Source organism: Rousettus aegyptiacus, unplaced genomic scaffold, assembly GCF_014176215.1.
Source record: "Rousettus aegyptiacus isolate mRouAeg1 unplaced genomic scaffold, mRouAeg1.p scaffold_m13_p_1, whole genome shotgun sequence".
Lineage (NCBI taxonomy): Eukaryota > Metazoa > Chordata > Mammalia > Chiroptera > Pteropodidae > Rousettus > Rousettus aegyptiacus.
Genome location: NW_023416284.1, coordinates 153,450,096 through 153,522,184, shown reverse-complemented (window position 1 = coordinate 153,522,184; position 72,089 = coordinate 153,450,096). Strand labels below are relative to the sequence as shown.

The 72,089-nt window shown below is 34.5% G+C and overlaps 2 pseudogenes; both read right to left on the bottom strand.

The window, feature by feature from the left end:
• Positions 1 to 62,131: 62,131 nt before the first annotated feature.
• LOC118605106 lies at positions 62,132 to 62,247 on the bottom strand (annotated as a pseudogene).
• Positions 62,248 to 66,423: 4,176 nt separating this feature from the next.
• On the bottom strand, positions 66,424 to 66,542 carry LOC118607028 (annotated as a pseudogene).
• Positions 66,543 to 72,089: the final 5,547 nt, after the last annotated feature.

Below are 72,089 nucleotides of genomic sequence, written 5' to 3'. Positions count from 1 at the left end.
GCTTAGTGTTGAAATCAGGACAAATTCTTATACTCACTTCAGACTGAGTTAAGTTCCTAGGGTTCTTGGATAATTTTATTTGGGGCGGAAAGATTCAAGGGCTTACAGAGAGATACTGTTGTTGTTTCTAAAAAGAAATGTAGGCAAATAAGTGATAGATTGGGGTAGGGGGTGGAGATGACTACATTATAACCATATCTGTATCCTGAGTTTTGAAACAGGTCATGCTAGTCCCCAGTCTGTGCCTGTTCCTCATTCTACTGAAGCTCCAGTAGAGCAGGAACTGTACATTCCTCCATAAAAGTCAATGACTACTCCATAAAAACTTAAACTAACTTCATTATTGTCCTGTTCTACCTTTAAAAACAAAACAAATTTTCACTAATTCCCAGTGTAAATACTAGTTTATAAATTAAATTGAAAATTGGGCCTTTTTCTCTTTTACTTCAAATACTTATTCAATTCATTCATCTGGGCTAAATTGTATGTGTCTGTAACTTTTGGAATTATAAAAGAAAATACATAGCCCTTCATTAGACAGACTCACCAAATAGCACTCCAATTAAGAACAAAACCGGTATTACGGCAAATAAATCATGAAACATAATGTTGCCCAACTAGCTCTAATGAGTGCAATTACAGAAGACCTCTTTCATAACCTGGTTGATAACTGTTTAAAGGTATTTTTACTCACTGTGTGAACAGACAATTTTCTATTCAAAGGCTACAAAAAATAAATATGATTTTTTAAAATCTTGTGTCAATGTGGAAGAAAAAGCACAGGACATTAAAATTCTTCAATGGAGACTATTGTTTTTGTTTGAATTTTCACAACTGTATTGCCTTTTTCATAAGCTGTAACAGAATAACTGCTTTCTCAGGAAAATGTTCCAATCAGCTAAGGTTTCTATGGTGCATCTAGTTGTACATTAAACAAAAAAGTTCTTAGTTTTTTACAATTCTATAGCAGAAAAGCTACCGTGACGACTCAGGAAACACAAAAGGCTCTCCATGTTCTTTCTAAATAGCAACATTGCATAAGATAAAAAGAAGAAAACATCTATTTTATTTTGAAGTTAACATCAAAATAGTTTGTCTGATGGGATTATGTAAAGTGCAATTTGGACTGAGAGTTAAATTGGAAGTGCCACTGCAAGGAAGAGAATGGAAAAAGGCAATCTTTAAGAGATTGCAAGGCAATGCTGTGAGCCTCAGAGGCTGCATTCAGCTCCTTGGCTGGGACAAAGGCAGGGCCAGATCCACACTCTTAAGTGAATGCAAAATGAATAAAGAAAATGCCTGTTGTTCACGAGCCAATTCTCAATTGAGCTTCCAGATTGCCCTTTTTGGTTTTCAGGCATAGAAGAATCCACAAATGTTTAAGAAAATATGTACATTTCTATTGTGAATGGAATGAATGTGGCTGTGTCTTTTCTTTGCTCATTTGGACTCCAATCTCTTTAATTGGAAAGTGGTAAAGCAAATAACGAGAGAGAGAGAGAGAGAGAGAGAGAGAGAGAGAGAGAGAGAGAGAGAGAGAGAGAGAGAGAAAGAGAGAGAGAGAGAGAAAGAGAGAGAGAGAGATCAGCATGAAGCAAATTTTCTTTCTCTCTCTTTATTAAATTTGGATTGTAATACAGGTCGAAACTGAGCTTGGACCTTGAAAGTATTGGAACAGTAGCAGAAGTTTCTGTTGAAAAATAAGTGGTGATAGATAGACATGCTCCTGATTTTGTTTATACTGTTGTCCACAAACAGCCTCTTGTTTAAAGTCCTGCCTAAGTTGATCTCTACCATGAGACTTTCATAGACAGCCTCAGATCAAAGTGATCTAGATTCCTAGCACTTACCTCTGATAATACTCATTTGGCACTAAATACTTATTACCTTGAATTACAAAATACTTATTACCTTGAATTACAATTTGAGTATGTTGGATTTGAAATGACTTTGAAATGTTCCAGCAAAGAATTTCAGCAGGAAAATAAGAGCATGAATCTGTCACTCAAAGAAAGGTCCAGTTTAAAGATATAAAGATGGAAATCATCAGAAAGTAGGTGATGCTTGAAACCAGAAGAATAAATGGGTGTATGTAACTAAAGGAATGTAAGATGAGAAAAGAAGAAGGTTTGAAGAGAATCCTGAAGAACACCATCATCCAAGAAGTATATAGTAAAAAAGTTAGTGAAAGAGAATTTTAAGATATCATAAAGGCAGAAACAACATTGCTTTTTTGCGTGCTTTTAATTTTCCTAAAAGAGAGGAAAGAATTGTGTCATTGATGACTTCAGTATTTTCCAGAATACCTGTCACAATTATTCGCATAGAGTATGCCCTAAATATTTATTTATTGCAAAATAATGAGGAAGAAGTGAACACAAATATGCTGGTTTTCATTTTGATTGTTATTTTCTTAGCAATAACCCCAGTGCCACTCTCTTTCCAGAATATCTACTTATCCCATCGTCTCTGAGGTGAGACTGTTAGTGGCAGACTCTCACCTCTAGGGGGAGCTCAAGTAGAGATGTACTGAATCAGGGTTAAATCCAAAACCTTTTTGGGTCATGGTGGTAGTGGATTGAGTTTCAGTGACTTAGAGAGAGATTAGAAGGGATTCGCCTCCACAGGGCTGAATCTTTAATTCTTTCGAAATCACACCTTTGAAAAAATGTCACATGACAAGAAACAGATCCTGGTTTCACTCTCACTTGGAAAAATTCTTCTAATTTGGAAAAGCTAAACGAAACACTGGGGTAGAATTCATGGGTTAAAAATAATGAAAAAAAGGGCTACACAAAGTCACTGACGTGTTAACTCAGGGTCTGCGAGTCTGAGTATCTTTGTGTGTCTGTGCGTTTGTGTGTATGTTTTTGATACTTTGAATAACTTTGACACAGGCACAAACTTACCACTACCCCAGTCTCTACCACTCTATTTATCTAATATTTGGCCTATTTCACGCATTTCCTTTATCTTTTTGGTCACTATAGGCACTTGAGTTTGCAAATATTATTTAAATTTGTAAAAGTAGATTTATCTAGTTTAAACCCTTAAAGCTTTCCTGCTTAAAGATCAAAGTGTTTAATATCTCATAAATTCCGGCATTTCTCACCATGAAAAAAATTATTTTAGTTTCTTTCTCTGAAGATGTGTTTTGCTTCACGTAGGACAGTGTAGCAGAAAAGGCACAGGATCCTGTGCACAAGCCACAGAATTTGCCACAGTCTGTCCTAACTGTCTTGCTTTTGGGTTCAGTGTCTCCACTTATTGTGTTTACCTCAGCCAAACTGAAATCGTGGGAGCATCCCTCTTGAAAGGAACTAGAGTGATTGCGAGTCATTGTTTTATTGTTTGTCACCCAAAAGATTCAATAGAAAGACAAGTAAGGCCTGAAAACAAAATATCCAGCAGTACATGCTAGTCAAACCTTGTTTTTCTTATACTTGAAAAGAAAATAAAGAATACTAAAGTGAAAGGTTTTTTCGTTTGTTTGTTTGTTTTTATAGTTCTATGATCTCAGCCAAGGCAGGAGACTTCAGATCCCAACACAAATGAGCATTCCAAAGCAAGAGGGATTAGACAACCTCCACAAAGCAGGCAAACTGCCACTGAGCTGTATTTCTCAGTGTAAAAGCTCCTCTTCTGTCCTAAAAGCTCTCACCATGGGTAACTGGGAATATAAGCTAGAAAAAGATCTTCCAAATAAATGATAAACTGTATATTTATTTGCTTGATACATGTTTTGCAAGCTCAGTGAACAAATTTATTTAATTCATCTTCCCAATCAAAAAAATATTCATTAAGTGTCTACCATGTGTGGGAGTTCTGCACATGCACAGAAGTATAAGACAAGGTCCCTGCCTTAAAAAGCTGATAGTATAGCACTGTTGTCAAATAGTATTGGATTTTGTATTTCCACCATGGTCCACAACAATATTGTGTTTGATTCTATTTAGTGGAAAAAATTGTGCTCTCATTGGTCATAATCTCTATACCAAGAAAAAGTACCTGATATTAGTTCCCAGGTAGGAGGCATTCCAGACATATTTTCAAATGGCAAATTTTAGGGTCCCATGGCAAAGATTTTAAATGGATTTGATCAAAAGTCAAAAGGAGCTCTTTCACATGCTCTTGCTGAGAAACTTGGCACTGGAACTGTACCTAATTGAGAGACTCTGTTGGCTCAAGTGTGTTGGCTTCAAGCCCAATCACAGGACCCCTCAGAACAATGAGTAAGGCCATTAGTTTGCATGCCTAATTCCAAGTGACCTTGTATAAGTCTCCCTTTCTTGGGATTTGCAGGTCCCATGGTTCAGTAGCATGGGAGAGTGACACGTTAATCCTGCTCTGTTTTCACTCTCATCCTTATAGATTGCTATAGGCCATGGACTGTCTGCAAATGGAGACTGAGTCATTATTTTTTAACAACTTAACAGTGAAGCTTACATCAGAGCACATTAAAGTTATAGGTGTTATTAAGTTTGAATATCAATCTTACTATAATTTTTTCCTTTGACAAATAAGTCCCCTCTTTTTTTAGACAAATTTATTAAAATATACCCCAACTGTAGCTAGTTTAATACTATCAACTAGTTTTACATTTTTCCTTAATTATTATTCCCTCTTCTTAGAGTCTTACTACATATTGCATTTGTAATTTATTTATTTATTTATCTATTTATTTATTTATTTAGTATCTACAGAGTGACTAATCAGTAACTAGCTGCCTTAAATACTCCTAGGGTATTACTTAATTTTTCAGAGAATCCCCCTATATTTTTATCTTTTAAAAAGCAAAACAAACAAAAAGAAACAAATAAACCCAATACAACAAAACCTTTAATGACATTTTTTTTTCTTTCACGTAAAAATAAAACCTAGGCAAATGTAAATTATCTGAACTTCATTCTTTCATTATCATGGATTGGCTTTGACAATCCTCTTGCCAAATTGTTTGTTCCTTGTTGTGTGGAAGATACTTCCAGGAAATAACTTGGAAGGAATGGGAGGGAAACCTTGCTTTAGGTAACATAAATGTAAATGGTTGTATATAATCATTAGCAGTTGAGTTATAATAAATTTTTTAGGTTCAAAGTGATGGCAGTAGACTTTAACAGGGAGATTCTAAAAAATTTTCTTGATGAGAAAGTCTCCTCTCCCTAAACCTCAACTGGGGTTGGAGAAGTCTGACTGTTGGGCACTCTTCCTTCTCAAGACTGATTGCCAGAGACCTGAATGAAGCCATCTGAGAGTGACAAGTGGCATAGAGATCCACCACCATAAACTTTAAGATCTTGTTGTGATCTGCCATGAAATAGAACTGTTTAAAACTTGTGAAGAGGCCCCAATTTAGGATTAAGTGGAACCGTGTGTTTGTCTAAGGAGGAAACAAAGTAAAAATTATCTTGAGATTTTCAAGTCAAATGAATTTTACTAGTTTCAATTAATAATTACATATGTATTTTTTAAGTTGATTTAAAAATTCATTTAACCTGAAGCAAATGAAGAAATAGCAAGAGCTTTCTTTCCTGCAGTAAATAAGCACCGTTCTGCCTGTGACATTCCAAACCCATTATTAGTGCAAGAGCTGTAGGCTTACTTCACCCATGCATCCAGCAGCCCCCGCCCTCACAAATCACAGCTCAACTTGTTTCCCCATTCTCTGCCCCACCCTGCCCCACTGGCAATGGGTTAAACTTGGACCAAATATAGGTCACGAAGACATGTACATCATTAGAGAGACTTTGTATAAGTAGATTCAAAAGCCTACCTCTGTAGCCAAGTATCTATGGCCTGTATGAATCAATCCTTTGCTGTCTGTGATTAAAAATAAAGTTTTGCAACTTTTTGTGTGTGTGTGTGTGTGCCAAATTTGAAAAGATGTAGAGTTTGGTAGAAAAAAAAATATTTAATCAAAATCTGTAAAGAAAATATAGCTTCTTTATCAAGAGGTACATCAAAGAAACTCATCAACTACTTATTGAGTGGCAAATCCAAAAAGCTGAATAATAGTATAAAAGTTTTATCCTGGTGGGTAATTAGGTATTAAAATCAGGAGTAACTGAATAAGAAAAAGCTATATAGAATAGGAATATTGGCTGACGGTTGTTGCATATTAAATCATCACATGCTTGCAGATATGGTGAAATTCTTCAAATAATCAACTGATTTAATATGTAGAAAGATTAGTTGCTTTTAGTGTAATCTTTTGCATTTCTTTTTTCTTTCTTTCTACTTGTAGGAATTCATAAACTACCCTTTCAAGAGTTAAAACATTCCACCAGAAAGAATAAAACAATAATAATACTCTAGCATACACTTATTATCTAATTATAAGAAATTCCTTTATAAAGCTGTGTCATGTATTTTCCCAGAAAGTCTAACATGTCTTTAGTCACGAATGTATACTCCCTATGGATAAAAACCAGGCAGCCTGTTTCTGAGCGCCTTTTATCAGTTCTGACACATCCTTGCTCCTGTTTCTTCAGAAGTACCAGAGGATGTAAATGACCAGCACCCTATCTCACTATAATTAGTGTCCTTATCTAATAAAGGTGCCAGGTTCCATTTTGTGCTCTGAGCTCACAGCCTATTTATTGAAAGGAAGGGAGAAGCACTGTCATCAGGTCCTGCCGAGTGATCACTGCCACCCTGTACTATTTTTGAGATTTTGACTCACTCACAATTCAAGATGACAAAAATGGAAACCATTACTTTGGGGTTATGACAAATGACAAATGCTATTAAATATAAAATGAATTATAAGAACCTCTGATATGGTAAATTTTTTTTCCACTGAGGTGATCAAAATTAGATCAGAAAATAACAGAAAACATACACAGTCTAAATCCATAAACTTTTTGATAACCTATCTATGGTAGCTATATTTTGTTTTCTTGTACCATAGTAACACAACTTTCCACTTTGGACTACTATTTCTGTATCACGATTACTACTGTTGCTCTTCACCATAAAATTTCTTCCTAACTTTTACTTTCATTAATATTTTCAACTTCTCTGATTCATCATATGCCCCACTCACAGGAAAAGAAATATAGTTCATAAATCCTTCAGACTCAAACTTCTGGATGCATGCCATTTTACCCCAATGATAACATACAGTGTTTCCCCCTCCTTCTGCTCTGTAGATGTTAGACCTGTGTTGTCCACTGCAGTAGCCAAAAACCACGTGTGACTACAGAGCCCTCAAAATGTGACTACTCTCTATTGAAATGTGCTGTAAGCATAAAATACTCACTGGATACCAAGTTACTAGTATTAAGAAAGAATGTAAAATATTTCAATTATTTTAATATTGATTACGAATTGAAATGAAAGTATGTTGGATATACTGGCTTTAATGGATTGTGTTAGTAAAATTACTTTTACCTATTTCTTTTCACTTTTTAAATATGACTACAAGAATATTTAAAATTATCTATATGAATCGTATTATATTTCTATTGGACAACATGGGTTAGATACAAAGCCCTGAATAGTACATCTCTGTGATTTCAAATGTTCCTTCTTTATTCTGAATCCTTTGACACAACTCCTTTTCCAGTTGAAATTCTCCTCTCTGCAGTCTACTATTTCACATGTCCACACTGTAAGCTCTGGGAGCCCTCTTAAACTTATATTCTTGTACTTAATAAGAATGTATCGAATGACTCTTTGGTGACAGATATTCTATAAGGAACTGTAAACAAATTTGTAGACAAATATGCAGCAGGTCTATCTTGTGTCTAGAACTGAGGGTACAAAGAAAAAGTGATGAGATACTAGGCACCTAAAACAGAGGAGCCCCATTATAAAGTGCCCTGTGTGCCATAGGATGGAGCTCGGCTTTTATATGGAAGGTGATGAGTGCTCACTGAGAAGTTTTAAATAATGGAGTGAAGGTCTACTTTTTAGAATGATTAGTTATAAGAGGGTAAGAAAAATAAATAAATATTGTCATAAATATAAAAAAATATTTTGAAAATTCGAACTGAATCTGTGACAACAAGGATAGTTGAATTCAGACTTGATAGTCATGCAGTATGTAGAATCCACAGAACATGGTTATTATTTGATATGGAGAGTAAGGAAATGCACTAGATCAAGGATGAGAACTTGCTTAAAATTTTTGGTTTGGTAAATAATGGTGCCATTTACTAAAACTCAGAACGTGGAGACTGTAGAGATTGATACATTTCAAATCTGATCCATTGAATCTGGGCTTCCTGGAAGATACACAAGTCAGCTTACGTGGTAGGAAAGGATGGAAGAGATGGTAGAATTAAAATCTGGATTGGGGATATTAGTGGTATGAAAAAATGGCAGTTGAAAAAAATCACAATTTAAAAAAATGGAAATTAATGACATCTCTGGGAAACATTATTTTGCAAAAACTAAACATACAGTATTTAAGGTTCTACATAGAAATATAGTTATATAAGGAAAAGCCCATATAGTGGTTGCTTCTGAGACATGGAGTTATGAATGAATATTTTTCACTCAGCATCATTTTCTAAATTGTCCATAATGTACATGTATTAGTTATGATGTTTTTCCAGTGTTTTGTTTTAATGACAAAAGAAGTAAGGTCAGTATATTCAAAGTATATTCAAGTCAGTCAACTTCCAACAATACTTTAATGCAGACAGTAAAAAGAGAACATTTCTGCAGTTTCAACTACCTGTGGTCAACTGTGGTCTGAAAATATTAAATTCCAGAAATAAGCAATTTATAAATTTTAAATTGCCCATGTTCTGAGTTGCATAATGAAATCTCTCGCCATCCCACTCCATTTTGCCCTGCACGTGAATCATCCCATTGTTCAACATATCCACTCTGTGTATGCTACCTGCCCATTTCGTCACTTAGTAGCCATCTCAGTATCAGATTGGTTATCAGACAGAGCAGGAGGGGATCACATCCACATAATTTTTATTACAGCATATTGTTATAATTGTTCTTCTATTTTATTATTAGTTACTGTTGTTAACCTCTTACCTAATTTATAAATTAAACTTTATAATAAGTATAGATGTATAGGAAAAAACAAAGTGTTTTAGGTATTTACTGTGAGTCTTGGAATGTATCTCCGTGGATTAGGGGAAGGACCACTGTACATGCATTGCTTAATTTAATCCTTGCAACAACACTATAAAGCAAATGCTTTTATTACTCTATTTTACATCTGGAGAAACTGAGGCAGAAAGAGGCAATATTATTCATGCAAAATTACAACATTGGAAATGGCAGCACCAGAAATTGTACCCAGGCATTCTGTTCCATAAGCAATGCCTTTAGCCACCATGCTGCCCTGATTTGTTAGTGTTCCGGCTGGATCCAGTGAGCTGTGGTTGGCTCAGTCCCATCCTGTGCTTTCCGCCGTTGTCTGCTGCTGAAATCTATACCTAATGAAATTATGGTTGAGTCTGCTTGGCTTGGCCAGGGACTGAGCTGTCAACTCAGAATTCACATGACTCAGGACCTGGGGGAGATTCAGGAGGAAAAGCAAAACCCTGCCTTTGTCTGTCTATGCCCCTCCACCCATGTACCCAGGGTGGGCCAGTCTGCATTTTTGTGTGGCCACTCTGTTCAGTGGGCTTTTCCTAGAGACCTAATGGAAAGCAGGGCCAGAGTCCCTGTGCCTTCCTCCATTAAAAACCCATTTCTGAAGATCTCATTCCTCTATTCCTGTCTCATCTTTTTTCTCTCTTTTTAAGCTACTAGGAGAAAGAGGTTGGCTGGCTGTCTATTTTGTAACATAGGCTTTTCACTACCACATATCTTCCTTTTTCCTGAGTTAGTATTTATCAGCACACCTTTCCCATGGGCTACACCAACAGAATTGCTGTGAGAGAACATGATTTATGGGGGAGAGGGATAAACACACTGGTTTAATACTTGTCAAAATTATCCATACCTCTCTTGTATGTCTCCCCTGGAAAAACTAGGCTAATGACAGCAGAAGTTTTGGCTGCCCTTGTCTGTGGACCAGTATGCTGACTTCTAAATCTCAGCTGTTTATTTCCTTAAAACATATGGTCTCTTTATCATGGCTATAACCCTAACAAAGGCTTGTGCAATTCTTAGAGAAATAAAATACATTGTAAAACCTTTCATCCTTCAAATATCTGTCATACTGCCAGGCCAGGTGGAGTAATAATTATGCTTGCATGTATCAACAAAGAACAGTGGTAATAGATGAAACTGCTTCAAGTAATTAACTTACTCATAGCTTTTTTTTTTTTTTCTTTTGCAGAAAGAGGCTAGAAGGGTTGAAGTCATAAAGAGCAGGAAATCAGCTTGACTGCATACACGTACACACGTACACATGCACTTGTACGTGCGCGCATGCACACACACATACACACACACACACACACACGCACACAGCCAATCACCAGAAAAGAACTGTAGTTACTGGGTGAATAAAGAAATGAATAAATGAGTAACTTTGATATATACACTAATGTAAAAGAAGACAATTCAATGTAATTTATGGTTACAACTTGCCAATTGTGTTAATTTTCTGTGGCTGCTACAGAAAACTACCACAACTTTGGTAACTTAAAACAACAGAAATTTATTCTTTCATAGTTCTAGAGGCCACGAGTCCAAAACCAAGGAGCAGGCAGGACTACGCTCCCCGCAGAGGTCCTGGGGAGAATCCATTCCTTGTGTCTTCTAGCTTCTGCTGGCTGCTAGCATTCCTTTGCATCTTTGACTTATGGCTACATCCCTTCAATCTTTCTCTGTATTCACATTATCTCTGTATATCAAATTTCTCTCTCCCTCTCTTTTATAAGGATACATGTGATAGCATTTAAAGCCCATCCAGATAATTAAAATAATCTCTCAGGCCAGGAAAGGAGAGGACACACAAGGAGAAGAGAAATATCTAATTTTCTGGCAACGCATCCACCAGGCATAAATAAAATAGCCTTTATAACTTAATAGATTTCCATAGCCAAGGAAATCCTGGCTTTCAATGTCCCACCTCTCAAAAATGTGCTTACCATTACCCTTTCTCTAGATTCTCAAATTAACTTAGCCTTTCATCATTTTTTTGGTACTCATTTGAAATTAATCTCTTGGTGATTCTGACCACTTCAAATTAACATTTTCCAAAATATGCAATAACGTAAGTACCTACTCTCTTTATGCAAATGAGGCATAATAAATACATATCCAAAGACAGGAAGGTAGAAACTGATAATTCATTTTCATCTGTCCTCCAATTGTGCCTCACTTTGAGCTCACATCTCACTCCATCCTCTAAGTAAAATTAGAAGGGGTGAACAAAAAAATAACTATGTGTGTCTGACTTTGGTATTGTAGATTCTAGGGGAAGCTGAAAACTACATTTGAAAAAGTAAGAAACATTAAAACTCTCCAAATGAACACATGGTTTAATAATAAAGTTAAATTAATTATGTTGGACTATCTGTATACTATTTGTAAAATTCTCTTCATTTAATTTACATTAGTTTTCATATCAGTTTGGTCCTAGGATAAAAAAAGACCCCAAATGAATCACTTGGTTTACGTGATAGCTCCACAAGCATCGGAAACAAAGGATTCTTCTATTTTATTGCTCTGACCTTCAAGACATGTGGCTTTCATCTTATACTCAATTGATAGCTTTACCCCCTCCTTCCCATAACTGCAAAGGGCAAAAGAAGTAAGGAGAGGGCATCCCTTCAACGGAAAAATCTTGTAGCACACACTATTTCTGCTCTAAAACCCAGAACCAAGTCATACAACTACAACCAGCTTCAAAGAAAGCTAGAAAATGTACTCTTCACTTTAAATGGCCTTATAAGAGTTAGAATTCCATTACCATGGATTTGAAGAACACATATTGGAGATCAATTAACCACCTCTACCACAGTCTATCCTTTTACCTACCCAAATATTTGTGGTATCCTTCTCATGTACAGAGCATATTCAAGCCCACTCCAAGTCTCATTCAGCATCTGACAATCTATAAAATAAAAGTCATTATGTGCCCCTACCCCCACCACGCACACACCAAATTTAAAGCAGTGGACTAACATGACCATCATAAAGTTTATAATTTTAAACAGGGAAAATGAGACACATTTAACAGTTATCAGTTCATAGAGATCATCAAGGGTATTGGACAAAAACTGCAAAGATACTTTGCCTTAGAATAAGTTTCTTATATAGCCAGTGTGACTACCCTTGATTCCTCTCTCGGTGAGGAACCTATGTGTTTGCCCTTTGGGAAGTTCCTTTCTAGTCTACTGTCCTCTGTTTTCATCTCTGAAGAATTCCGAGAGATGCTCAGCTTTTGCAGTATGATTTCTTCTGGTATAGAATTATCTGATTTAGAGCTTGCACAATAAAAGTCTTTGTTAGTTTAGCTTATAGATTCTTTGACAATCCAATATCCTCAAAAACTTAACTGGTTTCCAATATTTTCACTCCTTCTTAATTCCATTTGGTAGTAACCACAGCCAAAGTTTTGGACAACTTTTAAAACCTAAAATCACTATTTTTGAATTTATTACTTTCCCACTTCCCTTTCTCAACATAATGGATACTACCTAGAGGCTGATAGAAACATTTGTGTTGGATGAGAAAACAATACCCTTAATCTGACCTTTGCTACCTGGCCGGCTTCCAATATCTAGCAGATATTGTAAGTCCCCAAATCGGTGGCTTAATTATTACCCATCCAGCAGGCGTAGACCTTTAAGGGTAGTCAGGAAGGCATAGTAAAGAAGGTGATACTTTGAAAGGTGAGCAAAAGGTAGATTAAGATATAAGGGAAAAATAATTCAGTTAGAGGAGACAGCAGGAACAAAGATATGAAGGCTAGAGAAATGTGGTAAATGAAAAGAAACATTGGCAAGCAAAACCGAGACTGAGACTAGCAGAGTCCAGATGATGGAAAATTTATATATTAAGTTAAATAGGGACATTTTATAGGTTGAATAAGATGGTAGTAAAATAGATTTTTGATATTTCATTCTGATAAGAGTGAGAAGGATGGATTTAAAATTTTTTTTTTTTGAAACAGAGAGACCCACTAGAAATTTATTACAATAATTTAGTCAAGAGATGATGAGAAAATGATAGCAGGGTCAAAAAATATTTAATAAGTAAAGCCTGTAAGACTTGGAGTGGTTTGGTTGTAATAGCGTGAGAGAAAGGGAGAAGGCAAAGTCAAGGAGTAATATGAGGAGCAGGGAAAGAAGCTTGATTCTATTTAAAAGGCATTGAGATAAAAGCACCTGTATGACTTCCAGGTACAAATGTTCAAAGGAGGTGAAATAAGATACTTTTTCTCAAGAGAAGACTATAGTGCATGAAAGAAATCCATTGAGGAAGTCTTTAGTGAATAGACAATAGCTAAAACCTTGAAACAAAATGATTTTTCTCAGATAAAGTATATACTGTACACAGAAAATCTGAGGATCATCAAAATTTTAGAGACAGGCAGAAAAAAAAAAAGGTCCTGATGATATCAAGAAGGAAAGTCAGAGAAGATGAGACTCAAGGAAGTGGTGAAAGAGAATTGCTCTCAGGGAAAGAGGCCAGATTGCAGTAGGTTGAAGAGTGAATAAAGGAAATGATGAAAGAAAAAGTAAATATTGCTATAATTTCTACAGGAAAAGGAAAGAAGAAAGACAGGGCAATAACTAGAGGAGGAAATAGCGTCAAGATGAAACTCTAAAGATTTGAGAGATTTGTCTACAATATAGGCCAAAGGCAAAGGCGAAGAGAAAGGAGTTCAAGTTATTGGAGAGGAAGGGATAACCCATGAAATAAGTAAGATCCATTCCAAGAAGAGAGAAAATCATGAGCCTGGTGGAGAGATTGACCTTGATTGTGGAGGAAGTCTTCATCTTCTGAAACTAGAACGTTTGCATACAAGTGAGTGTACCAGAACTGGGGAAAAAAGTGTTAAGGGATTTGTATTTATAGACTCAGTTTTGCAGCTGAGTGTAAAGGAGTTATGAGTGCACATGGTTTGGGATCTGCTGCTCTTTTAATATTTTATGCACTTACATAATATTTAGATCAAGCTCAAAGAAATGGGTATTATGTCCTGTAGAAAGACAGGAATACAAGAGAGTGAGCTAGATAGAATCTTAGAAGTTGGCCCTGGGGGTTGCCTACGGTCATTCACATCTCTAGGAGGTGCTATCTGGAGAAAGCAGAGCTTCAGACTGCCTACTTTTCCTCTTTCCCTCTCTTTGCATCTGCCATGACCCCTGCTTTTACACAGTGGAGGTCCTTGAGTTCACATTCAATCTATAATCAGACTAAAATAGTCAGTAGGAACAACCTGAACATAGTTATTTTTGAAAGCTGGGCTTCAAAAATAAATAGGATTTGACCAAATTTGTGCTAATTTTTAAACACTTCTTTGATAGTTGATCAAGCGTCCATCACATTTGAACTGACATTCAGAACAACCATTCTGCAATTTTAATTTTTAAACCACTTTCTCATACTAAGTTTATCTGAGCTTGACCAAATATAAGCCAGTAGCAATATCATTTTCGAAAACCAGAAATAAAAGGAAAAAAAAAGAGACAATAAGAGCAAGAGAAGGAAGTGGAGAGAGGAGAGGGACAAAAGGAATGTTATGAAAATTAAAATTAACATATGAGCTGAACCTACAGAGACAAAAACATTTCACCTGGGAAAGAAAGACTCTCTCAGAGTAGCTCTCCATAATTGCTTGTGTGGGCAGGAATTTCAGTTTATGCCAAGGCTTTTTGAAACCCGTACCTACATTTTCTCTTCTTCCACATTCTTCTTTGAAAGCTATTTCCTAATCTTAGTGTTTTGAGTTCTATAATGAGAGAGGGGAAAAGTCAAAGGGTTTTAGGAGATTCTGCCATACAGGCAGTTTGTGAAAATAAATGCTAAGATGCCACAGGATTTCATTTCATTTCTATTACAAACACCTCCAGCTACTTCTGTGCCTTACAAATTCTAAGGCTACAGCACTAAGCTGCTCTTACAAAGTTATCTAAAGGAAGCACAATATCTTTATTTTAAGTCACAAGGTATACTTTCTTGAATTTAAGAGTTTATCTGATTATCTATAGCCCATTTAAATCATGTTCATTTTAATCTTATTTCTCTCTTGAGAAAATTTCTCAAGATACTATCAATAAATGCTGTGGTTAGAAAATTTGTATAGAGTTGATTATGTCATTGTTCTCTTTTATCAGTCTTTTCATTTTAACATTCTCTTACCCCGATCACCAATATAACATCAGTTCAAACTTCATATCAACCCAGAGAAATTCACATTTTATCTCTACTCTGTTTCACAAGAGATAACTTCTGCTCTCTGTAAAAGCAGGATGAGTACATAACCACATATGTGAGAATCCCCTGCTGCCACATATATGCACAGACACACGCTTACAAACGCTGCTTCCCCACCACACACACACAAACACGCACAAACACCAGACAGCTACAGAAGGAAGAGAAACCTTGAGATAAATGAACTATTCTATGACGAATTTCCCAAACTGAGCCAAAAATAGCCCTTCTGCACAAAAACCACCGATTCAATACAAAAAAACTTACCATCTGGATACTATCAGGTCTGCAAGTGCATAAAAGAAGACTCTGTTTTTATACTTTGATTTATTTTTCTTTTACCAAATGTGCTGGGTTTCTTCCCTGCTATGTGTATTGTGTCTAGAAAAGGTATATTTGGTCCTTCATGTCCAGATAGTCTTAGCAGAACCAAATCAAAGCACTATCTATCATTAGTTTACACTTATCACTCCCGAATGTTGTAAGCTACATTTGCTATTTTAAATGACAGTCTCAAATACTGACAAAGGGCAGTTATGAAATCATCTTTCCAACTGTTTTTTTAAAAATTAGGGCCATACAACTTTATCTAGGTTTAAAATATACTCCCACACAAACCTTTGATACCAGAAAAACTGAACTAATTACTCTAGAAAGGAGCGAAGCCCTAAACAATGCCCAGGAAATCAGCCTTGTTTGAAGATGTTCCCGATATAAATCCTAGTCTACATTGCCAGGTTTTCCATATCCCAGAGTGTGAAGGCCTCACTGAGAGCTTTTCTCGCACACAAGTCCAGCACAGCTGCTTTTATTTCCCTAATAATGAAAACAGCAGAAACATCTGTTTTCATGCTTCATTGTTGATAGTTCACAAAAAAATGTGCATTCAATAGGCCAAATAGACAGAGACATGTTGGGTCCAAAACACAGAGATGTTGTACTATGCTTTGGTTTTAAGTTTGTGCAAGAAATTTGATTTTTATATTTTATGTCATGCCTAAAACAAATGCCTCTAAAATTCTGACAATATTCTTAGTGAGTTTCTAGACTGTTTCTTGGAGCCTCACTGCAGTCAGTGTATTGAAGCTCATTTCTACTTATTATAAAGTATATTTTGAGATCTGACAACAATGAATTATGCAAAGCATTTTAATCTATGTGTATAAATGCACATAGGATGTAACAGAAAGATGTGATCAAAGAGATAATTGCTCCTTTACTGTTACTCAGAATATCTGTATTTGATTTTTAGATGTTCCTTCTGATAAAAACCCACCTTGAAAAAAAATGTTATTTCTCTTTAACAAAACATGTATATGAAAATGTTCAGTTTAGTAGACAGGTATTTTTCACAGTCTTGGAATAACAAAACAAGCAGTGTGACTTAACCACTCATGAAGCACAGAGAAGGAGAGAGAGCGTAAACTATACAGCATGTAAATATTTTTATCCTTCAAAGAAAAGACATTTTCAAACACGTCTTTTCAGGATGCTCAGCATAAATGAACGTCAGGTTAGTAGCTATGATCACTAGAGAAGGTTTTGGGAGAAGAACAAAGAAATGGAACTTTGTTGGCTTTCATCTTAGAGTTTGTTTCAACCACATCAAATAGACATTTAAAATATATAGCCATATATTAGTTAATAATAATAATTATGTTATTATCATTAATATTTTGGATTATTAGAATCAACATATCTTAAATACGTACCTAACTCTTCTACCTATGCTATTAAAATTCAGTTTCAGAACTAAATCTTCAGGGTAATCTCTTTTTTTTACTTAATTTGAGATTCTTCTGTTTAATAGTAAATAGTTTATTGCTCACCAAGATGAAGGGATATAGTTTTTGGTTTCAGATAGAGAAACTAAAGAACTGAAAGGGAATCTCACAATTATCCACACATGTCTCAAAATTTATATTGCAAAAAAACCCTACATCTTTCTAAATAGACTATTGAGAAGAGTCAAGTTGATTTCTAACATGTAAACAAATAACATGCTTTCAAGGCATTGGATTACTTTGAAGTTAGAGTCTCATACCTTCACTGCTGGAAGAGTAATACACAAAGACCTGATGCTCTTCTAGCAGAAGTACACAAAATTATTCAACCAAGTTTCAAGTTAACGTTCTTTAAAGATTTATCTCAAGAGAAGTAGATGAAGTTTCATTGTTGGTACATGCTTTAGTCTACATTGAACTCTTTTTTAATGAAGTTAACCACAACGTATGCGCAGTGCGAATTTCAAAATCTACATAAATCTGCTTGAACATGTTGAAAGTCAACTTTGGATATGATGCCTGGATTGTTTGGAAAGGCATTTATTAGCTAATGAACCAATAATAAGTAGTCAATGTCTTTTTATAATTAAAATAATAATAATAAAAAAACAACAACAACAGCTAAAACCTTGTGAAAACATTTGCCAGATATTCATACAATGTCCTATACTGTACTCTGTACAGAATGCATTGATGCTGTTCCTGCTATCCAGAGGCTTAAATTCTAAATGTTTTTTATAAAACATCTCAAGTCAATCTATAGGGTTAAAATGGAAAAGAAATATAATTTTTAAAAAAGTAATCTAAAAACTAACTTTTCCAGTCATAAAGTAGATGTGAGAGACCAGCCATTTAATTTTTTTTTTGACCTTAAAAAATTGGCATCTTTCAGGAAAGAGAAAGACTAGAAATGGAAGAAGAGAGGCTTCAGCAATATTCTCCTTTAAGTTTTTGAACTTCTCAGCTTGCTTTTTTCTCCCCATTCTGTCTTGAAAGCATTTCTTACTATGCAGAATTCTGTTCTCTGTAGCTTCTCTCTATAGTCTTACTCATATCAAGAATCCAAAATAGTGTTCCAAAAACGCATTGTTTTCTGTGCTGATTCATAATTTACAGTGCAGAAGAGGTCTATTAGAAAGGATTCCGTACTAAGAAATCAGGTACCTGAATTCTAATCCTAATTCCTCCATTAATTAGGAATTCGTATTGGCCAAATCCACTAAACTGCTTCATGATTCATTTAAACTCATTGATAAAATAAATATGATAATGTTCGTGTTGTCTTACAAAAGTGTTGAAAATTGAGAGCATTTTGAACATTGCATGTGTTCCCTATTATTTTGTTAGCAAACCTGCCAAAAATTAATTCTAAATTTAAAACTAGAAGCCACAAATTAATTTTTTATTCAGTCATATGAAACCTTGAAGCACAATTAAAAAGTCTCTAAGTGGCCATAGGAAATAAGTGGTCCAGCAAACCAGCTTTGCCAAATAGTGGGAGTCATAAAAACTTCACTATTCCCTCAGTCATACTAGTTTTCTTCCAGTTCCCACTCACAGCTTTTTATATAATCAATGAATTTACTGATTTTAGTATAGCAATAAAGTAATGAGTTGCTATTTTACGGTTTTTGCTCCTCTCTTCAACTGTATCTCACAGCTTGTCCCCTCCCTCACTGTTGCTCTGGCCATCACTGGCTTCTGTTTATATCAAGCCTTTGTCATAGTGTTGGGACTTTTCCTTATGGACTATTCACACTTGCCCCATATCTTCGCCTGGCCAACTCATTCTCAGACCCTCAGGCCTCTGCTCAAACATTACTTTCACAAAGAGCCTTCTGCAACCATGCTATATTCATATATGTAAAGATGTCTCTCTCATTACTCCCTATCACACCATTCTCATAGCATTTATTACTTTTATTTATTTCATCTGTTTGTCTATTATGTGATCAAATGAAAATGGATTTAATTTGTTCCTTTCCCTCACTCTTGTGTCCAGTCTATCAGCCAATCACCTCTGTCTCCAACATGTATTCAGTAAATAATTTTTAATCTCCATCTCTTCTGTTAAAATACTATCTAGCAACCAACATCGCAACTTTAGACTACTGCAAATCCTTCTAGTTGGAGGGCCTGTTTCCACATCTAACCCTACATATTAAATTGTTTTTTTTTTGATAATCATAATGACTTTATTATAAAAAAAAAATTAAGTCAGATTCTTCATATACCTTCTTAAAATTCTCCAATGGTTTTCCAACACTTAGAAAAAAATCCAAACTCCTTGCGAGGTCCTGCAAACCTGCCCACTTCTCTAACCTCACCACCTACTTTCTCTCCTCCCTCTGCCCAGCCGTGCTTCCATTGGCCCTTCTTTCTGTTTCCCTCAGGACACTTACTGTTGCCTGTGCTGAACACATGTGCATCTGGCCTTCACAAAATTGGTTCCCCCTCATCCTTCAAGTCTTGTCTCAAATGCCACCTGCTTAGACATGCCCTTCTGAACCATCCTCCACTCTCTGTCACTTTCCATCACATTACCGTGTGCTATTTTCTCCACAGCACCTATCGTTACCTGAAATAATCTTATCGTTTTATCTGTTTACTTATAAGTTTTCCATCCTTCCCACTAATTTGTTAGACCTTTAAGAGCAGGGATATTCTTTGTCTTATTCATTGTGCTACTATGAAGAGAACTCACTAACAGACCACCTACAGGTCAATTTTCATTTAAGAATCTGTTTCCAAGAGACTGTAGCCTGCAATTATTGAACTCAGGTTAATCTATGACATACAGTTTGGCTTTGAGTTATTGATGATTCCAGTGTTTGTGTGTGTGTGTGTGTGTGTGTGTGTCTGTGTGTGTGCGTTTGCCATACCACCAAGCAATTCTTCAGCAAGAGCTGGGTGTCCTTAAATTCAATGCATTGGCATGATATTATTAGAGTAATTGGAGATGGCTGAGGCAAGAACATTTCAGGAGAATACAAAGCCGTAGAAGTTGTGGGGAAATGAGTGGTCAGTAATATGGTCTCTGAATAGTGTAACCTAGGCTACACATATAGCCTAACAGGTAGCCTCGCATAGACTAACTTTTGTTTAGGGTTTATAACTTTACCTCAATTAACCTATAGCCCCACCTAGATCATCCTAAAATGTAGAAAGTTTATGTAATGCTATCTTGTAATTTGCTGAAAGTTTCACAGAAAGATCAAAACTTAGATGTTTATCCATGTCTATGTAATCCCTGATGTTGATGATAGCCAGGACTGTATTCAGGATAGAGCCCAGAATATTTTGCAGGTCCAGAGGGTGAACAGGCTGAAACTGCTTGAGACAGGCTGGAGCGGCCTGAAGGAACTTCCAGTGACCTCCTCATGCACTTTCCTCATTATGCCCTAATTATAATACTAAAATCTCCACCTCGGGGGCAGAGCTTTTCCACCATTATTGAACATGTGATGTGTATATAGCCATGTTTCCTGACTACCCCTGTGCTGGAAAGTCCCCACTTATACATATGCACAATGACAAAGTCCACCTCAGTGTCTATACATAGTTTTCCAAATAGATTAAGTGCTTCGTTTAGGGTCATACTGCTCTGGCAACAGTCTCTGGTGTGTCCTTGCTTGCTAGTTTGCAATAAAGTTCCTTCTCATAAAATCATCTTGAGACAGGACATCACTTGTAAAATTCTTAATCTTTTAGCAGGAAATGAAATGGGACATCACTTGCAGAGTTAATCTTTTTAGTAAACCTAGGTAAATTTTCTTCTCTTCTTTCTTTGGAAAAAAGGCCCTCTCCTTCAAATCCTGATAATTACCCTGGCAAATCAGAACCTCTGGCTATTGATAAGGGTGATCAGCCCATTGTGAAACAGAAATTGTGCTAAACCAGGCAAGGCTCTTAGAGTCTGAGAGGAGAGGGGACTTTAGGCCAAAGGTCTTTTTACTCTTTAAGAAACACATTAACCAAACCTGTTTCCCTTTACTCACTTAATAGGCAAATCAATGACAGAAATTAGTAGATATATAATTTAACTAATAAGTTTGTATCTTCTTTTCCTTGTCTAGGGACTGAGGTGGCATTTCAGCAGGAAACCCAAGACCCTATCCTTACTGAGCCAGAAAGAAAAAGAGCTCCATGAAACCCCTATAGGCAGGCATTATGGCCATTCTCAGCAGGAAATAGATATGGAAGAAAAGACCTCTCTTCCCTTAACATTTATACTACTAATAAGGGGATTCATGACTCTTATAAAAAGAGGTAGGCTGAATTCTGGGAACAAACATGTGCAGGAAGCAAAATGATGAGTCACTGAATCCTGTTAACCTTAGTTGTCAATCAAGGAAGCCCACTCCTCTAAGAAAAGTAACCACCCACAGCAAAAAGGGATAAAACCACGAAGGCTTTGTTACCAGGCCTTTTGAGCCACGCTTCTCTTGCTCAGGCCTACTTCCACTTCTGGAAGTGTACTTTCTTTTTTAATAAAACTTTTCTTTTATACTATATTTCCGTGTCTTGCTCAATTCTTTGTTCGAGACATCAAGAACCTGGACAATGCGCTGGGAGAGGATCCTCACTGTCCAGTAATGATCTCATAGTTGTCTTCTGACTGGAAACTACTGAACATTCAGACCCCATTTGGTCCAGAACAGGGAAATCTGAGTGCAAGTCTGGCTCTACTACCTCCTTCTTCATGCAAATTATTTCACTTAATTTCTTTATTTTAAAAAAATCTGAGTAATTGTAGGTGATAGAATAATGAACCTCAAAGACATTTATGTCATAATGTGGTTATTGTAAAAATCACAATGGATAATGCTTGGAAAACACTTAATACTATTTCTGGTATATAGAATGTTAATTAAGGCTCAGCAGGTATGGGAGCAAAACTGCACTGTTTAATTCAATGGCTCTCAAAGTTACAGGATCTGGGATTTATAAGCATTACCTCAGTTATCAGAAAAAAAGTTAAAGTTTGCATGTTGTTCTTCTTGTATGAGGGCAGAGAAGTGTGAATACTCTTTCTCTAAGAATCCTTAATTTAAAAAAAAAAAAAAACATGGATTTTATTTGCCTGTGAAATGGTCTTAGGAAGAGCATCTCATTTCTCCAAATGTCAGGAAGATTATCTATATAACTATACATAGGGAACAAACAACGGCACTTCCAAGGTCAAAAAATACATTTGCAGAAATGCATCTCACTAGCCCTTCTTGAATGTATTCCATGTGCTGCAGGACGGGAGAACCTCCTCAAGTGAGTCCTCAAGCCTTGCACCCGTGGAGAGAGAGGGTCCTTGACTCTGCAGCAGGAATGAATTCAAGTGCAAGTAAGAATTAGAGACAAGAGGCAAATTTACTAGAGGAGGAATAATGCTCCACAGAGAGAGATGTGGTCTCGTCTCAAAGCCAGAGAATGAGACCTAGTGTTTGAGAAATTCGGTTTAAATCTGTTTTCCTTTCCAAGTATGGTTATACAGCGTTTAAGGCACGGAGAGTTGTTAGTAATATCCACAGGAATCTTCCTGGAACTTCCTCATGGTCTGGCTTTATGTTAATCAGACAGATTTCCATGTCTAGCAGCACTTAGCAGGCTCTGAATACAACCTGGTTTAATGTTTACTTGATTTGTGTAGTTCTCCTGCTTCTTTTCTATATTACCTACACTTCATGCAGTCTGATAATGATGACCTGATAAAGAAGGTCTCACAGAGTATAGAGTTAGTATCATGTCACATGTATGTATAAAACTATGCAGAAAAGTAAGAGAAATGATGTAAGGTTATCTATAGAAACATAAATATAAACATATAGGAATTTCGGTAAGAAAAAGCGTCTGTGTTGGAAAAGAAATTGTAAATTGAAGAAAACAAAAAAAAAAATAAAGCAATGAAGAGATCTCACATTTTGCAACCCTGAAGCTGCCTTTCAGGATACTGAGTTTAAGCTGTTTATTGAGAAATAAGGCTAGGAAAGAACTTTGATCTTCCCCTGTTTCTGCCTAAGAGATTTGGATGGAAAAAATTGCTTTAGGAAGGGAGCCTGGGCTTAATCACTGTAAGTAAGAATCTTCACCTTACATTAGTTGGGAAGACTCCAAGCCTGTTAGCTAGACACTCTGTGTCCCATTGCTTCTGAGTTGCCTAGCAAAAATTATTTTGCCATGTGTGTTCTGCTCTTCCTCAACTACCTGTAAATGACCCATTCTGACTTTTGAAATCTAATACTCCTCCGTTTTCCTTTGCCCCAAAATGTCTTACATACCCAGTATTGTTTCATTTTCTTTGAAATTTTCATGCTATGTGAATTCCCCATATACATGTTTTAAAACTTTGATTTTCCCTTGTTAGTGTGTCTCTGTTAATTTGATTATTAGCCCACTTTAAAAACTTAGAAGGTGGGAGAAAAAGTATTAATTTTTTCAGCTCCCAAACCAACAATGAAGCAATGAGTTACCAATGTGATACCAGGATTATAGGCTCCAATTTAGCATTTTTGGTTTTGAGTGAGAGGAAAGAGTAAATCTTGGAGATTATTTTTACTATAGAGTCCAAAAATAGTTTTGAAGGACAGGTGCTGGGCTTTTATGATTTTTTTTAATAAGTCTATTGATAAACGGGACAAATGAGAACCATGTAGTCATTTTTTTAAAATCTGTATTTATTCCTTCTAAAAAACTGACCTTATTCTGAGATTGTGTTGTACTCATTCTTGATATTTAATTTCTTCAGCAAAATCATGAGGATTGTAGAGGGTAGAAGTTCATATTTTTAAAATGCTCTTAATTAGTGAAAGAAAAAGAAAAAGAAGAAGAAGAAGAAGAAGAAGAAGAAGAAGAAGAAGAAGAAGAAGAGGAGGAGGAGGAGGAGGAGGAGGAGGAGGAGGAGGAGGAGGAGGAGGAGGAGGAGGAGGAGGAGGAGGAGGAGGAGGAAGTTGGCAGCTCAATATCAAACTTCTTTTGTTTTTCATTTTACTGACCCATGAAGTCTGGTAAATGCTGCTCTAGTACCATTTGCCCATTTTTCAGAGAAGTAATTGATGCCCAGAGAAGTAAAATATCTTCCTCAATATTTGCTAACTAATTAGAGGCAGTGACCAACTCAAGCCTAGAAACATAGCCATTTTCAATATTTTATCAATGGTCATTAATATAAATTTTTTGAAGAATAAAAATGCCCTCATTTCCATGCAGAATTTTAAGCATTACTTCTAAAATACATTATTAAATAAGTTGAAATATTTGTTAGCTTTTCAAAACTGTATCATACATATCTAAATTTATTTATAGTCAGCAAAGAACCTAGTATAAAAATATTGCCTTTTAACTTGTTTTTACTTTAATATTGATTTATTCTTTCAGAAATACTTAACCCATCAGGCAATTCTGTTTTAATAAATGATAAAAGCTATGTGACAACACATCAACCCAGCAGGTGACAAACATTCACACCCAGGAGGGCAGGAGTTTAGAATTCTCGGTTAATGGTTTGGAAGTGGTTGAGAAATGTTAGCAGAAGTTCTCTTTCTAGTATATTTTGGCAGCCTATTGGAAGGGCAGGTAGCCAAGAATTTTACTTTTAAAGATGTAATTGGGTCAGTAACTATGGGTGATTTTTGTTGTTAATGTGGTTAATGGTAAAGATAACCAACATTTTTTGGAAGTAGTGTAAACAGCTCTGCCCTGAGATGAGCAATTTGTGTATCTGGAGAGATGACAAAAGGCAGCCTCCCCGGGGACCTGACACTGGTTTTTCCAGGCCTTGAGAAGTGACAGAGTTGTTTCCTTAGCTGCTAGGAAGCATTATGTTAGGTAGATTCTTAAATAAAACACAAGGATGTAATTTGAATCCCCAAGCATGCTGAATTTAGATTGGTTTACTCCTGTTGTCTGAAAATGAAAGTTTTTATAATTATGTACATAATTTCTTTGAACTCTGAACATCTGCTTGAAATAGCTGTTTTTGATTAAAATTAAACCAAAGCTTTTTATAAGGCGAGGATCTACAACAGATAAAAAGAAAAAAGTGAGGTTGTTAACAGGTAATGTGCAAGCTTCAGCTTTCTTCTTCTCACTCCAAATTATATTCCAGAGGCCCTTGCTCTTCTACGTCTAAATATAGTAGGAGTTTAATGCTAAAAGTTGAAAATCTTTGAAGACACAGGACCTCTTTTCAGGTGTCAACGTAAGAAACATCCAAATGTTTTTTAGAAGTTCTTATAAGAGTTTATTTGAGCCCAGCTGCTGACATATGCCGAGAGCAAGTTCATAAATACTTGCAGGTGGGAGAAAGCGAGGTGAGAACTGGATGACAGAATAGTTAACAAAATTATATGGTCTCTTGAGTGTTAATACCTGCTTCGACGGGTATTACTTCCAGTATTCCTAAGGTGGGTTAACCTAAATGCACAAGAACAGTGGACAAGTCTGGTTTAAAACCCTTCACTAAAAAATTATAGGTCTGCGGTGTGACTACCCACCATGACCTGCCCAGTTAGGAATTTATGATCAGATCATCTGTGTGGTTAATTTCCATAGAACCCCTTTTTTCATCCACATATATATAGTGTTAAGATTTAAACCAGTTCACTAATAAATATTTTAATTCTTCAAAAACAAAAATCAATGTGTAGTTCTCTTCTTTGAACTGTCAACGTGAGAACATTCAAAACTGTAAAGAATTTTTATAAGTTTCTTTGAGTCAAACTGACAACATATGCTGGGGAACAAGATCTCAAATCCTCCAGAGAATAACAGTTTTGCAATTTCTCTTATGCATTTGAAATTAAGGAGGAAACATAAGCAAGATTATATGAAGGTAGGAGATAGTAAGGTGGGGATTAGATTACAAAATAGTTAAGATTATTTGGTTTCTTGTGGGTGCTTCTGTCTTAGAAGGAGGGGTCCGAAAGTATGGTTTACCCTGAAATGATCTGAAAAGAGGCATTTCAAAGGTGTGTTAACCTAGATGTACAGAAAGACTAGAAGGGCTTGCTTGAGGCATTATAGCCTTTCACTAAAAAGTTCTATGTTTGGGACATGACTACTCACTGTGATCTGCCCAGTTAGAAATTTATAATTTATTACAGCACCCCTTTTTCATTCATAGAATGACTTTAGAATTATTTGTTTATTATGATAACCTTGTTTGCGGAATTTGTAATTTCTTTAATTAAGGGTAACAGTATAGCTAACTCTAAATTCATACTTTCTCTTATGCCTGGTTTTATGTGATAACTTGATTAAGCTATAGTACCTAGTTATTCAGCCAAACACTAAGCTAGGTATCACTGAGAAGGTATTTTGTAGCTGTGGTTAGCATTTATAGTCAGCCGACTTTAAGTAAAGGAAATCATTGTCCACAAAGCGGGTGGGTCAGTCTATTTGCTGCTGTTGGGGCAATCTGAACTTTGGTATCGCCCTAGCAGCATGGCGTGTGGGGATAACACTGCAGAAGTGTAGTTAGCATTTTCCCTCAGTTCTTCCTCATTGATGCAGTGACAAATCACAGGTTAGTGAGATTTAGAAAAGATTTATTAAGAGTAAATTTTAGAAAAACAAAGCATGCCCCCAAGGAGGCACGTGGTACTAGCAAAGAGCTGTAAGAGAGCACTGTAACAACACCCAACAACAACCACACAGAAGTGAGAATGTCTGCTTTATCTTTGGGCCATGATGGATGGTCCAAAGGCATTCCTAGGTGATTCACACATGAGGTCATTTTGATGGACACTTGGTTGCTATATAACATTTTGTCTAGTGAGCATGCTCTTACCCAGAATTCTACCATCGTTGGGGTGTTCTTTGGGAGGTCTCTACACTAGACCCCTATTCATTAGCTACCCCTTTTGCTCATGTCTGACTAGCTACCTAACACAATCAGTTAAAAGTCCTTTAAAAACAAACACTGAGGTTTCTCTGAAGAGAAAAAAATAAAAATTCTATCTAAAGACTCCTAAAGACAGCATTATCAACTCCTGTTATCTCCAGCCTCCAGGCCCATCTTACAGGTTTTGAACTTGCTAGCCAATTCCTTGAAATCTCTCTCTTCGTCTCTCTGTGTCTCTCTGTTTCTCTGTCTCTGTCTCTGTCTCTGTCTCTCACATACACACACACACGTTTCAAGGAATGTGTATGTATGTATGTATGTATGTATGTATGTATGTATGTATGTATAAAATCTAGGAGGAGGCAAGAGAACTAAAATGCTAAATCAAACTACATTCAGAGATTATAATATGCTGATCAGCCCTACAGACAGACTATGAGGAATACTGCAGAACTAAGGAAGATTTCTGCAGGGATTGCTAAAAACCTATTCTCCCACATCTGTGAAGAGAAAACAGGAAAAACATAGTCTTAAACATAGCACCCTACACAAAATAAAATTATTCATTACCTATGGCTTAAACCAGGGGAACCTATAGATCACAGGCTGGGAATTGCCAGCAGGCCTTTCACACTACATATACATACTCTTACCCTTCCTCACTATACATCCATATCAGAGAAAAATGGGTAAACAAAGCCTTTAAAATATAACGACAAGAAGTAAAGAATGATATATAAACTGAATTCCTCAAACACTCAGGGTCCCTCTCTCTCAGTCCCTCTCAGTGCCTTTATTCCGTCTCTCTCACTGTCCTCATCCGTCTTTATCTCTGTGCCTCTGAGTCTCTTTTAGGCTCTCTCTCTGCCTCTGAGAAGAGACTACACTGTCTATGGAGTGTTACCCTTCTTTAATAAACTGTCATTTTGACTTTGACATCTGTTTGAATGCTTTTTTGCACTTTACAAAGATCCTTCTTCTCATTCAGTGCAGGGCTTGAGTCTCCCCAGACTCAGGAGAATTTGCCTTGTCTGTATCATGTAGATACATAGATGACAGATAGATAGAAAGATAGATAGATAGATAGATAGATAGATAGATAGATAATCATCTGTATAAGTAGATAATAGTTACAGCTAGACATATCTTCTACTTGTTCTGTTTCTTTGGAAAACACTGACTGATATACTTTCAAATAATAAAATATTTTAACATGGATGAAAACAGCTCCAATATTTAAAAAATAGTTATCACTATTTATCATAAACCAATAATTGATATAAATTAAAAATCTCTAATTTACTTATTGTCCCATCGACATGATTTTTATTTCTATACCTCAATTCTTCATTGGTTGCCCCACCTTCATATATATTTTTAATTGATAAGTTATAATAAGACGTCAAATATAAAAAACACTAAAACAATTCTCTTAAATTTTTCTTTCAAAAGAAGACATTTCTACCTTAAATAAGAAAATAAGAAATATATATTATACTCTTAAAATTATTATGCAATAATAAAAATTTAAAAAACCTTCCTATACTGCATCCTCAGCTAGTTACTTGAAAAGGAAGAAGGCGAAGAGAGAAAAAGAGGAGAAGAAGAGAGAGAAAAAAAGATTGAAAATAACTTTACACAGTTTACTAAAATTTCAATAGACCATTTATTACCTAATGTGGGGACTTGGGACACAAAAAAAAGGCAACATTTTGCTAGGCACCAGGGTGGTTATTCCACTATTAAGAATTTGTCATAGGAAAAAAAGAATTAGATTATGGTACTTGCTTATCTAGTTCAGATTCCTTAAAATTAATATGAGTAAACTCACATTTTATCATCAATGAGTTTACAGGGGAAAATACTATGACACGAATCACAGTGGCAAGGTTACCATTTCTCTATCATTAACCTTGTATATCTATCCTGCTATTTCTTCTATGCTTGAAGAATTGAGCAAAAAGGAAATAAATGGCAAATTTTATAACTTCAAGTAGGTTAAATGTCAGGACACAATTGATTATTATGTCGGTTGTTTATTGTGCCTAATTTATTGTGCCTAACAGATTGCTGCAAAACAGTAGGTTAAAACGATATACATTTATTATCTTATAGTTGCCACGGAAAATGAAAGAAACTTAACTGAATGGTTCTAGGTCAGGATCTTTTGTGAGCTGCAGTCTAGATGCCATCTGAAGGCTTGAGTGGGGCTGGAAGATCTCCTTCCACAGTAGCTTCTTCACATGAGGGTTGGTAGGAAACCTTAGTTCCTCACTACATGAACCTGTCCAGAGGGCTTCTTAAGTGTCCTCACAAAATGTCAAGTATTCTCTTTCGAAGTGTGTGATTCAAGAGAGGGGAAAGTTTCAATATCTTTTACAACCTAGCCTAAAAGTCACTATCTGTCATTTCCACATTATCTAATTGATTATCCAATTTAACATTGTTCAATACTAAGGTCATTTATACATCAAGAGAGGGGAATGTTTGAGTCCATCCTAGTGGCTGGGTACCACATCACTAAATAATAGGAACAAAAACACATTTTAAATCAGCAAATGCATCTTAATAGAGATAGAGTTTAAAATGAATTTATCAATTCTGGAATGATAACAGTAGCGTAATCAGAATCAGACAGAATTCATCATACAGGGCTTTCTAAAGGAAGTAAGGAGTTTTTAGGTGGATTTTGAAAAAAAGAAAAGATAGATTTTTGATGGACAGAGGATTTTTAAAGAAAGTAGACATCCCAGATAAATGAACACACCTATTTTAGTAGGCTACTGAAGGGCAAGGATTACCCCCTAAGAGAATCTGATCACCTAGCATTAAATTAGAGTTTACAGCAACATTCTAACAGTGACTAAAACAGATGCTGAAGTAATCTTCAACTATTAAGGCAGAAATCTGAAGCATTGCCACCACAAATATTCAAATGTTTCTTTAGAATCAAAAACCATTGTAATGAGTAACAGATTTAAGGAATTGTGTTTAGTTAAATGCACATTTTTTTGTACATGTAAAAGTATTTGTTAATTATTAATATCATACAAGCATAAAATACATTTTTTTAAAAAGTTTCTCTATGTCTTAGCTTCTCCTATGTCATGTGAACTAAAATTTGTAAATAAGCTTGAGTTAAAAATTAGACTCCTGATGTTAACCATTTAAATTTTATAATTTGCCTGATGCTGATTAAATAATTATGAGTAAATTCTCAGTTATAATTTGGCATCTCTTCGATTTGCTATTCTGTAAACACTTCGTTTATTTGGCAGTTGTAATTTTTGTTACAAGTTAAACACTGGACTCTCTTTATAAATCGGTTTCTAGTAAGTTTATTGTGTGTCAGTTTGTTAGTTCACAAGACTTAAGTCATCATCTCAAAGTATACTAACAAAAAGTTCTAAGGATCTAGAAAGCTGGAGAATCAATCTGTGAAATGCAATGCCCATTTTAAAGCTCCCTCCTTTGCAGAAGTTCTGAGTAACCAGTTGGCTTCTTAAGACAAAATGGTAGCTCGAGTCCTCCCAATTATTATTTCCCTATATTTTGAATAAGTCAAAACTGTATCTAGTCAGGATTGAAATTTCAGAAAGAAGAAAATAGAAAGTTCTATTAGAGAAGTGAGAGAATAAAAAATCCTTTATTCTTCCACCAAAAAGACTGAATTTTTTTTTAAGATCAATAATATATCTGAATTTTTACATTTTGCATGGCTTATCAGGAAGAAGAAGGTGAAAAAAAATCATAAATAGATTCAAGCCCTTTCCCTAACACTGTTTATCATGTGGAATTAGAATATCAGTTTAATTTTTTTATAGTTTCTTTTTTTTTAACTCTAAAACCAATGTTTGACTAAATCATCTCTAAAATTCTTTTTGATGAGAAATTCCTTTTATTTTTCTACAAACTACTAGCTGCTAGTTCTTTAAGAAAATAGGATAGTGTAAATAAATTCAGTAGAAGAAAAAGAGACAAAACAACAAAAATAAAATATTATTTCCAAAAGAAAAAAAAATTAAAAGCAGCTATTGAAAATTTAATTAGCGCACTTTAAAGCATTCTATAATTGTTACTAACCCTCCTAATTTCTTTTATCCACACGAGGATTACAGAGAACAGAAAAAAGTTGAGACCAGAATTCCAGTATCTGAGATGTTACAGGCCAAGCATCTAAAATTTTGCTAGGTTATGAGAGCTTATATATAGCATGCAAAGTGTAAACACAACTAAGTTATCCTTAGTTGTTAAAGGACACCTTGTCCGCTTTTGTTAACAGATTCAAAACTCCAAAATGGGTCCCAGACTTTCATATAGAAATAAAGAGTTTCCTGACAAATCAGGGCCATCCTAACCTTTAAAAAAAAAAAAAAAAAAAAAGATACTATGTACTTCTTCCTTATCTGAAAAATCTTAGGTATGCTTTCAAGATCACTTTCTGGTATGTTTCATAAGAAAATGCCTCCCTTCATCCCACTGCCTACTACACGAGCCTGTCTATGTTATAAGCATCAAGCATTTTGAAATGCTCTGACATCTTTATAAATAAACCATCTGGCCTCAGGCCCAGATAACAGTGTCTGTTTTTCATTTGTGAATGATCACTAAATGACTTTAAGAAATTGAGAAATTTACAGAGAAATCTGCAGGAAAAATTGTCTTAGTTTTAAATATTTCTCTTTTAGGAAAAAAATCATCTTTCTGCTATGTAATTCTTTTGATTTTTGTAATCAAAATTACATTTTTCCACAAATATTTTATCCTCTTGGAACAGAGCTTAAATTATCATGTTTTATGAAGAACACATGATTTCTGATTTTTCCTTGAATAGAAATGTTTCCCAATATAGAAATATCTCTCAAAATAAAAATATATTTTTATTTTCTTAAATGGCAGCTTGGAAGAAAGATGGGAAGAACAAAGCCATTTATAATTATTAAGAGTATTAATTTTCTGTACAAATATTTCCTGTCAGCTTTCTATCAGCATTTCTATCAAAGAACTGAGCTTCTATGTTTTTTATTTTTATTGTTTTGATGGAGAGTCCTCCAAATTCTTCATAAAATGATAACAGAACTATGTACAATAATGTATAGAGTAAAAGCCAAAATGATAACTTTTCTACCAAAGGTAACATAATGATATAATATAAATTTGGTATTTCAACGGCAGCTAGTCAAAGAAATAGTAAAAACATCCTGTAAACTCTAGCGGAAAGAGTATTGAGCTCAGGTTTGGGCTCCCATGGTTTCGCTGCTGTCCTATAGTGGAGAAACCTTTCTTCCCTCAGCTATAGATGAACAAATAAAATCAGATTTCCCTTCAGGCTTAAGAAGCTAAGATCATATTTTTATTCATTATGTATGTTATGAGCCGAATTGTGCTTGCTTCAAATCACATGTTCAAGTCCTAACTCCCAGCACCTCAAAATGTGACTGTATTTGGAGACAGTCTTTAAAGAGGTGACTAAGTTAAAATGATGTCATTTGGATGGGCCCTAATCCAATCTGACTGGTATCCTTATAAGAAGAGGAAATTTGAACACTCACAGAGTCACCAGGATGCATATGCACAGAGGAAAGACCATGTGAGGATACAGACAGCTGCTACCTGTAAGCTAAGGAGAGAGGCCTGAGAAAAAATCAAACCTGCTGACACTTCTGTCTTAGACTTCTAGCCACCAGGACAGTGAGAAAATCTGTGGTATTTGATTATGGCAGTCCTAGCACACTAATACTGTGTACAATAGTATTAAACATTAGTTTTCTTTCCTTCTTTATTTTTATAACAACAAAAGAAAGAATAACTTTTAATTTTAAATATATTATTCAAAGTCAGAAAAACATCTTATATATAAACTATAATTTACATTTACCAAACAAAAAAATTATACCTACAATTCAGATCTTGTTTTGTTATTTTAACTTTTGGACACAGTTAAAAACTCCAAGAGGTCATACAGAATAAAGATTGGCAATTGCTTTTGCAAAGGGCCATATAATAAATATTTTAAGTTTGCAGGCTATATGATCTCTATTGTAATTACTCAATTTTCTTATTGTGAACAAATGAGTGTGGCTATGTTCTAATAAAACTTTATGCTATGAAACAATTCCTCTTTTGAAAAATTTTTAAATATTAAAAAATACAAAAATCATTTTTAGCTGATTGGCTATAGCCATTGTTTGTCAACTCTGAAATAGAATAATAAAATTTAAGTGATCCAGATTTTCTGTTTCTTCCTTACATCACTGTGATCATTGTTTATTTAATCTATGTCTAAATGCAAAAATATGTAGTACGACAAGGGTTTGAGGCTGAAAATAGGCAGACGCAAACTCTAATGATTTCTTACTGTTAAAAATTTACTCTAGAAATTGAACCATATGGTTGAGTCTGCATGTGTCAGTTCCTCTGTATAACTGGGAGTTCTCTGAATTAATTTACATGTAGAATATAAAGTTTACAAAAGTGCAAGCAATAAACATGATAATTTTAAACTGACATTATTAAAACTCATCAGCAAACACAATTATTTAGAAATTAGACCCAAACCATAGCCTGAAAGCCAAATCTTGTTTGCTGTCTATATTTGTAAATAAAGTTTTATTGGAACATAGCCACGCTTATTCATTTATGTACTGTCTATGGCTGTTTTTTCTCTACAGTAGTAAGTTTGAGTAATTGTGACAGAGAGCTTATGTTTCTCAAAGCCCAAAATGGTTACTCTCTGGCCCTTTACAGACAGTTTCCTGACTCTTAATTTAGACCAACAAACATTCTTTCTGGGGAGAATATTTTAACACTGATGTTTAGAATTGCTGGTATTTGGTGATAATAAAGAGCAAAACAACCATAGATAAGCTATACACCTATTGCCTGCCCCAAGGGTAGATTATTCTCACCGCCTCATCCTTGGTATGTCACAGGTGTACAATGAGCTTTGACTGAGTAGGGACCCAGAGCTCCAACTCTCTAGATATTTGGAGCTGTACAATTCTTCTTAAATTCTACCTGGCTTATCCCACAAAGCTATTTGAATACATAAATATTGATGAGGAAGAAGAACCTTGTAAGGAAAAAGGATTTGGAAGGTATGCTTTCTCTTTGAAATTCAAAATGATTACAACAAATGGTAGACTATTTCTGTACTACCAACCATCGCTTGAGCTGTGCCTTAGACATAGAAAGCACTCAATACATATTTATGGTTAGATAGGAAAGTACTATCCAAAGAGGGATGTCAGGAAAGGAAGATAGAGATGAGAGCATGCATAACGGTTCTGGCCATGTTAGTGTTTGGTAGTAATTCCCCATTCAACCAAGTCAGCTTGGAATCTTAGGCACACTTGGGAGAAAACTGCTGTGTGGACGAATATAAGGGTTAGCATCACACCACTAGACTTGTAAATTTTAGAGCCCGAGTTGTGTGTGTGTGTGTGTGTGTGTGTGTGTGTGTGTGTGTATGCATGTGCATGTGTTGGTGTTGGACACTCCTGACTGAAGGAAGTATCCTTCTTCCCTTTGAGGAATCACCTCAGTTAGTGGAGGATGGTGACTCAGTTGTAACCAAACCATTATTTTCGTAGAAACGAAGACCAACAATTCAATGGAAGTGAAACTGAAGATGGATGTGATGCCAAAAAAAACTAAATCTATGAAGCTATCAAGACTTAGTTCTTAAGCTGTCACCCCAGGGAGGCAGTAGCCTCAAGAACCTGCAGTGGCTCCAGAAGACAGTAGAGTGAGGACTGCCTCCAGAATATAGCACCGAGCCATCAGCAGTTTGAGAGGAAGGGGTAGAGTGAGTTGTACAAATAAATTCTTGTGCAGCAAAGGAAAAGTAAGAGAGAGAGACATAGAGAGACAGAGAGACAGAAGAGAGAGAACTGATTCTTGAACAATGAGAGCTATCTGGGCAAGGCAGCCTTGAGAAAGATGGGAAATTCTACAAAGGATGTGGGTAGATGTTTCAATGCATGGCAATTGGGATTCCAACATAATTTTTAGTCACTGAGTATTGAGATTGAAATATTTAGTTTATAGAGTTAAAGATATATCCATCCAGAAATACCTATCATTGTTAACTGTTATTTAATAACATCTAATTCCATCATTCTTCTCTTCAGATACATTGCAATTTCATTTAAAAAAAAATCATAGTCTAGCATATTTCGCTCTTGGAGGTAAATGTGACTTCATTACTGGTGGCAGATGGAAAAAATGAATGACGTAAGCTCAACGCCATCAGTAAAAGAACTCTTTCTCATAAATGTGTTACCTAAAATAGCTATGTGTATTCTGTTTTTGCTAATAAAACTCATACATAACTCATCATTTTTTTAAAACTTTTGATTGTATTCTTGTCTAGTAATAAAATTGCTTTGTAAATTTGCCACAATAGAACTAGTCAAACTTTTATATTTTCTGCTTAGTTTACTTTGTAGTTTTCATTTCCAACCTTGTTTTAGCCTTACTAAAATGCTAAAATCACTGAACTATGTTAACATTTTTTGGTAGAGGTGGTTTTCTTTTTTTTTTTTTTTTCTTCAGATTCAGGATATTGCTTTCACAGATTTTCTTTTTGGGTAAGATTTTCCAGTGACCACTGAACCCTGCCAGGTAGCAGAGAATGATTGACTGAATGAAACAAAGTGTGCTTCTTCTGCCTCTTCAAAAACTCATGGCGATTTGCATTAAAAGCAGATGCTCAAAAAGAAAAATCTCAATTTTTGAAATTTTACTACTAGTAGTAACAATTGTTAATGTCCAGGCAATATGTTTATTGGGTTTGCATTTATTACTTAATTAAATTCTCACAACAACTTCGGGAGATATGTGTCACTATCCCCATTTTATAACTGAGGACATTAAAGCTTAGAAAGGTTGACTTGAAAAAATTGACCAGAATGTATGTTCACATGTAATTAACAGAGGATTCCTTTAAATCTCAGTTTCCTCTAATATAAATAAACTACTATTCTAGCTCCATGAGTCAGAAGCACATCTTGAAAAAAAAAAAATACACTAAAAAAAAATGTACAGAAACAATAAGGAACTACATAAAAATTTTTCGGCTCTGGTGAAAATAAGTCCAATCTTGATATAATATTAAAGTCTCTGAAGAATATGTCATATATATTATAATTTGGACAAAATTTAATTGCACATTGGGAGCTAATGTTTCATTCCTTAGCTTGTGGGCACAGGACAGTGTTGCAGGGCTTGGATGGAAGAAACGCCTAATGGCACAGGCTATAAATGTGAGTAGATTGCAAGAAGGACAAGAAATAGTAGACATAAGGGCTCCTTATCTGTGGTAAATTTGAAAGGTCAGCGGGGCTGGAGAAAACATGTTTAATAAAGTTGTAATCCAGCCTCCCTCTCCCCTCCCCCCCCACCCCTTTTCAGATCAGACTAATTAAGAAGAGTAAGATATATCACATTATAACAGCTGGCTAGATTTAAACACATGGAGAAAAATACATATTGATTAATAATGTATATAGCCGAAGAGCCAAAGGGAAAACCTATGTATTCTATCCTTAGAAAAATTGCTAACTCATCCTAAATGTGGGAAGCTAAGTGATATTGAAAGGATACCTCTCCCAGGGACAAGAAAATCCACAACTCAGTGGATTCAGGTACAGAGTTACAAAAAATTTGAGAAATTTCACAGTGCTCTTATGCTGCCCACAGTTTTGGCTTTCTATCACTCTCATACAACCAGATAATTACACATAGAAGAAATATCTTCAACAAAGACAGTTGCCAAGAGAACAAGAAAGACTGTCAAGGAAATTCCATTCATTCTATTTTAGACAACAAACAGACCCAGGTAAATTATGATCATTCAAAAGGATAAAATTGGAAAGGCAGAAATTAATGTTTGTCATATGAGCAAATATTTTGTAGAACAAGAAGACAATAAATGCAAATTGGAAAATATAGGTATGAACAATATTTTAGGAGATATATTCTATGTAGCAGAAAATATGACAGAGTGAAATATTCTTAAACTTTCAAGGAAACTTGCCAAAAAATGAACTTTATGAAATAAAGTCATTAAAGAGGAAATAGAAAAAATAAGAAAAGAAATAAAGGGCAATGGCACTTAAAGCTTCAAATCTAATTATAAACTGATCTGAACAGACAACACAGACAACAAAATGAATAATATGAAGATGTGCTTGAGAAAACTATGAAAAACAGAAATGAGGATATTGGAGAAAGTGTGATGGCTATGGTGGATAAATAATGATAAAATATTTAGAGAACTGGTATGCATGAAAACACAATAGAATAGTTGAAATACTAGAAATATTTAAAGATATATTATTCAAGTTCAGAAGAAATTGGTTTGACATAAACCACTTTAAAAAAATAATCACTGAAGGGCAAAGAAGCAAACCGATAAACTACGCCACAGCATTTTCAAGGGTAGAGTGAAGATAGGGATGTTGTCAATCATAGTAGCTGCAGAGTTTGACTAGATCATCCATATGGAGCAGAAGTTAGTACAGAAACACATTCCTTTCATAAAAACTGAAATAAACTCAGTGAAAAATAGATTAAAAAAATAAAAAACAAAAAATAGAAAACTTTCTGTCCTCCTGGACTCATGGGAATTGGTAAGCATAAGCTTGCCCTCATATGGAATTGGGGATCAAATTTATACCAAATATATGGCCCAAGAACCATCACATTGAAAAATAAAAGTATAAAGCCAGATAAATGATAGACCTGAGATGCTCAGCAGAAAAAAAAGCAAAACTTTTTCCAACTTAAGTTTAACCGATTTCCTAGAGAGAGCCATACTGAAGATAAATTTTTAAAACACAATATAAAAAATTTATTATGAGCAATAGTTATAAGACACAACAAATAACAGAATTTGGATCACAAAATTTTAACATGATAAAATTATCAAATAGAGACTATAAAATAAAATATATGTTTTAAAAGGAAAAAATTAAACAATTATTTTAATGAAAAATTAAAAAAGAACCAAGTAAAATGTCTAGAATTAAAATATAGACATTAAAATTAAAATTTTAATGAATTAATTAAAAACAACTTAGATAAAAACTAGAGAGAGAATAAGTGTATAACATATTATAAAAAATTACCTAGAATATACTGCCTCAAGGTAAAGAGGTTCAATATATGAAAAAAAAGTTAGTGAAATGGAGGGTGAAATAAAACTTTTCAATAAATATCTGATGAAGTTTTCAGAAAAAAATAGACAGAAAGGTAGATCAAAAATATAATTGCTGAGAAAGTTCAGAATTGATAAGACAAATAAGTACTTAAAGAAAAGTCAAAAGTGTACCCTACCACAAATAATTCATTTCAAATAACCATGCCAATTAAGGAAATAACAATCTAATATCACATTTATAACTCTTAAAGGTGAACATATATACAGCAGAGAGAAAATATTAATTTGGTGAGCTATATACTGGGACAAAAATTTCAGAATGTAAAAGGTAGGAATTGAGGAAGGAAATGTTGAAAGCAAAAGAAAACTTTTCGGATTTCTCAAAGAAACAGCAATGATTATTTCGCTTGTGAAATTATAGAAAATAAGAGACATACATTTAAACATACTATTTAAAATTATAGGTGCATTTTTTAGTAGAACTAAAAATAGGCAATATATTTTTAATTTGCCTAAATGGTTAAAAGATAGCACAATTATAGAAATAAAGATTAACATTTAATAACAGAAAATATCAAGGGAAGATTAAAATTTGATAAAATAAAAAGAAGACGGAGAAGACTATATCTGATGTAACAGTTTTAAAATAGGATAAAATGTTCTATCAAGAGAAAAATTTTATTTGGGATCATGAAAATATTTTTAAACTATATGTTAAATAAATCTATGAAAAATAATTTTAAAATATTTAAAGTAAAAACATAGCCAAACATATACCACACGTGTGAAAATTAAAGTTATGATTCTGATAATAATTTTTAACAATGCTGAATTGAAGGAAACAGTAATTAAAGGTCCAAAGTGTCACTTTCTATAACATTCATGAGTACAATCTACAGGTTTAAGACTACTGTGAAGATTTATGAACCAAAGAACATATCATCAAAATATAGAAAACAAAAGCTGAAAGGAATACAAATAAATCAATAAAATTTAAACAGTGGTAGATGACTTTAAATGCACCTTTATTAGTCTGTGGGAACCCTAAATAGACAAAAAGAAAAAAAAACAATTATTAAGAATATCAAGTTTTGAAGGATAAAATTATCAGGACTACAGAGTACTCCTCTGTGGTAGTTTACATCAATGCATGCACTAAAGTACAGATGGAAAAACTGAAACAAAAGATTAAGGCAGGCTTTCCCCTGAACACCTGTCATAATAGATAGAATAGGTGAGCAGAAGCAAGGTGGGCTTCCTCTTAAGAAGTGAGCAGGGCCTGGAGAGAAGCAAGATGTGTTCTTTACTATACCACTTTTGGGAGGAGAAGCAGAGAGGAAGTACAGGCCCCCTTAAGAGGGACTGGAATAGGGAAAGAACAGCTGCCTAGAAACAGGGCAATCTGTCATTCTGACTTTTTCTCTGAGGTTCTTAATGTGTGCTTGACTGTCTGAGTTCTACTTTATTTCCCCCTGATCTGCAGCCTGGAAGCTTTCCCAGCTTTCTCTTGCATACTGCCCACCTACACTTGCCCCTTGGGGCCTTCCATTTAAAGTGTCTGTGGGGACATTGGAGGCTGAGCCTCAACATCAAATTTTTGCAGAGGTATACTGAGGTAAAAGAAAAAAGATAAGGGTAAATATCATAAAAGGAAGGGATGGAACAAGAGGAAAAAAGTTGTTTTTACATGCTATTGAGTCGGCTCCAATTACTAGTGACCATGTATATGACAGATGTTCACAATACCTTGTCCTCAACAGCCGTCTCAGCTCCTATAGACTCATGCCTATGGCTTCTTTTACGGAGTCAATACATCTCATATATGGTCTTCCTCTTTTCCTCCTGCCTTCTATTTTTATCAGTATTATTGTCTTTTGAAGAACCCTACCTGCCTTCTAATGATGTGCCAAAAGTAGGACAGCTTTTGTTTTGTCGTTTTTACCTTCAGCAATGTTTCAGGCTTAATTTGCTCTAAGACCCACTCGTTGATCTTTGTGATGGTTCAAGGTATCCAGGAAGCTCTCCTCCAACACCGCACTAAAAATAAATCATTTATTTTCTCTATTAGCCTTTTCACTGTCCAACTTGCACATTCATACATGGTAATTGAGAATATGAAGGTGAGGGTGATATCACCCTTGGTCTTTAATAACACGTCTTTACTCTCAATAGAATTCTTCCATTGCTGCCTTTCCAAGTCTCAGTCCTCTCTTGATTTCCTGACTGCAGCCTTCATTTTAACTAATAAGTGAACCAAAGTAAACAACATCTGTAACAGTTTTGATATCTTTATTATCCATGTTAAAGTTAAGTATTTTTTCTGTTGTCATACTTCTTGTTTTGATGTTCAAAAGAAGTCCTGCTTTGGCACTTTCTTCTTTCATTTTACTGTGTAATAAAATAGAAAGCAAGAAAAAAAATTTCAACAGTGAGAAATATGTTATGAGGACATTTCTCATTAAAAATCAAGGAAAATCACAATGCAATATATATATAAATATATATATGTATGTGTGTACACACACACACACACACACATATATATGCCTTACTGCTAAATTGTACAGCTGAAACTTACTAGATTTTGTTAACCAATGTCACCATAATAATAAAAAAAATGAAAGAAAAAGACTATTGAATTTTTTATTATGCAATAATTGAACTTAGAACTATATGTTATTTGCTTTTTGCTTCTATAAAAAGTTAAAATTCTGTTTAAATTTATTAGTACAAGAAAATATTTCATAATCTCTCTCTTCGTCCTTCTTTTTAACAGTTCTTGTCCAATAGAGTTAGGAAATTGTAGCCAGTTATCTCTCTATTAAGAATAAGTGTTTCCAAATTAACTTGAAAATTATAATGTAAAATGTATTCAGCATAGAGGTTAGTGTTCTATTATCTTTATTAGATTTACCTTTTCAATTTTAAGATAAAAAAGTACAAGCTGGGAAACTATTTTTGTAATAAAAATGAGCTACATCTATGTCCATATGACTAAGTATGAAACTCATGATATTCTAAGGGAGATTTTCTACTGTATAGTAGCTTGGACTGTGCTGCTATATTTTAGTTCTTCTCTGTCTCAGGTAGGGACTCTTAACTTTGTTTTTGCTATAGTTTTGACATTATTTTTTTGTTTTGTTTTTCAGAACAAGGCTATGTCCAAAAGAAACACACACACACACACACACACACACACACACACACACACAATTTTGTATATTTATAATGCTCACTTTTTTTAGCTTAATGTTTTAGTGGTTTAAGAAAATCAGTGTTCTATATGCACGAATAAGGAAGTAGGTGGTACGATGAAAATAGGCCTTGGGTTATGTTGTAAGAAACTAGATTTAAAAAAAATAAGGATGAACTGAAGCCCTCAATAGCTCCGATTTAATTTCCTGTAGAGTAAATCCATTCTCGGGCGCCTGTGGATAAGTTTGTTATTTAGCACTTCACTGAGTCTTCTTTTGAAATTTATAAAAAAACAGATTCAGGGTCACAGGGTCTAAGAGCTTTGCCTTGTTCTCAGTGGGAATATAGACCATCCCCTGACACACAGTTCTGACCTTTTAATACATGGTCATTGCTTTTCACTCTGGATCACTGGATAGGAATTATTCATGCACAGAGATCTGCTTTTGTTAACTTTGGTTATACCGTACATTCCTGGTAAAAACTAAAAAGGATTACTGGAGAAAGATGATAGAAGAGAAACTATATTAATTAGTTTTTCTTTAATGTATTTTTTTTTATGTGGGGCATATATTTTGGTTAACAAATGTCACAGAATTATTTAATTTTCAGAATTTTAATTTTTTAATGAATAATGGTTAGATTTTTTTGCTTTTATAAAAATATACATTCATGCTAGTAAAACATATTTCCTTAAATAATTACATTTGGAACATGCTAAGTTTGTCAGAAGAAATTTTCTGGGTCATCTGGTCCAATTTATCTCCTGGATGATGCATGTGAAGAAGCCATGGGAGGCAGGGATCTGAGTCATGCAGGAATTAATAGCAAAGCTGAGACTTGAAGTGAAGTCCATGGGCTCAGCAAATGTTCTCTTCACAGGACAACCTGTTGCCTCTAACTAGACTGGATGTTCAGTCCTTTTCTGTTTGGGGCTTTCCTTATATTTTACATAACACACCTCAAGGTTTTACAATTAAAGAGATTATTGATGAAAAAAACATGGAGATAATTTCACAGTCAGTGCTTCCTTTCAGTATGTTCTGAACTGCTGAGAACTGATTCACTGAGGACTGAACTCTGAAAATCTCCTCTCAGGTTGTTATGACAAGTATGCTGAGTGACCTCCAAGAGCTGCATGACAGAGGATTATCACATTAGCTAAATGTGCTTTCCTAAATCCAAAAGCTTTTGATTTTCTTTTTCATGAAGTAGACTCTCACTTCAGATACAGTCCTCTTTTCAGAAAAAGTTGCTATAGAATAATAGTAAAAAATAAATTACTGAGATTTTATTCTCTAGAGAATCGTCTATATGACATTTTTATGTAGTATGAGCATCTAAAATATTTATGATCCGCACACACAAAAAAGGCACATTATGGATATACCTTCTAATGATAGGCTACTTTAATATCCACTCAAAATTTTGAGTAATTTAGTAAATCCTGAAATTTGCAAAATGTTGATAGTTTTCCTAATTTTCTAAATTTTTTTTATCATGCAGAAAACTTTTTAAACTCAAATGTTATTTTTATATTCAGTTCTGTTCACAAAAGAAAATTCCTATAAATTTAGATATAATATGATTTGATTTCTCTTCAGTTCTCAATCAAAATATGCTTAGTGTTACTGAAGGGAAGAAATCAAATAATTTAAAATATCTGAATACATTTAAATTCTTCTTGGGGATGTTATAAAAATAATTAATTCTTGAAAGATAAAATTATTTAAATTCTTTAGCAGAATGATGCTATACAATTCTAAAAGTAAAATTACCAAATATTTTTATGAATAATATGAAATGATAGTTAATATTGATAGTTAATATTTGAATGTAGAACAAGTTTGGAAAAGATTCACTTTAACTGTATATCGATCAGTTTATAGCTCACTTTACAATGAGTTATTTGGTTGCATTATGTAAACCAATCAAAAATATTGTAGGGTTAATAGCTAAAGTTAAGACCAACATACTGAAATCAAGAAGGGTGGGTACAATAGTAAAAGAAGAACAATTAGACTTTCAATGTTGCAGCAACTTTCATGTGCTCCTTTTTTCTCCTTCCCCGACAACTCCCACTTTGTGATAATCATCCTGTCATCTTCCTTTTTAACAGGAAACTAATTACTCCTGAAGTATTAGCTGATATCGATGTCCAGTGTTAAACGGATGTCTCACATTATTGGTTTCTTGATGCACATTTGACTTAAATGAAATTTTGATTCCCTCCATCCAACACACACACACACACACACACACACACACACACACACACACACACACACATCTATAAAGGAGAGGTATTTTAGGATTTGGAGGGCTTCCCTATGCTCTACAAATTGGAAGACTTTTCTCTTCTATTGCCACATAATTTCTGCCTGATTCATCTGGTTCTTTTTTTCTCCTGAATAAAATCCTAGAGGAAATTCTATGTACATATTGAAATACAGCTTCATTTTATGAGGATGAAGTTTAAACAGATGAATTTTGCATTGTAAATGTTTTGTATGTTTTTTAAATAAAAACTAGTCCAGGGTTTCTTATTTTGGTATGCTTCAACATATTAGCAAGTTAGAAGATAACCAAAATATAAAATTACTTTTAATGTCAAAGGCTAAGAACAACAAAAATCAATGAATGAGTGAGGAAGAACTTGATTTTATTTAGCTATTATTACAGTAGGAAGAACATTCTAGCTGTGCAGGTCAGAGTATTTTGGCAGGAAGTTTTGCTCTAGACTTTTATAAGAAGAAGTAGACAAGTTATAGGAGGAGTGATTTCATAGTGGAATTAGTTTTTATAATAGAAGGGGTCTCAGTCAATCAATTGAATAAGAAATATTTTTTTCAGAGAAACAGATTTAGGAAACAAAATGAAAATTTAGAGGATCTGTGTTTAGCAAGGTCAAAGGTAAAAAAGACATTCATTGAGCATCTCAAGAGAATCAAGAGAAAGAGTTGTAGTGAGTTTTACCTAAGTCATATGGGAAGGTCATATGGGAAGGGTGATTTTTCGCAGTAAAAACTGTGAAATTTAAAAAAATATTTACTTTGTAATACATTAAAAATACCAATAAACCTATCGCTTGGGTGATTTTACAGTTAATATATAATTTAGTTAATATAAATATCAATTTTATGAAAAATAACTATATTTTCCAAAGAAAACAATTAGTAAAAAGTACCATTTACATTTTTTATTTTAATAGATTTTTAATGTCTTGGTGGAATCTCATATTAGTTTGTGCAATATTTTACAATGTTGTGTTGTAATATATTGTTTTGGTTGAAGTAAACAAAGAATATTCAGCTTCACACAGATTCATAGCTGGAAAAGAAAAGAGTCAACCTTTTGGGTAATTGTTAGTATTTTTCTTTGATACTACATCAAAACTCAACAAGCTCTAGTTTCTTAAGATAATTATAATGTGTGATCTGAAACTATATCAATAAACTTTTCACACTCTACTACATTATAATCTATTAGTCTATTTGCATTTGGAATGGATCTTTTATCCATGCATGATTTTGTAATATTGCACATTAATCTTATGGAAAATATTGAGTCACTGATAATATAGATCTTCGAAATGTTGACACATTTCATTACACAATTTCAAAAAATATATTTTTTTAATATAACCACTGACCAATTCAGAAAAGTCTCTTAATATTGGGAAGCTCCTAGTGTTAACATTGGTTAAATGTTTTTTGGAATTCTATATTTTTTTTACTTCAGAAGCTTGAATTTAATCATTGACAGCAAACATTGTCAGTTGTTTTCCTTGAGATTAAAGGCTCATTCATTCATTTTTTAGAACATTTCTGCCAAATGCCCAATTTCCCAAAACCATAGTTTGTCTGTAACTTTTACTTCAAGTAAAATAGCGTTCTAGGAAAGAAAAAAGTTAGTTCATTTAGCTCAGAAATCAACCGCATAAATATTTTTCCTCAAGACAGCTGTTATTCTTTGGTAAGTAGCAAAAGTGCTTTGTGCATATTCCCATTTCTTCACACCAATATCAAAAACAAGGTATATTCAAGGGTTGAGATTTAATAAAGCCTAGGATTTTATTACTTCATCAAGAATATCCTAAGTAAAACTGACTCTTTTTTTTTTCACCATGAGCACATGGCAATAAAAAATGCGATTTCTAGGACAATTTGGAGCCACTGCCTTTGCTTGTACTACAGAGCTAGCAGTTTTACCCACAAATGCTTTTGCACTACCAACATAAGTATCAACATAAAAATAAAACAAATGATGTCTTTGTATGATTATGAAAATAGTTTTGACCTTGAAAGGATGTTGAGACCTCCCAAGAGACACCAAACTATACTTTTAGAACTGCTTATCTAGTGTGATAACTACATAAATAAGGAGCCAAAAAATGGCATTCCTTGGACCAAATAGATTGGTCCCTCTCATTATATTTTTGATGTCATTAGACAAAGAATGTATTTATTTCCCAGTTTACTATAGTTTCCCTCTTTGACTCAGTTTCTACTTCACTCATTTATGTCACTTGGCCTTGAAAGACATTTGAGTATGTGACCACTGCCATAATTAAACCTTGTTAATTCAATGAGGCAAGTACAATCTGAGGCATAAGTCTTGGAAAGTCAATATTTGCAGATAGTGTGATTGTTTTCCTTGAAAAGCTAAAAAAATTATCTGGAAAACTCTTTAAAGTATTATAAGTCTAGTCAGCACTTTCAGCTATGTACCAATAGCTAAAATTCAATTATTTATACAACCACGACATCGATTAGAAAATATAAAATACCTATATTTAAATTTAGTAAGTAATGTGTAAGACTTAAATGAAGAATAAAAATTTTTGCTGACAGAGTAGTCTAATCAATTAATATTAATAATGATAATAATAACATCTACTAGCACATATTAAATATCAGGTAGTATCTTATAATCTTTCATTATATTATCTCATTTCACCCTCATAACACTTTGAGACTAGTACTGTTAGGATCCCCATTTGTAGATGAGGAAACTAAAGGACAGAGAGCTTTTATGATTTTCCCAAAATCACATAATTAAAGCCATCTATTATACCATGTTCCTAGATGGAGAAACTTGGTTTCATAAATGACTCCTCAAACAAATCAATAATTCATAATCCATAATTATTATTGATTAATAATAATTAATGGATTTATTAACTAATAATGGTCTGGTCCCATACCCACATGCTGTGGTTAAAAATTGGGAGGAACATCTCATCTGTAGCCATCTTCTCTGAGGAGCAAAGTATCCCAAAGTCACACCAGGCCCCCAAACCTAGGGTTGCAGTGCTGGGAAGAGAAGTCCTGAAAACTTCTGACTGTAAAAACCAGTTGCAGTTGTGACTAAGTGAGATAGTAATGCTTGCAGGAGTCTCAAGCATTACTCCAAAAGTGCCCACACGTAAATTCATTTGCTGGTGGACTCACTCACTCTGAGTGCTGGGGAAAAAGCTCAGAGCATCAGGGACATAGGGGAAGAGTGGAATTTTCTGGCTTCATGGCAAGAATTGGAGGGGCAGCTTTCTTCTAGACAGAAGTGCTGACAGAAGCCATTGTTCCTTTGCTGAGCCCTCCCCTCAGCCAAACTGCAGGCACCTTATCTGAGTCTCTACTAACCTAGCTAACACTGTCCATCCTGCCCTGGTGATTCCCTGAGACCCTGCTTCACCTAACTTTCAGGCCCACCCAAGTCACTTTCAGTGGGTTTTCAGTACAAACAACCTGTCTTGACTCATGCTACGGACATTCCTAAAATCTTTCAGAAGTCCACAATCCCCAAACAAACATTATCTGGCCTTAATACGCCTTGTCCCTCTTGTTAAATGGTTCCCAAACCTGGCACTTGTGGCAACTGGCCTCAGTTCACAACTTGGCCTCTCCCAAGCACCTCCAAACTCAGCAAAGCAGGAACCATTTGCAGATCATTTTGTAGTTCATACCAGGTGGCCCATGACAGGGAACAGGCAGCAGCTGATTTTGGCTGGCACCAGAGGCCCTCCCAAGAGACCCCAGAGTCAACAAATTACATGGACAGCTTTAGTCCATACTGAACACCACCCGACCACCTCTATAAAAAAACACAGTCAAAGGGCAAACACATCTGGAGCACATGGCTTAGGCAAGTAGGGAGACTGTATCACTGGGCCCCATAAGATGCCTACTACATAAGGCTACTCTACCAAGACTGGGAGACAGCAACTTTACTTAATATATAGAAACAAACACAAGGAGGCAGCCAAAATGAAGAGACAAAGAAACCTGCCCCAAATTAAAAAAAAAAAAAAAAAAAAAAAAAAACAGTTCAAAACTCCAGAAAAAGAACTAAATAAAATGGAGACAAGCAATCCACCTGATACATAGTTCAAAACACTGGTAATAAGGATGCTCGATAAACTTAGGGCAAGAATAGATGAACTCAGTGAGAACTTTACTAGAGAGATAGAAAACATAAAAATGAAGATAAGAAACATAAAAATGAATCAGTCAGAAATGAAGAATATAATGATGGAAATAAAGAATATATTAGAGGGACTCAACAGCAGATTGGATGAAGGAGAGGATCAAATCAGTGATTTAAAAGACAAGGTAGCAGAAAACACCCAATTGAAACAGTAACAAGAAAAAAAAATCCAAAAAAATGAGGATGTTACGAGGATTCTGAGACAACATCCGACATACCAACATTTATATTATAGGGATACTGGAAGGAGAAGAGAGAGAGCAAGGAATTAAAAATCTATTAAAACAAATAAACAAAACAGAAACAAATTCATATATACAGAGAATATTTTGATGGTCGCCATATGGGAAGGGTGTTGAGATGATAAATGAAAAAGTGGGAGAGGTTAAGATGTCCAAACTGCCAGTTATAATAAATATAAATATAAATACAGTAACAGAGATGTAAAGTACAGCATAGAGTATTGTCAATAATATTGTAAAAACTATGTATGGTGTTAGATGGGTGCTAGACTTATCAAGTGATCACTTCATAAGCTATGTAAATGTGTAATCATTATGTTGTACACCCGAAGTTAATACAATATTGTATGTCAACTATAATTGAAAAATAAAAATATTTAAAAAGAATGAAAGAAGACTTGCCTTAGCATATTCCCCAAAATTCTATGATGTTAAAGTAATTAAGTCATTCTTATATTTGGTGCAAATATAGAAAAAAAAATGAGTAGAATGGAATAGGGTATTCATCAATACTCTATTCACCAATATGTGCAGATACTTATGAAAATAGCCATATTTCAAATCAAGAGGAGAATGATGTGGTCAATTTAATACATAGTTTGTGACGGTGGTCTATTCACTTAGGAAACATTAAGTTAGACCTCTACGTGTCATGTGTATGCAAAAATAAACTCCACACAAATAAAGAAGCTACACATAAAAAGTAAATTGTAAAACAAATAAAATATGGATGAATATTTTTGTAATTTGAAGTATTTAAAGGCTTCCTAAGCAAGATTTTAAACATTCCAAAAAACATAAGGAATAAACTAACACATCTGGCTACATTTTAAAAAATATATTTAAAGAAAAAGAACTTCAACACAAAAATACCATGTAAATGTTAAAAATCAAGTAACAATTAGGAAAAAATGTGTATGACTTATTTATTTAACGACTAAACATTAATATCAGACTATCTAAGAACTTCTTATAAATAAATAACAAATTGTCAAACATAAGCATTTAAAAATGGGCAAAAAATATTAAAAAGACAATTTGAAAAGAAATCTAACTTCCCGATAGACATTTGAAATTAGATTCATTCTCACTAGCTATCAGGAGAATAACAGGTTTTAATGACATATTTTCTATCAGAATAGCACAATTCAAAGACTAATAACATGTATTATTACTTAGAATTCATTGACAAGAACTTATATTGTCAAAGACAATCTAAATTGGCAAAACCTCTTTAGAAAGCTAATTGTCAGTGTCTACATTTGAAATGTACATCTCCTTTGTTGGAGCAATTCCATATCTGATAATCTATTTTTAAAACATACCAGAATATGCATTGAAAGACGTAGGTACAAAGATGAGCATTGTTTTATTAACTGTGATAGCAAAAACAACCAAGCAAACAAATAAACAAACAAAAAAAAGAGGTAAAAACTTAAGTGACAATGAACAGATGAGTGATCATTTACATTACACTAAATACAAATTATGAGATCTACAGAGCTGTTACCAATAAACATGAGCTACCAACATGAAAGTATCTACATACATACTGTTGGGTGGAAAAAAAATATTATAGCCTCAGTAGATTAGTAACGATGATCCCATTTTGCTCACTGTAGTTCTGCATAATTTGAATTTTTCCAGTAAAACTATATTGATGATTATGAAACAAACATGCCTATTTATTATATTTGAAATGTCTTTCTATTTAAATTTGAAGAAATTACTTTTTTTCAAACTTATATTGCATGTTATGTTATGGCCAGCATTGAGTAAGTCACTTAGGGTACAAAAATAAGGTCTTTGCCTTCACGCGTCTCTAATCTGCTAGGGGAAATAGATACTTTAGCTCAGAGAATCAAGACACTGGGCTAAGGGTCATAATCAAGGAGTATACAGTATCATTCTAACAAAAAAGAATGGAAGATACAGTTTAGAGAATGACAAACTGTCTGGGAGAGGCAGGAAGCACACGACAATGTGACAATGATCTGATTCTTCAAGAAATAAGGAGTTTTCTTGGAAGCAAGAACAAGGAAGGCATTTCTGTCAGAGGAAATAGTATAAGCAAAGGAGCCCCACAGATGATGAGGCAGTGGGAATGGATGGGAGTGAGGGTAATTGTCTTCTCTCAATTATAGTTATAGCCTGGGTACCTATTAATAGGTCTGCTAAATATTAGGCAAAAATAATTAATAATTTCTACAATACCTTCAATGTCTTCTTTAATAATTTTGTGGTTTCTTTTTCTCTTCTGCAACACTAGAGGCTTTCTACTGGCCACCATTTTGCATTCTAAACAATTCTACCTTTCATAGTCAAAGTTGTTCCTGACTCCTCTGCCCTTAGGTTTCCTTCACTACTATTCATTGCTTAAAAGTAGACTAGTTTTATATTGCATCTTGTGAAAGCTCAAGTGCCTCGAGGCTTTTATAAAAATGTCTGATTTTTTCAAGTATACGATAGTCTATTTTTTAATATCCATAGAATTCAGAACATATTTCTTCTTAAAAGCTAAAAAAGTATAAATTTTTTACCAAAGCATTAATATAAAGCCATATTCAGAGTCATATAATAAATATTGTGTGCTGTATGGAAGGATGTGTACCTTTTACATTCCTTGCATTCCCATTCATTTCTTAATATTTATCCATTTTTCTTACACAGTCTATGCTAGATTTTACTCATTGTGCATTTTCCAAACCAATGGCGTATGCAAAAAAAATAGATCACACAAATATTCACTTTAACAACAAAATCCTCTGGGCAAAAGAAAAACAGAGCTGAGAATTTTTATGTGGAGTTTAGACAGTGAATGCCTGGAACCCATGTCTCAGACACTATCCTGGTGGTACAGTTGAGCTGGCCACAGGTACTGCCCAAAAAGCTGGTGACACTTAGCCTCCTTTTTAAAGGGATGTCATCAAGTACCTTGCAGGTAGGGAAACCCCTTGTATTATTTCCATAAGGATCCAATAACAAATACTAAAGACCAGATAACATGAACAACAGAAACTTATTTTCACACAGTTCTGGAGGCTGGAAGGCCAGAATTAGTGTTGGCAGGCTTAGGTTTGAAACCAAGTCTCTCTCCTTGGCTTGCAGAAGGCCACCTTCTGTGTCCCAACAAGGTCATTGTTCTATGTGTGTGTACCTTTAGTATCCCTCTTTGTTTGTGTGACCAAATTTCCTCATAAAGACACCAGTCAGTTTAGATTAGGTCCTGCCCATGTGATATCTTTTTATCACAAATAAATTTATGGGGACACAATTAAGCCAATAACCCCTCTGTTTTTATTTTGGAGGAATAAGGGATTCTCCACACTCATAAAAAAAACTAAGTCAGAGTTAGGTTTAATAAATTTTCTTCATCAGGGGAGAAGTGGCTACATATGCTCAAGTCACATCAAGGAGGAAGGAAGGTACCCAACACATACCAGGCACCGAGGATACATTTACATACATGTTACACACGTTTTTAAAAATTCAATCTTCACAACTCTAAGAATAAGGTATGATTATTAGTCCCATTTTACAGATTTAAAAAGTGAGATTCAGAAACATAAAGTGTTACCCAAGGGCCTATAGTATTCACAGAACCACTTCTCAGACCCTGATCTTTCTAACTCCATCAAAGCTCATGTTCTTACCACTACACTAGACCGCACAGGGCCTGCAGAGCACCCAGCACTGAGTCTGCTGCATGACAAGCACAAAATAAATGTTACCTATCTTCACTGCCACCACCACTATCATCATCATCATCATGGCAATTATATCATGATCTACCCTAAGAGCTAAGCATTATTATCCTTGCCTTCATGATGAGAAAACTGAAATTCAAAGAGATAAAAAAATATATGTGCTTGAGATTTCGATGCTGTTTTTCTAACTGCAAGATTCTTACTACTACACCATGTTGCCTCTCGAAGAATTGCTTTTTACAAGTTGAGGATTTCATTCCTCACAGTTTTCGTTCATGTGTTATTTCCTCACAACAGGGTTGTCGGGGGAATCTGAAGTAAGGTAGTAGTCAGGAGCTGAAAACCATGAGTCAGGGTTCCTTGCCTCTGTTCTGACCATGTATGAGGATTTCCACATAGAGTATCTTAATACGGTACTCATTAATCACAGAAATTTAATTTTCTGTGGAACCCCGAATGAAAGATCCTCCATTTCAATATAACTTATTCTTGGAATATTTACCCTTTATTTTTTAATCTCACAAGCATATTTGTGAGAAAAATGTGACACCCTTTAGAAATCAGTTTTAAATCTTAAATTATAATTTATCATGAGAAAAACATATTTTCTTAACCATAGAAGGATTACAATTCCCTGATTATCAGGTTTCCACTTGGAAACTGTGTATGCATTTTAACTGCACTCAAAGTCACTCATATACGGTTATGATTAAACTGGATTCTGAATATCTACTATAGAGTTTAGCAGTAAACTAGGCTCACCAAGTATGGTTTAATCTACTCATAGTGAAAACAATGAGCTGATTATTTCAGCCCCATTCAGTTCTGCTACGGAAATATGCACAGTCTGATTTTCAAAGATGTATGATATCTACATCCTTATAATATAAAATGACTCATCATTTCTGACCAATAACAAACCACACCTTTCATTACTCGCAATCACAGCTCATTTTCAGTGTGCATAGCAAAAAGTTCACAGCTTCAAATAATTTTTGCTTCTTTTAAAATTTGGCACTAATAAATATCTGCAGGTATTACATGTTTTTAGAAAAATTTTTGATAATATCAGTAGTTTTTCAGTAAATAGTGTAATAGAAAAAAAAATAGGTCTAGTCTCCTATGCTCATCTCATGAGCAAGTATGGTTTAATCTACTCATGAAAATAGAAGGTAAACTCCATGAGAACTGGATTGTGCCTGCCACCTAACATGGTACCTAACACACTAAATAAATATATATTGAATGAATGACCGATTGAATAAATACAACTGACCTTGGCATACAAAAGTACCAGCCCTTTCAGCAATTAACTCACTTTATTTATAATTGAAAACATTTATGACAGAGTAGGAATATGCTGATGTCCCTTGGGTTGTTAGGAGTGAGGAACTACTGAGAATTTTGTTCTTAGTAAAATGTCTTGTTGTGCCTGGGTGTTTTAGAGGGCTTTGGGGTTTTTATATTGTCTATGAAATGTAAATAAAAGTTTAAAGATTCTTTCCTTTTCCTACTGTTTTAGTATACTTTGGTTGTTTTATTTATAGTCTTTCCTTTTTTAAGAAAAATAGAAATACCACAGGACACATGTTAGTATCTACAGAGTTCCATTTGGCGTGACTGAAGAGAGGTACGATTTTAAATCAGTTACTGACCTCAGACTGACTGAGTATGATGATTGAGGACTGTGGCTGAGCACTCACCATCCAGAATGCAGTGAGTCAGCACTCTGGGTTTTCATTCCGAGCAAAGTCACTGACTCACTGTGTGACCTTAAACAGTCCTCTTGTGACTCAGTTTCTCCAAGAAACATAGCTCTCCCATAATGAAGGGAGTTTCAACTGCTATCAATAAGTATTTTAAAATCTTAAAATGCAAAATGTAACTTATTTAAAATTTTTGATTGCTCTTTCCTTCATAAGTGAATCATTTAAGGTCATATCATATTATTTTTACTTTCTTCACAAAGATCATGTATATATAATATATATTATTTCTTTGTAACAAAAGAACACCTAAATATACCTACAATGCTTGAAAGCTATATTTATATAATAGCAACAATATTGATATTTTTAATAAATTAAGATATTAAAAAGCAATACAGATATTTGTAGAAGGAAGATAAGAGGTACATTTATAAAGAAGAAATCATCAAGCTGGAAAAAAGATATCATTAAGTGTTTTGTTAATAATTCAATTATTAGTTAAATGATAATTAAATAATTTTAATTAATTAATTATAATAATTAATAATATAATTATTGAGTATCCTCAAGTTCTGAAAACTTGCAAACTTTTTTGCCTAAAGTTTATTCATTCGTTCATTCTACAAGTGTTAGTGCTCACTATAGCTCTATGCTTGCAGATACAGCAATAAGTGGGGCAGACACAGCACTTTCCCTAATGGAGTTCACCTGCTAGCAGGAAATAAATGGTATGTGAACAAAAATAAAATAGCTGCAAATTGTTGTAAATGCAACCAAAGAGTAAAGTATGGCTGTGATAGAGGATAAGGGAGGAGTATCTTTTAGAAAGTATGAGTAGGGATTACGTCCATAAGAAGTGATGAGCCAGCCCCAAAGATGGAGAAGTAGCCTTCTATGAAAAGGAAATTAAATGAAGAATGAGTCTAAAGTATGAAAGCTTATGGTATGCCTCAGGCATTGAGTTTGGGCCATATGGTTGAAATGTATTAAGATAAATAGACAGGCACCAGGTCATTCAGGGGGCACGCAGACCCAGGGAAGCTGCTGGGAAGTTTATTTTAAATGCAATAGAAACTTTTATGAAAGTTTACATCAAATTTTTATTTCTTAATAATATTTTTATTTCTTCTTTTGATGGACTTCAATGATTATTCTCTTTATTTCATAGCAAATCAATCTGGGCAAGGCTCCTCTCTGTTTTATTTATTTATTTTTTCTCAATCTCCACTCCCACTCACCATTTGCTGTTCACCTTGCAGGCACCTTTTCTCATGTCCTTGATTTACATACTTACAGTTAGATAAGTTGTTCTGTGTGCTCATGTGGTTTTGCATACACTGAGCTAAAATCTTTTCTTAGTGCTGTGTTTTCATCTCATCCATGTCGTTGCTTGGACACCTGGTCTATTGCCTCCGACGTCCTCTCAGAGAATACTCTACAATGCATCTGCATGTCACACATTTATTCCCTGAACTAATGATGGACTTCAATTCTCTTAACACAGAAAGTGCTGTCTTGAACCTCCTTCTGCATGACTGCTTGTGGACATGCGTAAGAAATGTCCTGGAAAGTATACTCAGGATTGTACTTGCTGAATGATAAGGCACATGTGTACTTAACTTATTTATGAGTTTCATGTTGCTTTTTAGACTGGCCGTGCTAACGAATACTTCCATCAACAGCACACAAAAAGAGTTCTTGTCTTTCTATATCTTTACCAACATTTCGCTTTATGAACCTTTATAATTTTGGTATTCTGATGTGAAAGAGTAGTATCTGGTGTTTTAATTTTCTTTTTTTACTCATTAGAGAGTTTGAGCATTTCTTCATGTATCTGGTAGTCATTTGGACTTCCTCTTATGAGAATTGTCTGTTCATCATCTTTATTCCATCAGCTTTATTCGTTTTCTGTCGATTTGTAGAAAACCATTGTATAGTCTAGATATTAATTTTTATTGCTATTTAGTAGTCCAATTATCTCTGTCTACTCTGTCAGCTTTTTTCTTGTTATTGAACATAAATCTTGAATTTTAATAGTTTAATAATTTAACAAATGCAATCTATCAATTTTTTAAATTTGGATTTGAGCTTTTAGAGATTTGTGAAGAAGTCTTTTCCTGCTCCCAGGATACAAAAAGATCCTCCCAATTTTTTTTTTCTTTTTATTATTAAGTTAGAGTTTTACCTTTTACATTTAGGCATATAATCCATCTGCAGTTCTTTTGTATAAGGCATAAGGTAGAAAAACATTAGGTTTTTTTTCAAATAATTAGCCAATTATTTAAATATTATCTACTAAAAAATAAAATCTATTGTTTTATGTTGCTTTGTAAGAAATTATATGATAAGGTATGTCCTCTATGCCTTCTTCTGAGCTTTGTTATGGTCTATTAGTTTATTTTTCTATTCCTGTAGAAGTCATATTTTTTTCTAATTAATTTGGCTGTGTAGTATCTACTAACACTTGGTTAAGTAAATTTTTTTAACAGCATTAATATAGTACTTAAATCCATCAAACTTATTTATCTTACCCAAGTAGAAAAAAAAGAAAAATAAGAAGACTCAGAAAAACTCCAAATAAAGTAACTGTCAAATAAAAAAAGAAGTGTCCAATTGTCCTAACCATTAATTTAGTTACTGGACAAACCTTGGGCTAATTTAAATTAGATACAGATATACATGCATATATATTCATCTACACGTAAATGCATTCATATAATATATGTATATAGTTAGGCCTATAAGGTGTGAAGGGATTTGAATTAAAAACCCCAAAACATCTTATAACCATTTGGTTCATGATGCTTAAAATCCAAATACTTAATCCAAGAAGATTTATTCTTCTAGGCAAAATTGTTTAGACAAATGCTTCATGGGAAGGGTGATATTGATGACAAAAGCATTAGCCAAAATTAATCCATTCTTTTCATTTGTTTAATTATCAGCATCTTGACTGTTATCTAAGAGTATTTTTAAGAGTATAGAGAATAGGGGAGATTCAGAGCACAGGGCAAAAAGTAGGCACTCTTTTCGTTCATCTGACACCTGACTCTTTCAGATTTTGTCACTAGATAATAATTAGTGAGTGACTTAATGTACATGTCTCAGCCACAAGATTTGTATTCCTGAGCAAATGGTGTTGCAATCCCCAATGGTGATGTATTTCTGTGGAAGAAAACAGCAGCTTTTGCTATTTGGAATGCTAAAAAGAATTTTTTATTTGTGGTCAGAATTAAAATATTTAAAACTGATTGCTATTTGATACTCTATTTTTTACTACATTGCTTGCTTAATACTTTTGCTAAAAACGAAAACAAAAACAAAAATTCAACTCTTGGTTTTCCTGCTATGATGATTGCCCAAGAATCCTCTAACTGGGATTCAGCCTAGATATTCTATGGCCCCTGTGGAAAAGTCTGATTTAATTAAATGCTTAGCCATCAACCCTGTGGTATATATGCTGCTACTGCCATTCCTTCTGGGCCACTGCTTTTCTCATTTTGCAGGGTTATGAGATTCCAGGAAGCAGTGAATATTTTCTTTATGTAAAAATAACAAGTGGGAAGAGAGAAAATATTGGCACATAGAGAAAGATAAGAAAGGAAGAAAATTAATATAAAGAACATAAAAGAGAATTGGGACATGTTGCTATTATGATTCTTTAGTAGAAGATACATCTGTAAAGCAATGTGTCCTGTTTCTATCTGATATTCTTGGTGAAGGAAGGTTGGCTGAAGATAACTTGATCTTTGATACTTTTGTTATGCCTCCTAATTTATTTATTTGTAAAAGAAATGGAATTATGCACACACTCATGGTGGGTATGTGAAGAAAAAACAAAATTAAATAAAAGAGTATCTTACACTCTTTAAAGAAAATATATTCTCTAACTCAGGGTTTTATTTTTATTACCCTTACTACTATCAGAAATTTCTTTTTTAAAAAATAGAGTACAGATAAATCTAGTGTTAGTTTTTCTAGGGTTAGCCTTCTCTAACACTCACTTGTTTTTCCCTCAACTCCAGATTATTGTATTCTAGAGATATCACTTATTTGAAGTTAACATTACATTTTTTGAGATAATTCATCTCAGTGTTATTATTTTTCTTTTTAGATTTTCTAATTTATGGCTCATATGCATAACTCATCTTTTCTTTTAGCCAATTGTTATAATATATGTTCATTCCTTATATCTATCTCTCTATGAATTTTCAACAATCTGAACATTTATAGAATTCAATATGTGATTTATTTCATTATCTTGAAATAAAACCTACCTTGCCCTGGTGACCTAACTCATGTTTGGCAGTTACACGTTTTTTTCTCCGAAGCACAAGAACATACTGGTTAATATATTAATCTCTAGAGCCAGGCTGCCTGGGATTAAATTCACTGTGTGATCTGGAGAGAGATATTTAACTTCTCTGTGTTTCAGATTTCTTATCTGGAAATTTTAAGGATAAAACAAATACAACATAAAACATTACTATTACATATCATTTCATAATATATGTAAAACACGGCAGTCCCCATTCAGCGATTAAGTAAGCCAGGGCCTGACCCGGGACACTGAGGCTGACCATACCCAAACCAGAGATCCAACACCATTACCAAGGTCTTGGTGGGGCAGAATCACAGTTCGACTTCTTCCTCCCCCTTCCTTCCCAAATGTCAATCCCTCATAAACAGTTTAAAACTCAAACTCCATCTCAACATTGAAAGACAATCAGATGTTTCCAGGGAACCCAGTGTGTAACATCAGCTTATCAGAAAACTCCCAGAAGTTTCCTATGTGAGTTTCCCTTCAGATTCCTTACTGGTGTGGTTCATGATTGAACGGGGAGTTTGCTTTTCACGAATTATCTCAACATAATTTTGAGTCAAATTCACATTTTTAGTCTATATTCATAGAGTTATATCATCTCCTATTTCAAATTTTTACTTATATATGTCTTTAGTTTTTTAACCTATTTCCTATTTGCCCCAAGAATACTCACCAGTAGCACTTGAGGCTGCAGCATTTACCTCTAGATAACTCACAGATTACAGTCTTAACCTTACTCCCAAAGTTTGCCAGACATCTCCCACACTTTTCAGAGAATTACATCAAAACGGGATTGACGCAGTTGGGACTCTTTCTAACAGAAAACAGATGCCAAATGATCTGATAAAAAGGATCTCAAAGGAGACAACCATAGCCAGATTCTGTGGTGAACTTATAGCATCAAAATGGTGTGACAAGAAATAGATGACAATGTGGTCAACATTCTACAATGATTCTGTGATGAAGTGGATTAACAGAAATGGAAAGAAAACTAAGAAGCCATGTGTCATTGTGGATTATAACAAGAATATGGGAGCGGTGGACTTGGCGGATCAGATGCTCCTTTCTTATCTGAGCACAAAAGGCACATGTTTTAAGACATTCTTAAAGGTATAAGACATTCTTTTGCCACCTTCTAAACATTACAGTGCTGAACTCGCACACCTTGTTCAAGAAATACAATCCTGAGCACACAATCAGCCATGTAAATTTCAGACTGATGTTGATTGGAAAAATACTGGAAAAGCATCATAAGCCAGGGCAGCAACATCTCCAGGGTCATCTGTGATCTGATGATGTCACACCTGTTCACATGTCTAGAAGACATTTCCCCAGGAGCATACCACCAACGTCAGAGAAACAGAATCCAGGTCGCTGCAAATTTCGCTGCTCACATAATGACAAGGACAGCAAGAAGACCCAGAGAGAAATGCAATATTTTTGTGCCGAATGTGATTTTCTTGTTTTATGTTGTTCTGTACCTTAATTTACCACACACAAAAAATTTATTAAATATTGATCACAACATGCATTTCTGTTACATTAGGGTTAGAGACAAGTTCTGCTTAGAAATTACTCCAAGAAGAGTTTTTATATTTTATTTTCACGACGAAAACCAGTCAGATTTGCTTTGGCCTCAAAGAGCATGTTTATGGAAAATTAAATTAATGCTGGCAGCAAGCTGCACTTTTTTCTAAATGGGAAATGAGTTAAGAAACAATATCTAATTTCTTATTATAAACTAATATATATAGATAATTCAGAAAAAATTAAAGTACGAAGAAAATTTAAATAACCAATAATCATTTTCATAATATTAGAATAAGCTATAGGTCTTATTTTAAGTCAATTTTTCTCATTTAATGTAATGGGAACATAGTTCTACACTATGCATTCATGTAAGTAGTGTATCGATATGCTTTTATAACTAATAATAATTGCTAACACATATCAAGAGTTTGTGTGCCAGGTACTATCCTAAACTCTTTTCATGTATGTCTTCTTTTGCATATCCAATAAGTCTATGAGGTAGTAACTATGACATCTCTGTTTTAGAAATGAAGAAAGCGATACCTTGAGATATTAATCCATTTGTCAGCAGTTACACAGTGTGAAAGTGGCAGAGCTAGGATTCAAACCAGTCATGTGACTCAAAGTCCATGTTCTCTTAAGCCTAAAAACTCCCAACTTTTCCTGCTTAACACACTCAATATTTGACACTGTCAGGTGAGTGAATAGTCCCCAATCTAGGACCCCTTAAAAATCTTTATTCTCATATGTTCTGTCATACTTAAAGCTCTGCTCTTAGGTACTGTGGGTTATAGAAAGCAGAAAACAAAGACTTCATCTTAAAAGTAATCTAGTGGGAAAGAAAAATGAGAATAACTGACTGTACAAAAATTAAGTTAAGTGCTATCATGGGGCAGAGCAAATTGCAGTTTGAGAAAAAGAGAGGGGAAATTCCAAATGAAGTTTCAGGGAGGAGTAAATCCTGAGAATTTAACTATCAGAAGAGAGGAGCTTTCCAGACAGAGGTAAACGTGTCAAGCAAATATATGTGAACATACAAGACAAACTTGAAGGATGGTAGAGAAACCTACCAAGACACTGTAAGCTTATTATGTTTTACTGAACTTATCCCTTCATGAACAGGTACATGAAATTTGAATTTTTATAAACTAAATTACATTTAAAACCACTAAGGCACTAACTAAATGAAATAATTTAATCTTAAGTAAAGCTAAAGACTCCTTTGTAGAGTGTAAAATCACACTTTTCCTTTTTAAAAAAAGTCAACTTAGTAATTCATCTTTTCCATTGTTTGTATTTTAAAACAATGAAATTTGTCTTTTCATGCTTTACATAGTATTCATTGCAATTTATGATTATGCTTCTACTTTTTCTTTTGGTCGTTTTTTTTGTTTTTGAGTTTTTTGTTTTTGTTTTTGTTTTGGTCACGGTTGTATTTCTCATGTTCCCTTTTCTAAGACTGTAAATATTGCATACCAGACAAATATACAAAAAATGAAATGGCTCCAAGATGATTTCGAAATCAAATTTATTTTTATGAAATTTTATTTATAGATAATGCTGAAATAAAATCAGGGAACATTTTTAAATAACTCCTAATTTCTAACAGATGAAAATATATTAGCTAAGTTTAGGCATGGAATTCAGGTGGCTCATTGTATTAGACATTCAATTGAATGCTTATATAAGTGGATATACGCCCTCTTCTAAACTGGTCTACCCAGTTCTTCGATGTTCACATTTGTCAGTATCCATATTTCTATGTACTTACATATTATCGCCTAAAAATGTTACAGGAAATAGAAGTGGCTAAAAATATCTGAGTTTCCAACCTTTAAAACCTTATGTTTTAAAAGATATTATTAACAACCTATCTTTGATAAGTATTATTCTACATCATAAAACTGTTTTGTTTTGTTTTGTTTTTTATCCTATCAGTTTCAAAGATAAAAGGTGATTCTGGTCCTGAAGAGTAGTGTCAGGAGAAGATAGACTCTCTGACTCTCTAAAAAAGTATTGATCTTCAACTTTGAGTTTGCTTCACCCTTAATTGCCTGTGGATAGGCCTAGAACCACCAGGACTCTGAGACAGGATCATGCATTAATAGAAAGGTTAGAGGACATTGAGATCTCTTTGGAAATCTCTGCCTCTAAAATCCGGAGTGCTTTTTAGAACAGGAACATGAATGAGAGAGAAACTGACTTTTGTTCTTACTAAGTACGTGCCAAGCATAGATAGGAGGCATTAATGTTTAATGCCGTGTCATTCTTATATCAATTCTATAACGTAAAATTGTTCCTGTCTTATAGATAATGAATATACATGAAAAAAAAATTTACAAATTTACAAGAAGCAGGTAGAAATCAAAATATCTATAAGGTTTCATGCTGCGAGCTCTGGATTGTTGAATGTGGATTGGTGGTCGACCAAATGCCAGTATTTCCATTAGGGGCTCACCTCAGCATAACCTACCCAAAGAAGATTCTAATTCTACAAACTTAACTCCTACCCAGACACCCCGTAAGGGGAAATTGTACTCTTTATGCCACTAGGCTACAGCAGTGGGGACAGAGAGTAACAAATCTTCCAATCTGCCTCTAAAACACGTGCTTTGTTGCATGGAAGCAGGAAAAGTGCTGAACACTTCCTGGACAATCACATAAACTGAACCAAAGCCTCTGTCTGATTATAAAACAATTCTCATCTGTAGAAAAGAGTGAATGGTGAGGAGAAAAGTCACTAGTGTTACTCTTCTGGTGATTCCCTAATAGAAACATGGGAGTGATTCTCTCTGAATATTGGGATTTCAGATTTTTAAAAATTTTTTTAAAATTATTATTTATGCCTACAGCACCTGGTCATCCTAAGTGGTCTCCCATTCAAGTACTAACCAGGCCCAAGCCTGTTTAGCTTCTGAGATGAGACATCAGGCTTGTTCAGGGTGGCATGGCTGTAGACCTTGGACCCTGGCTCCACTGGGGCGTGAACCCAGGACCTTCTACATGTAAAACACATGTGCTAACCGCTACACTATAAAACCACAGCCTAGATTTTAGATTTCTTTACTTATTTAAATATTGTTTGACTATATTACACTAAATGTGTATTTTACTAAAACCGTAATGAGAATGTCTTCTGTTTTGTCATTCAAAACTTCACGTATCCTTCCAACAGAATGTCTGTTCTGTCCCTAGTCCACCTAGCTACTACAAAATGTGAATATTTATCGTTCAAGACCTAACTGAGCTCACATACTTTTAATTTCTTTTCCCCAAAGAGTAATAACTGTACCTACTATATACTTTAACTACCTGTTTACTTATCTTTATTGCAATTAGAGAGACAGTAAGGGAACTTTGTCTCCTTCATCTTATAATTCCCAGGACCAAAAATAGTGGTAGTACATAGCAGTTGCTCAATATATTTCTATTGACTTGAATTGAATATTATTTCCTAGCTGCATGCCAGTGGACTGCTGAACACGGAAACCAGCTACGCTAAGCAATCAGGGCTCTTATCGTAATTCCACAGAGTTTTAGCCCCAGTGGCATAAATAATATCACTTTTTCAAATGAATTTCCTTTAACTTAAATTTGGAGAAAGCCAGCATCATTAATATTTCTGAGAACCAGCAGATGGCCGATGGCCCAGAAAACAGGGCTTGCCTCCTGATGAAACTTTACCAATACTTTTCCTTCCCAGTATTTGTCTTTCAAACAAAGCTGCCTTCAAGACAGAACTCTCTGCTCTCTGAAAGTACAGAGGCAATTGGCATTCTCCACTGTGTTGTATTTTTAATTAGAGCATTTCAGTATGTTTTTTTTTTTTTTTTTCCCTACACTAAGGAAAAAAAAAAAAAAAGAAAGAAAGAACTCACCCATGGGGCTGAGAGTTTTACAATCTATTCTTAGCTGAGAGTTGCACTTTTTAAATACTACAATAAAATTTTATTTTGCCACTTAATTAAAAAAAAAAAATTTGTTGAAAAGAATATGCAGATGGCTTTCCTTTTCTGGTAAGCGAGCATGTTTTAGAAGGGCAGTCTGCCCAGTGATTAGGAAGCCCAGACTCCAAGACCAACTGCTCAGTAACCTGGCTCCGCCACCTTCTTGTCTCACTCTAAGCAAGTTATTTGGTCCTACTGAGCCTCAGTTTTCTCATTTGTAGAATGAACCCAACTCATAGCATTGATGAGATTTAATATTAAGTATTTTTAAAAGTGATTGGAAATAGTAAGATTAGATTTGTGATCACTAGAAAGTAGGTACTGGTAGCTGTTATTAATATTCTTACCTGGAAAATGTGATTGACCTAATTTGGTATAGTTTTAAAGGGTAAATTAAAAAAAAAAAAGTTGAAATCTTTATAAACTTCATTTTGAACTGCTTATTTCTTCTCTGCTTAAAATGAAAAAGAAATTTAACACAAATTAACAATTGAAAATGTGTTTGTGTGCAGTAAGATCTTATCTCTGCTCTTCTTTGAGAATATCCCCTGTAGTCAATAATATCCTGTTTTATTTTCAGTTTAGTCTCTTCACTGAAAGTTTCCTGCTGTCAATGTAATGGCATAAATAGTGTCTCATTCTGTCAGTATCAAAATATAGATACTTTCAAAGAACTACTTTAAAAGTCAGTCCTAAGAATCAATGTATAGTCATACATTTGTGTTAAAACTGGAGATAGTGTGGCCATCAAAAATTCAATGTGAGATTCAGAGAGAATATAGCCAATATGCACCGACAGGTTATTCTCAACCACAACCAAAAATAAATCCCCCATCCTAATTATTTCCCATACGCTTACACTCTTCTGTAAACTCTCCCTCCTTATCTTCTATGTCATCACACCATGGGGCCTTGTAAAGTGCAGAACATATGAAAGAAGAAGGAAAAATAATTGTTTTCTCACCTTTCAATTTGTTCTTTAAGTCGACTAATCAGATTTGTATTGCAATTACGCAACTGATATTGTTCTTGTCAAAGTCCTCAACAATCTTCGTCTTATAGTCACCAGTTTTCTCTCTCAATTACTTGACTCGTCTGAGCCATCAGCAATCCTTAACATAGCTTTCCCTACTTTGCGAAAGTAGTTAAAGTGTATAGTAGGTACAGTTATTATTGTTTGGGGGAAAGAAATTAAGAGTAGGTGAGTTCAATTAGGCCTCTTAGCTTTCAAAAAACTGCATTCTTCTGGTTTTCCTTCCCTCTACCTCAATGGCTTTTCCTTCTCAGTCCCTTTTCTGCTCCTCTTCCTAAGACAGACATGAAATGTGGGTGTTTTTCAGGGTTTACTCTTTGGTTTTCTTTCTCTTCTAACTTCATTCCCTCTCTAAGCATTTCACCCCCTTTCGTGGGTATAAAGGTCATCAATGTACCAATGATTTCCAAATTTATTTTTTTCTAGCTGTCATGGTTTTAAAACACATCCATAAATATTTTGATGCACCTCTTACTAAAGATGGATTATACTTCCACTCCCTTTGAAAATGAGGCAAACTTAATGATTCACTTCTAGTAAATACAGAGACAAAACAAAGCTGTAGGATTCCTGAGAAAACGTTTGGAAAGATGACACAGCTTTACCCTGGTTCTACCTCTCTCTTGGGATGTACACCCGTGGAACCCAGTCACCAGGTTGCACAGAAGTCAGGCAGCCACATGGATAGGCCATGTGTAGGAGTTCTGGCCCAGTCCCCACTCATGGCTTATGGCCATTATCATCAACCACCAGACATGTGAGTAACTGAGGCTTTAGATGATTCTAGCCTGCAGCCTTCCAGCGGCCCCAGCTGATGCCAAATGAAGCAGAAACAAGCCCTGCTCATCAAACCCTGCTCAAGTTGCAGGTTTGAAACAAAACACACACTGCTCTTGTCTTAAGTTATTAAGTTTAGGAAATTTCGTTATTAAGCAATGGATCATCAGAACACTATCTAGACCCTTCTTCTTCCTCGTACTCCAGAATCTACCCTCTCAATATTTCTACTTCAATATAATTATAGGAAATTCCATTTTATGTGGCAAAAATAACTCATGATTTTCCCCACAAAACTGATTCTTCTTCCTTTCTTCTATATCATAGTCAGAGGCACCACCACTCAGTTCATTGTTCAGGGAAAAACCTGGGAATCATACTTCAATAAGTATGTACTGGGTACTGTTACAGGAAGGACATTCTGATCTTTTACAATAGACTGCAAGCAAATCTGCCTCAGAGAGAGCTTTATCCTTATTAAACTGCACAGTAAGTAAAACTGTTCTCTTTTCCAAAATGATACATTATTTCTGTCTTCTAAAGCTATTTGCTTTGCAACTACTTTGAAAGAATGGCCTGGGGCGGGGGAAAATGTCAGTGCCTCTGCTCATAAAATGCAGAAATGCAAAAGACTTATGCAGAATTTTTTCTTGTATGAACTGAATATTTGTGTCCCACCCAAATTTATGTGTTGAAGTTTTAACCCACAATGTGTTGGCATTTATGAGGCCTTCAGAGGTAATTAGGGTTAAATGAAGTCATGAGGGTGGGCCCTCATGACAGGATTAGTGCCCTGGAATATACGTCATAGAGCTTACTCCCTCTCTCTGAGTAAGCACAGAGTGGAGGTCATGTGAATACACAGAGAGATGATGGCCACCTAACAAGCCAAGATAAGGAACCTTAGGATCAAGACTACTTTGCTTGTATCTTGATCTTGAACTTCCCAGCCTCCAGAATTTGAGAAATAAATTTCTGTTGTTTAAGCCACCCAGTCCATGATATTCTGCTATGGCGGCCTGAACTACGACGTCTCCCAAGAGATATATCCTTTGTACTGTCTTTTTTTATGAAGAATATTTCTTTTTTTTTAGTCTCAATTGAGATACAATTGGCACATAGCATTGTATAAGTTTAAGGTGTACAATGTATTAATTAGATACATTTACATATTGGGAAATGATTACCACCATGACATCACCACCATCTCTATCTTGTCACATAATTATCATTTATTTTTTGTAGTTAGAACATTTAAAATCTTTTCTTTTAGCAACATTTAAGTAAATTATGTAGTATTATTAGGTATAATCACTATGCTATACATTAGATTTCCAAATTTGTTAACCTGAAGTATTTTTCTTTTTTTTTGTTTTTATGCCTACAGCACCTGGTCTTCCTAGGTGGTACCCCTTCCAAGTACTAACCAGGCTTGACTCTGCTTAGCTTCCGAGTTCAGATAGGATCGGGTGTGTTCAGGGTAGCATGGCCGTAGACTGAAGTATTTTTTCTTAACATAAATAGCTAATAAAAATATTTTGTCAGATAATAATCAGAAAAACAAATACCATTGCTGCAGAAATGTTAAGATAATATTACCTGAAATGAAATAAAATCTCAATTTTAAGTGACTATTGGCTATTTTGTATTTTGCTTTGTCATTTTAAAACAAAAAGGTTTTCATCGCATAACAAGAAGTCTAGAACTGATATAGTGGTTAATTTATGCATCAGATACTCACACTCCTGTTATTTTTCTTTTCTGCCAATCTTAGTGTGTTGGTAAGATTTGGTACAAAGCATTGGTCCAGCCACAGATTGTGATGACAGGAAATAGAACTAGATCAAGAGTCAAAATGTTGGTGCTCTCATTTAGCATTAATGTCAGTTTCGCCAAGCCATCTTACCTCCCTAAACCTCTTTATACTGAATTGTAAAATAACAATAGTGGTATTATATACTTCAAAGGGTTACTATGAGGACCACAAATATGAATGTTGGCACAAAGCTGACTGGAGTCTTAAGCAGAATTAATTTCTTTTTTCATAGCATATCTATTATCTAAATTATAAAGAAACACATACAGTGGTTTTAAAATATTGCAATTTGATAATTATCAAGTGACCAAAGAGAAACCACAAAATTTATTGCATGTATAGCTATCACTTATCTATTCTCATCCTCCAGCTGTGTGTACTGAAGCCACATCGAAGTATTTGAGAAGTTCCATGAAATTTTAAACTTCTTGGACTTTACACAATCTGCTCCTTCTATTGACAATACCCTGTTCCTTCAATTCTACACTTACTATTTAGTCTTTGAGTCCAGGTTAAGTATTATCTCTGGAATCCCTCTCCCAGTTTCCTTGAGCCAACTAGGTTCTTTCATGCTGCCTCATTTGGTGGGTATTGAAGTATTTTACCTTTGCTTACATGTATATCTGTTTATCTCACTGAGCCCCAAATATTTTGATAATTAGAGATTACATTTCATTTACCTTAGAATTCCTGAAACTTATTAGATGTTTAAATTATATTTAATGAAAAAAAAGAGGAGGGAGAAGGAAAAAGGTGGGAAAGGAAGAAGAGAGAAAGGGGGAAGGAAAATTTCTCAAAATTTAATATTGTTTTTGATATGCATTCATCATGCTATTATGGATAAGCATGTGGACTCTGGAGCTAAATGTTGAATTCTAGCTCAGTTCCCTGTTAATTGTAAACATATTATTATCTTTGCTGTACCCCGAATTCCTCATCTATAAAACAAATATAATGTTCATAGCTACTCGATAGGGTTTTGGGGAGGATTAAATAAATCAGCCCACACAAAACCATCTATTAGAACTATATCTATTCATTCAATAAGTACTAGCCATTAATTTTAACATTGATGCAGCTCCCTCTGATACCAAATGATATGTGATGACTAATCACAACATCAGAGATTGATGATTTTTCAGAGGGAATTTTTGAGATATTTCTTGTTAATGCATATTTTGATCAGTCAGTAAGCTACTCATGTTAAGAGAAAGTTGTAGAGAATACGATTACATATTTTGGGAAAGCTATCTTTTGTTGTACTGTTAATTGTGCTTATTGCGACATAGAATTCTCCGAGTATATTTTCATTTTGTTATATGTTATAACACTCTTCTTGGAAAAAAAAAATACCCTGCTGGGACTCGTGGGAAAACTAAAATTCCATATCCTTTACTGGGCTTTCCTGGAGATCACTGTAATTTGAAAATTAATGCAAAACTCTTGGTCAGATATTTAGTTTGATCTAATCCCTCTCATAGTTAGTAAGTAAGGTAGGAAATTTAAAATGTAGACATTACAACAGATGATGGATTTTATTATTTAGATTTTTAAAAATTTTTCTAGGCACAGATAATTGAAAATATATATTTTGAATTGAATCGCTAGGTACATAGATTAATAATTGAAAATACTTAGCTTGAAAACACTACTCACTACTGCAGCCTTGACTTCATGCCAGGAACCTGTGTCATTTTATTTTAAACAGCCACCAACGATCATCTTTCAATTAGTCTGGCACTGACCTCTGAATTGCCATAAGTCTTTCATTTCCTAATGAATATCCCAGGCTGTGCACATTTTCACGCAGGAACCCTAAGTAGAAAGTAAAACGTGCTCCATGACACTGTGACATTATCTGGAGAAGGATGTTAATTCATTACGAACATTCCCATGGAGAAACCTGACCTCCGTTCATCACAAACAGGAACTTTCTCTCTTTTTTCTTTTTTAACTGGAAGCTAGGACAAGAAAGGAAATGATGTTGACTTCTGGGAGAAGTGGCGTTGGAAGTCCAGTTTGCTGGCTCTCGGAACAATTATGGGAAGGAAGCTTCCCAGAGCTTTTTACTCAGAATAATGCAAAGCACTTCCACTCCTCTGCAGAAACAGCAGTTCAAAGACAGGACACAGAGTCCCTAAACTTTGGCAGCTTTTAAATAGCGGTTGTTCTCCCCCGCTTCCCACCATTGCTAAACTGAAAGAGGACTCTCCATGTAGGTAAACTGATGTGATACGGATCCTGTTTATATCCCATCAGGCTATTTGCGTTTGGAAATGAAACAGACTGGCTTATCTTGGTCCCTCTCATTTATGCATTAAATATGCACTCATTACTTTCTCTGCATTGTGCTAGGCAGGGGGGACACAAAAATAAGTAAGACACTCTACCTTCAAGAAACATAATCTATACAGACACATAAATTGAAAGGCACATCACTCAGGAAAGCAATTAGGCAATATGTAATCAAATTGCTGCGAGCAATTGTCTATGCCCAAGACAGCCTCACCTAAGCTCTTGAGAGCTTCATAGAAAACTGGAGGCAATACAGCTTCTATCATCATGGAAGCACACTGAGAGGTGCTTTAACACAGTTAGAAACAAAGAATTAAATTTAACAAAGTTACATGAAAGCATCTTTAAAACATATACTGTTGAGTAAATTTAAAAATAAGAAACAGAAAAAAATCTATAATGATACCATACATGTAAACTGAAATACATGCACACTGAGTAACAATGCCCATTTACAGTACAAATAAAAGGATAATGAAAACACATTTAAACAATGTCCTTTGGTGTGGAATTTTATGGCTATGAAGATGGTCAATTAAAAGGGGTTAAATAAATAAACAAACAAACAAAAAACAAACAGGACAAGAGATGTCTTTGTAGGTTATTGATGATTATGTAACATAAACTGAAGAGCAGAAATAATTTAATCCTCAGTCAAATTCCAAAGTGATTAAGAAGAGAAAAAGGCTAATTACAGTTCTAAGCAGTAAGTGTGCTTAGAATGGAATGTTATTGTAGAGAGGGTTAATAAAATCAGCTTTAGAGAGCCAGAAAAATGTTTTAGAGAAGGTGATATTTATTTCGAATAGTGGAAAAGCAATTTTGTCAGGAAAATACAGTAAAATTTCCAGAGAATGTTTAAAGTTCTCGGGACATTTTGAGTCACAAAATTAAAATTAAATCTAAGCATAGATGTATGTTTTTCTCTAGCTATGATTGATTGCTCTGGTAGATGATAAATAGGATTTAACTTGACTTGGGGTTTTGTAAGAGGTTACAGAAGAAAAACAGAAGAGCAAGAGAATTGAGGGTGTGTGCAAAGGAGTGATCTCTCTGAGGCAGCATGAAATCTGTGTTGGGTTGAGGAGGAAAGTGAGGGAATGAGGGGGCTGTTGATGGAATCAATAGAAATGAGTTCCAGTGGAACTAAATAATTGTTGGAGTGAGACACCCACAATAATTCAACTGGAAAAATAAGAAGTAATTGTCAGAATTAGTTGTTTGGAATTATTGTTTCAGAGAATATGTGCCAAGTTCACATGTATAAGCACAGGAGTCAGTGGCCAAATTGGGGTTAAAAGAATAAAGCTTTAGAAGGGAGGTGAGATAACTGAAAAGTGAGAATATCAGGTCTGGTTCTATGAGAGTGTGGGATTTGACAAAAATAATGACCATAATAGTAGTGGGGGAGAAGAAAGTGAGCTAGATGCTCAGGTTTTCAGTGAATAAGGAAAGATGGACTGGATTTCACTAGGCAATGGCATCAAAGTGGATAGTGAGTAGTAAAATGTTAGAGTGTGAACCTTAAGAGAACAAGATTATTTCGAAAGAAGAAGAGACATGGTCTGGTAAAGAAAAGATAAGATATTAATTTCCAAGAGATGTGGAAAAAAGTTAAATGGTGAATTAATAAGGAAAGATTTCTCTGATGGAGTATAAACATTCCATAATTAATGAAGAAACTCAGTGAGATACTTTAATAATAGGTAACATTTATTGAATGACTAGATTTATGTGTTATAAATAGTGCTAAGTAGGTGTTATAAATAAGCACAAAACAAAAAAGTTATCTGGAGAACTTTGAAGGCTGAACTGAGGAGCTGAAATCTTCAATAATATCCACTAAGGAACTTAGACTACATTCTTGATTATGGGAGTGCAGAGATGAAAAGTTTATTTTATAAAGTCTCTGGCTCTCCTTCACTGCTTGGACTAAATGTTAATTTATCCAATGATCTTTCAAATGAATTCCTGGCCATGCCTATCTCTTTCCAAGTCACATTTCAGAGTCTATTCCCTTTAATCAAGCTACTTGCAACTTCTGCACACATATGGTCCCGCATTATCTCTGGATGTTTTGCTAAGGTCATTGCTCTGTCTAGAAGGTCTTCATTCCTCAGCTGCATGACCTGAGCATTGCTTCCGCCAAGACTTTGCTAGAGGCTCCTATTCTCCTCGCTGCCTTCCCAGACTAACTTACCTCCTATGAGGTCAGCTCCAGGCTTTGTATTTCTTGGCACTGGTGGAGTGTTTGTGGCATGTTATTTTGGCTTTGCTTATGTTATCTATTTGTTGTCTGTGTGTTACCTTTGTCTTCTCTGGGGTCAATGTTCATCCAGTCTCTAGTTTTTTAGTATTCTTCAGTGTAATTATCATAATGCTTTGACAATAGGAGCATGCAAAGAAACACCCTTGAACTCAGTTTTGTTTCTCTGGACTAGGTTATCTTTGGTTTGAGGGTAACAACAATAGTTAACAATAGTGTATCAAATTGACCTATCGTTTATAATATTTTGCATCTGATCATAAAATAAGACATTAAAAATTCTACATCTAAAATTTCATTGTGGTTTGGCAAAAAAATTTTGTTATTGTTGTGAACCCTATCTTAATTGGAAAATCTAATGGAAACTTCACTGAGTCTTATCTGGAGACATTTATAACTTCTTACAATTTATTTTCTATCTTCTAGTTCAAGTCAAACAAAAACTTATGCACTTTTTCATTATCTGTAGCCTTTTTGGAAAGAAGATACTTGCCAGTCATAGCTTTTGAGGATCATTTTCGCTGATATCTGATGTAATTAAGGAAAGCATCCTATAGAATGTGGAAGCCTAGTGTCCTTAGATCTTCCTTTCCAAATGCAATTTTCACCCTTCTCAAACTTCAATCATCCTACAAATGAATATTTAAAATATCACTCTAGTTGATAT